At 36.5% G+C, this 72,089-nt stretch overlaps 3 protein-coding genes across 4 annotated transcripts in view; 1 reads left to right on the forward strand and 2 right to left on the reverse strand.

Annotated features, from left to right (window-relative positions):
* ldah (lipid droplet associated hydrolase) overlaps window positions 1-11,627 on the reverse strand; it is a 45,735-nt gene extending 34,108 nt beyond the window's left edge. For both annotated transcript variants that reach the window (XR_007424006.1, XM_049463452.1), the window contains exons 1-2: window positions 11,496-11,627; window positions 9,087-9,278 (exon numbers count right to left, since the gene is read on the reverse strand). Coding sequence is in view for 1 of the 2 variants with exons in the window: in XM_049463452.1 (XP_049319409.1) it covers window positions 9,087-9,278; window positions 11,496-11,589 (286 nt within the window). In the remaining variant the exon portion in view is untranslated. The remainder of the gene's footprint in view (window positions 1-9,086; window positions 9,279-11,495) is intronic.
* An 8,504-nt stretch (window positions 11,628-20,131) lies between these two features.
* apoba (apolipoprotein Ba) lies at window positions 20,132-43,061 on the reverse strand. The gene is made up of 29 exons (XM_022672520.2): window positions 42,929-43,061; window positions 41,648-41,698; window positions 41,062-41,174; window positions 40,698-40,843; window positions 40,063-40,210; window positions 39,815-39,967; window positions 39,569-39,693; window positions 39,093-39,181; window positions 38,077-38,524; window positions 36,806-36,920; window positions 36,533-36,676; window positions 36,182-36,387; window positions 35,845-36,049; window positions 35,579-35,758; window positions 35,065-35,280; window positions 34,782-34,949; window positions 34,292-34,497; window positions 33,510-33,692; window positions 33,157-33,287; window positions 32,844-33,054; window positions 32,497-32,669; window positions 32,228-32,403; window positions 31,857-31,978; window positions 31,377-31,750; window positions 23,630-31,183; window positions 23,431-23,542; window positions 23,208-23,237; window positions 22,445-22,631; window positions 20,132-21,553 (listed from the first exon to the last, which is right to left on the reverse strand). The coding sequence occupies exons 1-29, from the start codon at window positions 42,981-42,983 to the stop codon at window positions 20,333-20,335; spliced, it is 13,242 nt and encodes a 4,413-aa protein (XP_022528241.2). The 5' UTR covers window positions 42,984-43,061; the 3' UTR covers window positions 20,132-20,332.
* Window positions 43,062-47,272: 4,211 nt separating this feature from the next.
* Window positions 47,273-52,099, forward strand: c14h1orf115 (chromosome 14 C1orf115 homolog). The gene is made up of 2 exons (XM_007237179.4): window positions 47,273-47,648; window positions 50,218-52,099. The coding sequence occupies exons 1-2, from the start codon at window positions 47,322-47,324 to the stop codon at window positions 50,347-50,349; spliced, it is 459 nt and encodes a 152-aa protein (XP_007237241.2). The 5' UTR covers window positions 47,273-47,321; the 3' UTR covers window positions 50,350-52,099.
* The last annotated feature ends 19,990 nt before the right edge of the window (window positions 52,100-72,089 follow it).

Genomic DNA, 72,089 nt, shown 5'->3' on the forward strand with positions numbered 1-72,089 from the left:
ACCAAAAGAGGAGGTTCGGAAAAACTGAACCATGATCTGGTTTGTTTGCAGTGTGAAATCAATTTATGAACTAAATGGGTCAAATGTTTGGACTAATTACAGGAAGTCGAGGCAGGATATAATCACGCAACAAAAAAAAAGAAGAGGAAAGAGAACTGGAGTGGTTAAATTCTGAAAACTGGTTGAATGTACCTTAAAAACTTCTGTACCTTAAAAACTACTGCGAACTGAAACATCTAGAAAAGTTGTATAAACCCGTAATCGAGGTGTACGCTCTGGTCCTGCTGTTCTGACTTGTCCCCGGAGCTCCAGATGATCAGTGATTGTGTGTTCTGATAGAACTGTGGAGAAACATCAGCCCTCCTGAACCTTCTTCAACCTGATTAAATCCATTTTATATTATTCACGCTGAAGACTTTTAAATCTCTCCCAGATGGGCCTCCTCATGCTCTGAGCTCGAGCTGCTCCGGGCCCGAGCTTTTAGAAATGACAAACCACCACAACAAAGCCCATTAAATCCCTCTGTTTCAGAACCCAGACGGAAACAAAGGACTTTCCCAAACAGTGAACTGTTCCATTACGGATCTCCTCCACTAATGCAGCAGGTTACTGACATAGGGTGAGAAGTTAGGGAATAGAAAAAGCACTAGTAGCTAATTCAGACTGCAGGAAAGCACAGCGACTCGGTTCTGATATATCAGCTCACAGATGCAGCCTTGTGCTGATCCACATCACCCTAGGAGGGATGAGGGGAAAGAGAGAGTGCCATCTATTGTACTGTACCCACCCAGAGAGAGCAAGGACAACTGTGCTCTCTCAGGGCTCCGGCAGCTGATGGTCCCCAGGGGACCACGACTCCCAGTTTGAGGCCCGCTGGACTATAGAATCTGTAGACATGTATCTGCCTCAACACCAGAAAAAATATTTTTCTTCTTATCCTTGTTTTAAGACGGAGGAGGACGTAGGTAAGGAAGAAGAGGAGGGTGTATGAAACTACAATTCAACTACAATATTGAGATCACACCACTTTAAAAAACAGTGATCAGTTCATCCATCTACAAATATCAGGAATATCAGGATATCTTAGCCCTCAGTTTCTTCAGAATAATACTCAACATAATTCCCCCCTGATCCTGAGATCAGTTACACTTCTAGCAGATCTTCCTCTCTCAGCGCAGAGTGAAGGAATGTAAAGGAGCCATTTCTATAATCTTAAAAAAGAAAAAAGAGGACAGAGGCCTGAGCTCTCCTCCTCTCCTCCCCCTGCGTTATCATTCCCTCCTTCCCCCGGGTTCAGAAATTCAGAGCTGTTTCTTTGGAACATTAAACAGATACCCTGCGAGCCGCGCCCCCCGACCCCGAGACCGCCGGGGCTACCACGCTACTGACGTAGCCCCCGCAGGTGCACACACACTGAGCACTAAATCAGCTTATAATGGTAAAGTGAACAGTGATAGGCGACCCCTGAGGAAACTCATCATCAGGTCAAAGTCAAAGTTTTCAGAGTATAACTATATATATATAAACTGGAGGACACTGTCCTGAATTCTCCCTCTACACATAAACTGTCCCTGTTTGATTGATACCTGCAGCAGGTAAAGCTGAATCCCAGGCCTGCATTCAGCTCTCAGAAGAGATCCAGCTCTGAGACGTTTAGGTTCCAGCAGGTGCTGAATCTGTTCTGAGAACAGTGTGTTTAGTCCTCTTTAACAGATCGGCTCTTAACACGCCAAGAAATCCATCCCCGAGAAAATGTTTTATTGACTCTGGCAAACATGCAGGCAGGGTCACTGTGTCTCGATCTGCTCACAGACGTCTCTCCTGAAGCTCCTGCCTCAGATTCATGAGTCCGTGTGTCTCCAGAGGAGCAGGACTGCAGAAGATTCTTCTAAAGGGGGCTGACGTGTCTTTTTTATGATCGTACTTCTGAATAAATGAAGTTGATTTAATTCAGTAATAAGAGTCAAATAAAATCATATTCAACAACACATCAGTGCAAGCTCAGAAATAAATACAGAAAAACACAGAAAGAGAGAGAAAGAGACAGAGAGTCAGTGTCCCCAGGCTTCCTGAAATGTGCTGTGAGGAGGATAGACAGTGCTGGAAGCTGCATTGAAAGGTTGTCCTGACCTGACTCCAACACTGAATCATTAGGACAGGTTTTTAAAGTCTCATGTTTTCCCCCATGAAAGCTCCTCTCCATCACTCAGCACTTCTATCAGTTTTGCTGAAGGTAGAAGGAGGGAAGAGGTAAAAAGTTTACTGGGATCCACGGATGGACTGGCAATCAAATATAACCTCCAGGTAACATTCCGCCCGAAATCTCAGCAATGCATGAAAATACAGGACATAACCTCTACTGGCTCGCCTGAGTTAACTCCTTCCTCTCCAACTGATCTAAACTACAGTAGTGCAACACAGACACACACTCTGTGCATGCTGCAGCTACACAATTACAGAATAAAACTTTCTTTTTAATCATTATAACCCTACTTATCTATACAATACTGTTATAAATAATTAAATATGTAAAGACATCAAATCAAATGTGCTGAAAGCATCCAGAAACATCTAAAATATTCTCAGCAGGCCTTTCATGATAACTATTCTTTAATGGAGGATAAACTGTCCCGGGTTTATTGTGAAAGTGTCAGGAGTAGAGCAATGGAGATGCAGAAGTGAGTAAATAGTGATTAATTACAACAATCCGTACCTTTACACTACTGAACACTACTGACACTTTACTCTACATCCTGTACTTTTCCACTTCTGGACACTTTTACATTCTACTAAATACAATACAATACAGGTTTTTATTTTTCAGTATTGTTGTATCTGCTGATCCCTGCTTTCCTGTTTACCTCTGTATTACTGCACTACCTCCTATTTACAGTCAGGTTACCTTCATACTTTGTATAGTTTTTTGTATAGTTTGTATCTTTAGGTCCTTGTATATACCTTATAATAGTTTTAATTTTCTTAATTCTCTATATACACACTAAAGAGGACAGGAAACACAGGGGTTGGGTAACAAGGGGGCGGAGCTACAAAAGAACACAGGTGAGAGCACTGAAGGCAGGGGCAGAGACACAGGAGGAACACACAGGGCCATGTGCAGGGAAAAGGTAAATAAACAAACATTTATCTTACAATTTTATTATATCATGGATTGGATGTTTTTTTGTATTTTTTACTATATAATAGAAACATAGAGCAGTGCACATTAGAGCTGATAGAGCTGCGTGCTGAAGTGAATCAGGATTGAGGAGTTTAGTGATGTTTAGTCCACTGAAGATCTGGTTAAGTTTGAGTCAGAAAAGGTAAATAGCTAATTATATATTTTTAGAAAATACGCTTTTAGAAAAGATTCACTGAAGTGGTTTGGTTTGTAATGTATTTGAACAGAAGTTACAGATGTCTGTGTATCTCTTGATGAAACGGTATGAAAGACTAAAGCAGCAGTAAAAGTATTTTTAAATAAGGTACTATTTTTATTGTTAGTTGGCTAATTAATCAATTATATGTTTTAATAATCAATAAAAGATATATGTAGCAACATACTTGTTTGGTGTTCTACACCACGGCATGTTTTAATAAAGTGCAAAGAATAATTAAATGAAATTTTTCAACAATATAATCACATTATAGGACTTTTCTGTATCATGCAGCTCAAGATGTTCTTAAATTATATTAATGATTCGTAAACGACCCAAAAAAAAACTAACAGGACCTCTTTACCACAAACGTGAAGAGAGATGGTAAAACTTTCCAGATTTCTATATTTTCTGGAAAGAAAAGGTGAAATCTTTGGAAAAGTTTTAGAGTAATGGAAAGCTGAAGCCCCTTTAGAAGAACATTTTTTATATAAATGCAAAACTGATTAATTACAGAAATCTGCTGTTCTTCAGTCTTCAGCAGCTGGAGGAAAGAGGAGGGAGAAGCAGAGAAACACACATGTAGAACAGAAGAGGAAGACTAGAGGAATCTCTGTAAGATTATTACAAATTATCAAACAATGTGATCCTGAAGGCTATTGGATGCAGCTGCTGGATCAGGACGGTTCTCTGAACAGCAGGTTCCTATAAATCCAAACCATGTGTAGAACCCCCCCCCTCCCCCCTCTCTACATCTTTACTGCTTTAATCTGAGTTATAATAATTTACTCTCCTCTCACCCCAACAAATTATCAACCGGCCAAATCTACCGCTGTTCACCATTAAATCCTCAAATAAATATAATCTGTTATTCACTCTGTAGCTTTAGCACAGCGCTCGCTAGTCTTCTGCTATACAATCTATAAAACATAAACTGCTGATTGCTATTTAAAAATCATCCCAATATGCATGTATTTTAAATTCAGTGATTATCTGATTATGGTCTGCTGTGTGTGCTGTGTACACAACATTCTACACAATGCACTTTAACTTATACCCTGCAATCGCTACAGTAAGAACTTCACAAAAGGATCTTCATACAAAACTCATATTTTACTAAAATTCATAACATATTTTATGATTCACTACATGTCCCGTCCTCTGGTGCCATGTTTCTGCAGAAGAAGTGAGAAAACAGTGTCGCTACAGCTTTCCCTGCTTTTCTTCATGATGGAACTTCAAAAAAGGAAGTATTACAGAAAAAGTCCTGCAGAGACACTAATAATTTAACATTCTGCTATGGTTAAGTTTAGCATTTTAGTAAGACTTCAGTTAAGTTACATTATGTTTAAGGTTAGAATTAGGTTTGGGAGTAGTAGATTAAGTTTAGTTTTAGGTTTAGGTGTAGTTTAGGAGTACAAATTAGTTTAAGATCAGATTGTAAGTTAAGTTTAGCTTGTGGTTGAGGTGTAGGAGGTTAGATTTATGTGTAGGATAAGTTTAGGTTTAGACTGAGGTTAAGTTCAGGTAAAGGTTTGGATAATAAAATTACTCTGGTTTTCTAAATTATTGCTAATATTTAGAATTTAAATCATCTGTTCTTGTTTGAATAAGAGCATTACATCTGAAATTTAAATACTGCTAACATAACCATTTACTAATCGTTTACGAACAGTTTATTAACTCTGTGACTCTGGATACCTCTGAACAGCGTTTTCTCTAATATTAACTGGTATCAGAAACGCTGCAGGAGCACAGAGGCGTAACAGTTTAAACTGCAGGCAGAATAAATGTCAGCTAATCCGGCACAGCGCCGATCTCCACTCCCATCTCCTCCTCCTCCTCCTCCTTCTTCTGCTGCTGCTGGAATTTGATCTCAGTGGAGGAATAACTGCATCTGACCGGCTGAAATGACCCGTGTTTAGTCTGATAAGAGCAGAGATAACCAGCAGCACTCAGAGAGGAACAGAAACACGCTTTTACCTCATTTGCATTTCCATGTGCGTGACCTATCCCCTATATAAATACCGCTCATCACAACAACAGTTATCTTCTGTATTTACAGGTCTGTGAATTAGGCTTTCATGTCCTTTTTATACATTTTAACATTTTTCATGTTTTTTTTAAGGTAGAAAATTAGAACAAATTCTGAAGTTTAAAAGCTTAAAAGCTCAACAATCACCAGACCCATCTTTATAACTGTATTCGTTTGAACGACATATTGTATCAAAATTAGTTGTGATAAATGATGTTTTTATTATCATTTTAAGACACTTTCAGATTTTCTGCCACTGATATAATGATATATCATAGCTACGAGTGTGTGAGATTAAAACCACACAATAATTCCCCTCAGGGTTAAATGCGTCTCGCGAGGTTCATGCACAGGTAACCAAAACAAATGTTTAATCATTTTCATTATGCAGTACCTGCACACTGTTCTGTAATTTACTGCATACGATAAATCACACAGAATTCATAATTCAGAGTAAAAATTCACTGTCATCCATTAAAAGATGATTACAAAATATTTCTAAATTCAACTGCAGTTTTGGATTTAATGTAGTTTAATATAGATATTATAATATAGTTATTATAATATAGTTATTATAATATAGATATTATAATATAGATATTATAATATAGTTATTATAATGTAGTTATTATAATGTAGTTGTTATAATGCAGTTGTTATAATGTAGTTATAATGTCGTTATTATAATATAGTTATTATAATATAGTTATTATAATGTAGTTGTTATAATGCAGTTATAATGTCGTTATTATAATATAGTTATTATAATATAGTTATTATAATGTAGTTGTTATAATGCAGTTATAATGTCGTTATTATAATATAGTTATTATAATATAGATATTATAATATAGTTATTATAATGTAGTTATTATAATATAGATATTATAATATAGTTATTATAATGTAGTTATTATAATATAGATATTATAATATAGATATTATAATATAGTTATTATAATATAGTTATTATAAAGCGCTGTGCAGTAAAATCCTGATCAGTCAGTAGTTTTATATTAAGCTGAATTTGTGGTTCTGGATTCGGTATCTGAACTCTCTCTCTGCTCTGTATTATACGGAGTTATTGTAGCAGATTAAAGGGCAGCACCTGTGTCGGGTACCTGGCGGATACGAGAGGCTGCGGGGGGCGGAGTCTCAGGTGGGAGGATGGTGATTATTGCTGTTATCTCTGAGGAAAAAGGGCACAGGCTCTACAATAACAGCTCTTACGCAGGAGCTCCTCCAGCCCATAAAGAGTCCATTCAGCACAATGACCAATGACATTCAGAGCCCAACACCAGCCGCCAATCAACACCACTCACTTTAAGGTCATCAGTTAGAGTGAGCATTCTCTTACTCACACCTGTACAGGTGAGATCTCTCTATAACACTGTCCCTGAAAAAAAAACTGAATACCACCATATATTAATATGATGTTCTCTAATAAAATCTATAGATAATCTTCATTTACCTCTTTCAGGCCCTTCATCCGTTACAGCGAACATCATGTATTTTCTGTTTGTTTGCACAGAAGACAGGGGAGGGCACTTAATGAGAAATTGAAATGTTTTTAAAGGTAAGACTAATATATTTAGTTTGGTTCAATACGTATATACTGTAGGCCTATACAGCTTTTATAATAACCCTTTTTATATTAAAAAACAGTAAATGAAACAGTAAAATATGGTGGATTATATAATTATTTAATAAACATGTGATGGTCATGAAAATGCTTTTTATATTCAGCTTAGGGTCCTCTAGTTTGTATACCACTGTTCACCAGTATTTCTCTACTTTAAAACATTTGATCACAGTTATTCAGTAGAAATCAGACGGGTGGAGACGCCTGAACTCTGTAAAATTCTGTTTTTAGAAAAAGACGGACAAAAAGCTCTTTTGACAAAACCATAAATAAGCTCTTAGTGACGGAACAGAGCGAGCTCTGTCTATATTAATTCTATTAATTCTATGAGTAGAGAACCACACTGAACCTGTTTCACATCAATCTAAAAATAAACATTCTGAATCAGGATCAGATGCTTTCCCGCACACGACCAATCAACACGTGTGCCCTGCGTTATTTTCTTCAGGACGTTTTGACTCGTCCACCTGTGGACCCGTGGTTCCTCTGTGGCTCAGGTGTTTGTTTATATCTTGGTAATTAAAGCTGAATTGAATCGGGTTTATTTGTTTTTTTATCTTAATGATGGAAGCAGATCATGTTCTTTAAAGCTGAGCGAAAAAAAGTGAAAAAGTGAAGAAAGGAGGATTCAGGGTTTATAAAGTCATTTATAGAACAGGAAGATCTGTGATTTTTCCTCATCATTAAAGCACAATGTAGACTAATGCTGAATTACACAGACAGGCCAAAAGTCATGGAACAGGAACTTATTTCTATTGTGTGCTATAACATTTATCATTTTTATCTTTGTGAAGTTTTGTGAAGTCTGTTCAATCTTTAATCCAGGATTTATTCTGATGGGGATATTTTTACTCAATGGAGAAAAAGAACATTATCTTTATAAATGGACCACCCGACTCTAATCCCCCCTAAATAAGCGCTGTGTGTTAAATACCCATCTCCTTTATAGATTTAATCATTCCCACTATAATGATAAACTGTGACCTAATGATTTCCATATGCTGAAATATGTTTAAACTCACTAATGAAGCACAGAACGGTCTGCATCCCTCTGAACACACTTTATTTTAACTGTTAATCAGAGAAATGAACCTGGAACACTGATCAGGACGCTCAAACACAAAACAATAAAACCCTTAAAGCTCGTTTTTCATGACCACAGAGCACAAAACAGCAAAACAGGAAAAGTGGACAGGATATTTTAAACACATTATAAACAGGACTGATTAGACCTGCTGCATCACAACAACATAAACATCGAATTTGTTGGTGTTTTTAGACTTTTGTTTTTAGGTTTCTGATGAATCCTATTACTTCTTTGGATTTTGACAAAATAAGGAAGTTTCTGTACAGATTATATCTGTCCGGTATCATTTATATCATTTATATCTGTCCAGTATTTATTTATTTTATTTTATTTTATTTTATTATCATGACTAATCATTCTGGATTATTGTCTTCTGTTACAAATCTGATTAAATTCATGTTTTTTTTATATATATCTCAGTTAGGGGTGTGCCATATCATATTATATGCAGTAATAAAATTAAATTTTAAATTAGTGTATTCTTGAACTTATTTTTTTAATTCAGTGAAAATACAGTACCATGAAATATTCTGGTTGGTGGACAGTTCTCAGTCCAGAAATGACACTGGGGTGTTTAAAAACTCCAGCAGCACTGCTGTATCTGACCATATCAGTGTCACTAAGTGCTTTTTGTGGTAAATATGATATAGCTGACAGTAAGTGTAGAAACAAGAATCTGATGTGAAATTTGAACTGATCTTTTACTCTTTAATATAATAAAGTTGCTAAAGTTATTTGTTTGAACACAAAATAGATTCAGAGTAATATAAAGAGATGAGATATGGCTGCTCCTATATTAACGCTGTACTTGTTTTTGTGGTAAAGTCTAAATGCTTTCCAATATATTTTCTGATCTAAACATATTCTCATGATTTTAGTTCAGCTCTACTTTTATAACCTGTTTTTTGGTCACGCCTCTTTATAACACCAGGCTTCATTAGATCTCACCTGGAATGACAAGGATGAGCACTCTGGGGGGGTCGGGGGTTTCAGCAGCAGCATGAAGATCTCTGGGTCCGTATTTCAGAAGCTCAGTAGCGACACCTTTACAGTAAATAAACTCCACAGCAGCCTCCTCTCTACCTCCATCAAACCCAGAACCTCCCATCCCTCCACCCGGATCAGAACCACCTGCTGCTGCTGAAATAAACACACAGAGAGATACGCTCAGGATTTACTCAGAACTCTCAGCTCTTTCTGATGTGTAGAAACAGAGACACCAATACAGCAATTCTGATATAAGTCTGCTGTCAAACCATCAAATCAAATTTATTTATATATTTTCATAACTGATATCAGAAAGCAGCTTTACAGCAATTTGATCACAGAACAAAGAATCAGGCAAACTATTAAACATACAAAATACAGAAACATAAAAACTAACTTATTTATTATCCATTATTTATACCTTTAAAAACTCTAAACTGACTGATCAAATCATTCTGATCCTCAATTATAAACTGCAGAGACATTCATTCTCCATATACTTAACATGCAGCCGTGACCATAACCAACCAACATTAATAAAGCCTTTTATTAATACAACCAATCAATACAATCAATATTTTTTATAACTAATGAAGGAAAATAATAATACAGAACTGAACATGCTGTACTGTGATAAACTCACCTGGAATCTTTTTTAAGCTTTTAAACTTTATATTTAAACTCCACAGCCAAGAAAAGGGAACACGCTGTACCTTAATGCTTTGACTATAATTTAAAGCAGAATTTGATTAATAGGATAATAAACAGTAACTGCTATGAGGTATTAAATAAGCTTTAATTTTATATGGGGAAAAAACTACTGCTGTTCTCTGTTGATGATTTGAGCGAAAGGTTTAACTGCTGTATCTTTGGAATTTAATGCTGAAAAAAGCAGCATATTCAGCTCAATCTATTAGTTTACCAGTGTAGGATATATACATATAACATATTCTCAGCTTTTTAAAATGTTTAGAGCTTCTGCTGTCTCTGGAGTGATATTAAACATAGGCATATAGCGTGACATATAGATTTTATATAGATAATATTTACATTAAGACATATTTAATTGTCCTAGGGTTATCTGAGAATAACAACATCCGGCCCGTGTGAATATCTCCTATAATTCAGTTTGTAATGTTTAGGTTAATTTAGGTACGTCAACTTTTAAAATATCCTGCAAAATCAGCTCTAAGTTTTTACCTGTAAAGGTGTGAAAAACACCAGAACTAGTATAAAAATATAATCAGCAGATTAATCGACTATTAAAATAGTCATTACATGCAGCCATAGAGCTATTTAATCAGAGAGCTTACCAGAATAAAGTATGTTTCTGTCTGGATGATCAGCTTCTCAATCACTTAATCAATCAGAGGTTATAGATTAGATATCAGTAAAAACTGATACTGAACTGAATGTTTCAGTGTGTTTAGTATTATATCAGATTTAACTGGGTTAAAAGTGAAATTTGACATTTTTGGCTCAGAGCAGCTCTGCTTACTGACAGAGAGAATCAGTAATAAAGTGTGTAAAAAATCACTAATTCGCCTCACATGCCAAATGTTATTTTATACATTAATATTGGAAGTTGTTGTTGTATTCTAGTTCATTTTAACCTTAAAAACAATCAGACATATATATTATAACTTCAATATTTAAAGATTATATCAGTTTGGTTAGATAAAGTACAATACATCATTAAACTCCACACTGAATAAATCACAGTAGGAGAGCTGGGTATTAAGCTAATATATTACATTATATTATTATTATATATTATATTATTAGTTATTGAGCTGCTGGGTGATTTCTGAAAACACTCTTATACAGAATTTACACATAAAACATTCAGACAGTGTTAACTAGATGTTTAACTGGATGTTTGAGTGGGTTCAGTATTATATCAGGATTAACTGCTGGGTGAAAGGTGAAATATCTCTGGCTCTGTGGACAGAAAATAATAATAAACAGGCAGGACAGCCGTGCTCACAGATACAGAGAGAATCAGCAATAAAATTTAAAAATTCACATTTTTTAGAGCTGCAGTAAAATTATACCTAAAGTTTAATGTGTTCTTATGAATAAATCACAGTAGGAGAGCTATTATTATTATTATTATTATTATTATTATTATTATTATTATTATATGATTGTTATTGATCTGCAGGAATGTGTATTATTATGATACTGAGAGATAAACTATTATATTATATTATATTATATTAAATGTTATTGATCTGCAGGAATGTGTATTAGTAAAGCTGTAATAGAGAACTGAGAGAGGAACAGAGCTGTAGAGTAAAGAGAGACAGACAGCAGTAAATGTGAATATTTACAGGGTTCTGGGAGTTTATAGAGGATGGAGCTTCTCACCGCTGCGGGATTTGAGGTGTTTTCTGGAGGTAAATCCGGTAAAAACAGGAGTTTTTTTAGTTTTTAGGACAGAAATCTGGACTCTGCTCCTCATATAAACAACCCGCTCTTCTTCTCTTTACTACAGAGTTTAATACAGAACCTGCAGGATTATAATCAGCGCCCCCTGCTGTCCGGAGTCTGAGCAGCTTTAACCTGTAGATTAAACACAGATTAAACATCTTTAATCCTGATAATCCCGATATAAAATCACTTGTTTTAATAAAACACCGGCAACTTTAGCTAAATAACTGGTTTTAAATATAAACCTTATTCTTGGGGGATATATGGGTGAATATTTTGATAGCCTGATTGTCAGGAAAGTAAGATCAGTTTCTTGTTTAAATGTTTCATGTTTCATGTTTAAGAGCTTCAGGCATAATTTAAGGTGGAATGGGAAAAATGTAGTAACCATACAAACTACAAGAATACAAACATTCTGGTTCATCATGAAATGTTGCCTACAAGAAAACGATAATTGGGATTTATAAATATACACATTTACAGCTCTGGAAAAATTAAAAGACCACTTCAAAATAATCAGTTTCTCTGATTTAACTATTTTAACTATTAAGTTTTCTAGCGATTTAACACAGATGTTACTTGTTTGTTGTACTACTTTTTCACACCAAATACGTTTTTTTTAGTGTTTTTACAATAAAAAATGCATTGATTGGATAATTGTTAACATTATCATTATTAAAAATAGTTTAGGCTGCAACTGAATATTTTTCCTGCTGGCTATTAAAAACGCTGCACTCTTGTTGTAGTGATTATTATTATTATTATTATTATTATTATTATTATTATTATTATTATTATTATTATTATTATTACCATTATTTTACCTTTAGAAAAAAACATAAAATGAAAGAGCAACACTAAGAAGAATGCAGAAATGAGTTCATTAAAAAGACTCAAATGAATCAAACATATAATAAAAATACTAATCTAGTTGGAGTCAGGAAAGCACTGCCTTCACATCTATGTACATGTAGTAAACGGAGTCGCGGCTGCGAGCAGTGAACACAGCACATACTGCACTCAGTAAACAGCATGGAGCAGCAGAGACAGACTGAAATCACCTCCTCTAGCAGGTCTCGATCCGGTTGTTTTGATCTAAACCGAGTGTGATTACTGTTTACACACCTGATCAATCAAACCGCAGTAAAGGTACAAACCAACCAGAGTCGCAGAGTTGCTTATTTATTAATCTCACAGCAATTCCAAAACCAAAAGAAAAGTATCTGAAGTATCTGAAAGGTAAAGGAAGTGGATTAGTGAACAGTAAAAGTGTGAATGCTCTCGTATTTTAAGTCGCTGTGTGAAAAAGGTAAGTGTGTGTTTTTATGATTCACTTTGTGGAAACAGAACACAGGAGATAATCCTCCACAGCTGCTCCTCCTCTAAACTCCTGCAGAGTACCTGCGTCTCCTCACACTAAATCTGGCTGCAGGAGACGCTTTCTGAAGCCGCCATGAGGTCAGAGAGTCAGTCCGGTCCAATAACAGGAGCTCCAACCACACTGACCAGTCTAATCAGTACTGAGACCAGTTCCTGATAGAATATAGAGAGCACCGGCGGTGTTTTAAAGAGTGACAACAGCGTCCGTAACGAAATTAAAGCTCACATGGAGAATTAAAGTCAGAAGGAGAGGAAGGAGAGCTCACTGTACTCTCTCTCTCTCTCTCTCTCTCTCTCTCTCTTCCTCTCTCTCTCTCCGAGCCGGAGCCCAGTATTCCAAAAATTCCATGCCTTCAGCCTGACGTCCAGGAGTCCCTGTCTCATCAATAATAATGATATTTTACTGGAAACATGTGTAAAGTCCAGCCACACGCAGTCAAACTCGCTTTGGCTAACCTGTTTGAGGACGCTGGAGAATACTTAGTGCACCTGTGAAAACACAATATCAAAATATTGAGAGCAATCTTCTGAGCGCAGCGTTCAAACATGAAAAAAGAGGCTCCAACACTAAGTATTTCCTGAACACATTGTGATGGATGACAGTGTGAATATCTCTCATTCATTAATAAACAGATCTAATGCACAGATGTTTCTCCCTGTTTTTTTCCCGCTTGATTTTTTGGGAGCGGAGCATTAATCAAGTTCTTCAGACCACCCTCTTCCTCCTCCTCCTCCTCTTCTTCTTCCTCCTCCTCCTCTTCTTCTTCCTCCTCCTCCTCCCACCTGCTTTGGAAGAAATAAAGCCCCATGTCACGATTCCAAGAGTTTATGAGTTTCATGTGTAAAACGTCTCACTCTGGTATCTGATAGGTATTTATGTTTGGCTCAGGTTACATCAAGATATCACAGGAACAATTTACTTAAGTTGCACATAAGCAAGAACGTATGTGCAAAAATTAACAAAGTGAAAACAGAAAAAACCCTCAGCTCTGACCTGCTATTAAACCCAATGAGAGAAAAACACAGATCAGACCAGCCGATACGTTCTGACTTCATGGGTGTGATCAGACTCATAAATCTAAAAGCTTCCAAATGTGCAGAGTTAACATTAAACATCTGATCAAAGTGTTGCATCTGATCCGTACTGCAGCTCAGCGGGACGAGGTCGGGGAGATGTTCTGCTCTTTAATAAAGTTAGGGCTGTTTGAACCCAGAAAGGGGTCTTTGGAAAGACGCCAGTAAAGACGGGTTTCTGGATCCCTGAGGAAACGTTTAATAAATGTTTCTGAAGCTTTTATGCACCAAGAATCTCTTTCAGTATGTCATCTTTATTGATATGAATGGGGTTTAAACTATTAAACTAAACACATTATTTAACTCAATAAAAACCACTTTGACTTTGACTTTGACTTGACCTACTGTAAACCTACTGTAACCTACTGTAAACTACTGTAACCTACTGTCAACCTACTGTAACCTACTGTAAACTACTGTAACCTACTGTAAACTACTGTAAACTACTGTAACCTACTGTAAACTACTGTAAACCTGCTGTAAACTACTGTAAACTACTGTAACCTACTGTCAACCTACTGTAACCTACTGTAAACTACTGTAAACTACTGTAACCTACTGTAAACCTGCTGTAAACCTACTGTAACCTACTGTAAACCTGCTGTAAACCTACTGTAAACTACTGTAAACTACTGTAAACTACTGTAACCTACTGTAACCTACTGTAAACCTGCTGTAAACCTACTGTAACCTACTGTAAACTACTGTAAACCTACTGTAACCTACTGTAAACCTGCTGTAAACCTGCTGTAAACCTACTGTAACCTGCTGTAAACCTACTGTAACCTACTGTAAACCTACTGTAACCTACTGTAAACTACTGTAAACCTGCTGTAAACCTACTGTAAACCTACTGTAACCTACTGTAAACTACTGTAACCTACTGTAAACCTACTGTAAACCTGCTGTAAACCTACTGTAACCTACTGTCAACCTACTGTAACCTACTGTAAACTACTGTAAACCTACTGTAAACTACTGTAACCTACTGTAAACCTACTGTAACCTACTGTCAACCTACTGTAACCTACTGTAAACTACTGTAAACCTACTGTAAACCTGCTGTAAACCTACTGTAAACCTACTGTAACCTACTGTAAACTACTGTAAACCTACTGTAAACCTACTGTAAACTACTGTAAACCTACTGTAACCTACTGTAAACCTACTGTAAACTACTGTAAACCTACTGTAAACCTGCTGTAAACCTACTGTAACCTACTGTAAACCTACTGTAACCTACTGTAAACTACTGTAAACCTACTGTAACCTACTGTAAACCTACTGTAAACTACTGTAAACCTACTGTAAACCTGCTGTAAACCTACTGTAACCTACTGTAAACCTACTGTAACCTACTGTAAACTACTGTAAACCTACTGTAAACTACTGTAAACCTACTGTAAACCTGCTGTAAACCTACTGTAAACTACTGTAAACCTACTGTAACCTACTGTAAACCTGCTGTAAACCTGCTGTAAACCTACTGTAAACTACTGTAAACCTACTGTAACCTACTGTAAACCTACTGTAACCTACTGTAAACTACTGTAAACCTACTGTAAACCTGCTGTAAACCTACTGTAAACTACTGTAAACCTGCTGTAAACCTACTGTAACCTACTGTAAACCTACTGTAAACTACTGTAAACTACTGTAAACCTACTGTAAACTACTGTAAACTACTGTAAACCTGCTGTAAATCTTCTGTAAACCTACTGTAACCTACTGTAAACTACTGTAAACCTGCTGTGAACCTACTGTAACCTACTGTAAACCTACTGTAAACCTGCTGTAAACCTACTGTAAACCTACTGTAAACCTGCTGTAAACCTACTGTGAACCTACTGTAAACCTACTGTAAACCTGCTGTAAACCTACTGTGAACCTACTGTAACCTACTGTAAACCTACTGTAAACTACTGTAAACCTGCTGTAAACCTGCTGTAAACCTACTGTAACCTACTGTAACCTACTGTAAACTACTGTAAACCTACTGTAAACCTGCTGTAAACCTACTGTAAACTACTGTAAACCTGCTGTAAACCTGCTGTAAACCTACTGTAACCTACTGTAAACCTACTGTAACCTACTGTAAACCTACTGTAAACCTGCTGTAAACCTACTGTAAACTACTGTAAACCTACTGTAAACCTACTGTAACCTACTGTAAACTACTGTAAACCTACTGTAAACTACTGTAAACCTACTGTAAACCTACTGTAACCTACTGTAAACTACTGTAAACCTACTGTAAACTACTGTAAACCTACTGTAACCTACTGTAACCTACTGTAAACCTGCTGTAAACCTACTGTAACCTACTGTAAACTACTGTAAACCTGCTGTAACCTACTGTAACCTACTGTAAACCTGCTGTAAACCTACTGTAACCTACTGTAAACTACTGTAAACCTGCTGTAAACCTGCTGTAAACCTACTGTAAACCTACTGTAACCTACTGTAAACTACTGTAACCTACTGTAAACCTACTGTAACCTACTGTAAACCTACTGTAAACCTGCTGTAAACCTACTGTAAACTACTGTAAACCTACTGTAAACCTACTGTAACCTACTGTAACCTACTGTAAACAACTGTAAACCTACTGTAAACCTGCTGTAAACCTACTGTAAACCTACTGTAACCTACTGTAAACCTACTGTAAACTACTGTAAACCTACTGTAAACCTACTGTAAACTACTGTAACCTACTGTAAACCTACTGTAACCTACTGTAACCTACTGTAAACAACTGTAAACCTACTGTAAACCTGCTGTAAACCTACTGTAAACCTACTGTAAACCTACTGTAAACCAAGACCAAAACAAGCCGAGACCGAGCCAAATCCAGGATAGGGAATCTGCATCTCTTGTGTCAGATTGGATATTTCTGCACAACAACAACAAAACAATTGAAATGGATTAAAACAATCTGACCTAATTCTTTAAAGCACTTTGTGTCTCAGTGACGAACAGGATTTCATGGTAAATTATATAATTCTGACATGATTTCGGTGTCTGACCTTCAGTACGGCCAAAAGTTTGACCAGAAAAGACACAGTGGTACACGAGTTTTGAGGGAAACACGGAAGTTTAATTTATTGTACTTTTACATTTCCCTCTGGAACCAAACAGACAGCTTGTCTGCTCTTCATAAAACATCAACTCAGCTGTTTTGCCAGGTATCCATGGCTAAATAATAACTGGCATTCTCCTGGAAGTGTTACGTTAAGCCTCTGACAGGTGAATGAGTAAAGGCCAAGACAGATGGAAAACGTCTTTTCAACACAAACACCCCATTATGAAAAAGGTAGCGAGCTACTGCTCGACTCCAGAGACCAGGAGAAGAGAACTGCCGAAATAATCAATTTCAGAAGCAGGTAATTTACTCTCACATGATGAAGTTCTGTTTTTGAGGTCTATCTAAAACATCAGTGATTTATTATAAAATGGGAGAAAGAGAGAGAAACATTATCGCATTATCTCCAGGTTACTTTACAGGAGGAGTAGAAAATTAATGTAAAGGAATTTTTGGAGCTTTTCTATTCTTCAGTTTACTAATATTTCCCATACTCTTAAACTGGAATAGAAAGAGGGGTAAACTCAGAGGTTTTGGGAAGGACAACTACAGTGTAATCCTACATGCTCAGTGAAGCTGAAAAAAACAACATGAGCGTAGAAACAGGGAGGCGTTTTAAATGAAGCGGCGGCCCGTCCACGCAGAACCACAATTTAAAGAATTTTCAGAGCTGATCTGTAATCAGTCTCAGTGTCTCAGTAAAAGCTCTGTGGGAAAAGCAGCAGCTCCGGATTCCAGACAGGAAGAGCCAATCTGCTCAGCAATGTTTATCTGAGCTGTTCTGATGAGGTCTGTATAAGAGAACAACAGGAGATAACAGCTCCTCATCAGGTATCCAGGGGAGCATGAGGCGGGAATGTGAACCACGATATTACAGCACTGAGAGCGAATCTCAAACTCAGAACCTTCTCAGGAATTCCTGAGTTCTGCGGTTTGGGTTCTGACTTGTGTTTGATGGCTCTTCCCTCCAATGACCAAAACAATTAAAAACATCTTAAAACATCTGATCTATTCCACTATACATTTGGTAAAACTCTTGCTGCTCTACAGCACTGATACTGAAAAGCCTTTAAATGACACTCTTTAAACATTACTTATCATTAAACGTTAAACATTAAAATATTTATTTTTCCCATTTTTCTCCCAATTTATCTGCTCGATTGTCCCACCCATTCAGCTTCTACTCAGCTGTATATCCCCCTATCACTAGTGATTCTCCAACACCAGGAGTGTAAAGACCTCCTCTGATACATGTGAAGTCAGACTCCGCCTCTTTTTGAGCTGCTGCTGATGCAGCATTGCCGAATAGCATCACAGCGCTAACGCTCGGAGGAAAACGCAGCGACTCGGTTCTGATACATCAGCTCACAGATGCCCTGTACCACCCAGAGAGAGCAAGGCCAACTGTGCTCTCTCTGGACTCTGGCAGCTGATGGCGAGTTGCCTTGATCATGACCATGATTTGAATCCGCGCTTTATACTGCTGGACCACTCTGTGACTCTCAAACTAATGTCTCTATTCATTATTATTTACAATTTTCTTAAACATTAAGATAACTTAATGATTAGTAATGTATGAACATTAATAATTAGTTATTGTGTTACAAAAAAGTACATAAAATGTCAATCACTTAGGATGAATATCATAATTTAATCCTTTATTTTGTAAAACATAACTTTAAGTAACATATATCCTAAAAGTATTGCTTATTATTATAATAGTTTAAAACCTCTCATTTATAGTCTCAAGACCTGGACTGAGACCTGTATCTACAGCAATATTCTGATTTATGTGATTTAAATAGTCTCGCTGCTAACCTGAAAAATCTTTCTCTGCAATATAGTTTTTAATGTTGGCTGTTTATGGCCTCTTTCCAGTTTTCAGTTTTCTGCTTTGAAGACTTTTAAAGTGTTTTTTGTGCAAAAAAGGATTTTTATTAATTGAGTTAAATGAGTTTTAAGATGGATGTTCGGCAGAGTAACATGTTTATGTTCATCTGCTACAGAGATCTTTATTAGAAGAGACGTCCTCAAACTTTTGGACACACAGTATAATATGGATGTATGTATAGATATGTAATATAACCCGCTCACATTCCACCTGTGCTCACCTGTGCTCACCTGTGCTCACCTGTGCTCACGTGAAGCCCACCTGCCACATATTCCACCTCCTGAGCCCCACCTCTGTGATCAACGTTTAAACCACATTTATATAAAGTTCTGAATCTAATGGCAGACGTTCCTCTGTAATATTAGAAAAGGGTTAAAGAGGCTGTATGAATGTGGAAAGCATTGCTCAGAGCGCCCCCTGGTGGCTCGGGCCCTTCAGCACATTCCCCTAAATCTCAAATAATGACCTGTTTATTTAAACCAGAGTGTTTCATAGTGTTTGAGTCTGAACTGCTTTTAAAATAATCAAAAACATAAAGAGCAATAATTAACCGCACTGACTGATTAGTGTTTGTCTTTTTAGAGATAAAACACTGAATAATAATAATAATGTGTTTCTCAGCCCTGATAAAGTTTTTCAGCCCAGCTTGTATCTCTCAATAGATATATATAGTATTGATAGAGAGAAAGAAAGAGAGTTTATTGATTTCATTTGAATCATATTTCCCAGTATTTTCTTACTCACTATTTAAAAGTGTCCTGTTATGTACAGCATTATCTATCCATAATGTGATTATTAACCAGCCTCTCCCTGTTTCATTGACCTGATGCCATAAAAGAAGGTTTATAAAACTATTTAAATAATTTTTTACACTGAGTAACTGAGTAACACTTTTTAATTCTATTTTAATAGAGTATCACCACAACCTCAATGAATCAGTTCAAGTCTCTTTAATTAAGGTCCTGAACAGTGAGTGTATGGAAATATGTGAATTTTCCAAAATGGAAGAAGGACAATCTCTGTTCTTATACAAACCCAGACCTGCGTGAAGATGGTCTAACTGTCTTTTTACGTCTCTACACTAAACTGTTTTATAGACATTGCCTAAAACTGCATTTTAAACAAATAAAATGTCTTTTGGCAGCGTTTTAATGCAAACAGAGACTTTATTTGTGCTGGAGGAGTGAGTTTAACCGTTTTTCAGCACATATTAAAAATTAGGGAAACAGTACAAAAATTATACACAACATATCACACATGATTTTTAAGTAAGAATAACACTTACATATAGTTTCAAAAAACAAGTAAACATTCAAACAAACATTCAAACAAGAAATGTTTAAAAATTTAAGTCATGCTGGGCCAGTCACTGAAGGAGTTCCAGTAGAAAGGCAGAGGAATATCCACGTCCACCTTTCTGCTGGAGATCCTGACGTAGGGCTGCGTGAACTCTGAGGATTTCTTTGCGTATTCGATGATGTCATCAGCGTTAGAGCGAAGCCGATTCTCTACCGCTGAAATAACTTCACTCATGTCTGAATTCAGACGCTCCAGAGAGATCTCGTTGTAGAGCTCCTGAACCCTCACTTTAGCTTGATCTCTGTAATCGGCTGCGTTTACTTTAGCGGCTTCGATCTGCCTGCTGATTTCCTGCATCACCGGCCGGTTTCTGACGTCGGTGTAGATCCCGCCGACGCGAGCCGAGAGCTCCTCAAACTCCTCCACCTTCAGAGAGGCGATGAATTCTCCTGCTCTCTGGATGCAGAGTTTTACAAAGTTACTCAGGTTCTGCAGGAGCTTCTCCAGCTTCACACCTTCCCATTTCTTCATGGCCTGGATGATCTGATCCTGCGCGGATCTCACAGCAGCCTTCAGATCCTTCAGGAACTCTCCACCGTTAATAACCACGTCTGTGCCTGGAAGTCTGAAGTTCACCCCGCTGATGTGTTTGGAGACGGTGTCGGCTATAGTCTCCATGAGGCCGGTGAATCTGCTGGCCGCCCGTTTTACCGCGGCTGAAACGGAGCGTCTCATCCTGTTATAGAGCTCCTGACCCGTCAGCTTCTCCTCCAGACCCGGCAGGTGGAACTTGGTCTCGCTCAGAAACTTCATCACAGCTTCTAACAGGACCTTGACATTTTTCTCGTAGCTTTTCAGCAGTTCCTTTACGTTATTGGAGACCCGGCTGCTCATCTCCTGCAGGTTTATCTCCGGCATCTTCTCCACCGTCCTCTTCACCATCTCTGTGCTTTGCTGACTCAGGTACTCGATGGAGTTCTGCATGGCGTCCATGGCTTTGGGGAGCTGGTTGTAGGCTCTGTCGATGCTGTTGGATACGGAGTTCTTCAGCTTTAGCGCGGCGCGATTCAGGTCCAGGCCTAAATGAGCTCTGTGGTATTTGTTGATGAAGTCGTGAAGAGCCGCTGTGATGGAGGGAAGTTTCTCCTTAAAGCCGTTCAGCAAATCGAAGAACCCGTTGAGCTGCCAGCTCGTCTGCAGACTCAGCTTTTTAGCGTTTTTCAGGGTAACTTTCATACTTAGAAGATCAGTGTCTTTATCTGGAGTCGCCTGAAAGAGAAAGAAAGAAAAAACACATTTAATATTCAGATTAATTTAGACAATTATCATGTGATTTTTAAATGAATACATTTGTACATTTATACATTTAGAAGCTAATTATCCAGTGGGTGTAGTATATGCACCACTGCCCTCAGCTGAATGATGGTTTAAAATTAAAGAAATGTATGTTTCATTTAAGGAATGATGCATCTTTTTCTGTCAGATTATTTTTTGCCTAATTTATTTTTACTGAACTCTCCTGTATCTGTAAATTTTGTGTTTAGTATTGTTTTATTATGGTAGGTATTTTCTGTTTTGTTTAGTATATTTAGTTTTGTAAATTTAGTATATTTAGTATAGTATATTTAGTATATTTAGTCATGTAGTTAGTGCTGATAATGACTTTAGCCTCAACACAATCATTTCAGAGCATTCTGAACGTTTGTTTTTCTTGAACACTAACTGTTATATTACAGTCATGTAAAATGGATTATAATTTACTTGGTAAGGTACAATTTTTACTTTACCAGAAATGTAATGCACAATGAACTGATAAATGTCTGTTATATATTCTGCATGAACAATTTCAAACATTATTTTGCATATATTCCTTTTACAGCTACATTTTATCACACACAGTTTTAATTAATGTTATATAGCTATTATCATTTGATCAAATGTAAAAGCACCGTCAATATATGCAGGTATTTATTATTTTTTTCTGCATTTTGGCTCCTATCCACTCAAATTTAAGAACAGGACTGGTATCTAAAGCTATGTGATCGTTTTTGTCTCTGTGTGGATGGAAATATTTTTCAAAAACAGAGAGATTTTTTTGCACACTTGTGGATTTAGCCCAAAACATCACATTATTAAATATTTTTCACATGATTTACTCACCAGGTATCTGCTGAACAGCTTCCCATAATATTGAGATGGTGATCTTCTTGTGAACTGAAGTCCGAGGAATCCGGCTGAAGGTGAGGAGACTGAAGATGTGATTCCGTTGTTGTAGGAAGCGTAACGGAAACTCACGTCAGTGAAGGTCTGACTCTTTACATCAACTTCCAGAGTGTGACTCGATGGCCTGTAAAATACATAAATAATATATTAATGAATTAATATATTTAATAAATAAATTAATTAATATATTTTGTATTTATACAGGTGTTTCCACATAAGATGTACAAATGTTAAAATGTGATTATATAAAGCTCCACTAGGTAGGATTGAGATTTTGTGCTCGTGGGCTCCCCCTACAGTTGTAGAGTGTAATAAATGTTTCAGGTGGATTTTAGTTTCTCTTTCTCGTTTTCTGGCTTTCACAGACATATTCGGTCTCTTTCCAGCTTCTGCCAGAGTGTCTGTATGTTAGTTTGTAAAGAATGAACCAGTAGTTCTTGTAGAACTGTTAGAACTAAAGGTTGGAAAGCAGGTCGCAGTTCTCGTGAGCGTTGGTCGTGGCCGCCTCGGGAAAACTTACAGAGTCTGGTTTGAGCTCAGAGGAGCTCCGGCACAGACACGAGAGCACCGCTAATCCTCCTATTACACCTCAATGCAGCGCTGCAGTGAGTTTCAAGCTGTAATTTTACTTCAAAAATCAAAGAAATCCTACCTAGTGCTGCTTTAACATAAAAAACTGTGTTAAATCAGCAACAATTACCTTAATTCTGAAGGCTCCTCCCGTTTAATTCTGTGGATGAAAAGTTACATTTAATTGAATTTTCAAGAGTTTTTTATGATATATGCACACTATGTTTCTCAATATCTTATCAAATATTGGTTTGATAACTTAAAGATGAATAATACCAATCAAAAAAGGTAACCATAGGGCAGGCAGTAATTAGGGCACAAATTAAATTGTGGGCACAAACATTAAATAGTACCTCAAGTTCTGTCTGAGGTCATGCTTCCAGTTGACTTTTACATCATCATGGATGAAGGTGCTTTTTCCATTCAGACTCACGGCTCCATTTTCAAGCAAGACCTTCGCATAAGCTGAATAAAACATGAATAAAAGTAATTAACAGGGTTTATATTTATATAGTAAACTATATACAGGACTAAATGAATATAAAATCTTACCATCCAAGTCGTACGCTAGGAAGGTCAGAGTAGAAGTGCACGCAGACTTCAGGGTGTATTCATATCCTGGCTCCTTGTTCTCCACTTGTGCAGTCCATGTGTTGTTGTAAATTGGGGATGAAACTTTGACAGTAGTCGAGAGCGCGCCGAAGTTTGGAATGAAGACACTGACCGGCAGAGGCAGAGAAATCTCCGGGATCTCAATCTTCTGCTCAGGAATGGTTATAGTTGGCATCTCAAAATGATAGATTGCTTTTGTGATGTCGTCCAGCTTGATGGTGTGCTTTCCAATAGTGAAAGTTTTGGGTAGAGTGAAGGCTGAGATGGTGATTTCATACTGAGGCAGCTTCAAAAGCAGGAGAGCCATTTTGTCCCTCATGTATTCGGTATCGATGTTAAACTGGGGAACTCTGACCGCTGGGAGTCCGGGTACGGTTACGTCAAAAGCAGGTGAGCTGATCAGTTTTGGGATTCTGAGATTTTGCAGATCTAATGTGAAGGAAGGAACATTGAGACTCGTTAGAGGTACGTCAAAAGTTGGGATGGTGATTACTGGTGGAATTGAAACGTAATCAGGAACATCAATGTGTTCCAGTCTCTGGTCCATTTCCCTGATCATCTGGGGGATCTGCTTCACCCAGTCGGGCACTGCTAGAGTCATTTCTGGAATGTCGAAAGTAACTCCATTCTCAAAAACTGTTGCAGGCAGTGCAAACAGGGTTCCCTCCATATTCTTAGTATAAACCAAATTTGTCGACACATTGAGGAACTGCTGCTGATCAGTGCTGGTGGCCTCATCAAACTTCAAGACATCCCATAGAGTTCTCTGGTAGACAGGCAGTCTGATGGACTTCAAAAATGCAAGACGACCTTCAAGGGATTCTGTACTCTCAATACGCACCTCAGCTTCATCATTAGACATCGTCAGATCACTGGCATGTTTGATGAATGGTAGCTGTTCCACGCCACTCCAGATGAATTTCTGTTTGTCCAAAGTCAGAGCAATATCGACGTTCTCAGCTATGCGAGCAAGGCCAAGGTCAGAGGACTGTGACAAATCAAAGTTAAGATTACCGGTCAGTGTTGTCAGTGGAACAAACTCAATAGTTCCCTGTGCAGAGTGAGCTCCATTAGTTGAATAGGATGCAATATTTATCTCATTTTTGCTTGAGTAACCCAAGGTGGCATAAACACGTCTAAGAGAGGCATCAAGAGCGAAGTTCTCAGTCATGTCGACACTCCAGATTTTGTTTTTCTTGTACTCAGCCTTACATTTGATGTCTGTTTTCATTGTGGAACGCAGACCGTTGGCATTCAGGTACAGAGATGCTTCATTATCGAGTGCTTTTGAAAAACTTCCTATCTCCAGCATCGCTCCATCTACCTTTGCCCTCAAAGAGTTCTCCAGAGAAAGGTAGGATGACAGTGTTTCAAGTGTGAAAGCATGATGTAGATTTCCATTTCCTTCACTTGTCATCATTGGGAGGTTGTAAGAATACTGTAGTTTGGTTTTGGATGAAAGATTAGGCTTGGTCTTGGGATTTCCAGCCAGTACTTGATTGAACTCCATTGTAAAAATGGGCAAGTTAATTTTGGCATTATTTGCAACAGAAGCCTCCATGTTCCTCCTGTTGAGGCTGATGGTGCTTTCATGAGAGTATTCTGCATTGTTGTGTTCCACTGAGACAGACGTTGCCACTTTCAGACCTCTCTTTTTGGTGATGCTTGTTGTTCCATCAAGTTTTGCTTTGAGGAATTCAAACACAGAGGTTGAGGATGCTCCCACTTTCACTACGATGTCAGATTGGTTGTAGAGACCACCATTAGAGCTCACACTGATAACTGGGGACTTGAATGAGAAATCATAGGTCACATTTCCTAGAGCTGGAATCATGATATTGTTCTGAATATCAGGGAGTGTAAAAGTGGGCAGCGTCAACTCTCTCAGTGTCTCAGGTACATGCAGGACGGGCAACTCCAGAGATGGAAGAACAAGGGTGTAGGACGGCACTGAGAAACCCATCATTGGAACCTTGAAGCTTGGTGTGCTGACCTCCTTGGGAATGAAATAGCCGAATGCAGGTAGCTCAGCTCTAAAGGCTGATACTTCAATGTTTAGAATTGGTACAGTGTATCCAGGGACAGTGAAGTATCTTGGGGGTAGGTTGGAAGTGTCAATTTTAAATTTTGCAAACTGAGTCCTGGCTTGGTTATAAGAGGTTGTTAGGGCATCGAGCGCTTTGTCTCTTGCAAATTCAAACTGTATTCCTAATATTTTAGCATTTTGATTAATGACATTGTAGACAGGCTGAAGATCTAGGTCAAAAGTATGCTTGTCAGGGTTCTTTTGATACTGGAGTTTGAAATCAATGTCAACTGATTGACGAGGAGTGGCCAGGAGGTCTTTTAATCCCAAATCTTCCCACAAGGAAAATTCTGTGATCTTTGGTGTTTTGGTCTCAAAGTATGGCACAGTCATCTCTGGAACGGTCAGAGGCACAGTCAAAAAGTCAAGATTAGCCTCACCATCCACGGATACAGACATTACTGCATCTTTCTCATTGTTCTCCAAGCTCAAGGCGTGGTTGTATTTGTACTGGTTGAACCGAGTGTGAGCCACCCAAGAAGCATGCTGTTTTTCACAGCTCAGATCCAGCTTATAATCATTCTGGAGATCAATCTTTGCAGTTAGTTTTAAGGGGAGGAGGATTTTAGAGTTTCCTTTATTTTTGCAATCAAGGCTTATCTCAAATGGTTGCGCCAAAAAGTCGCAGGTATTAGCCACGGTTCCGCTGACTCTTCCGATCAGATCTGCATTGTGTGAAGCTGTTAGTTCAACTTTAAGACCCTCCATTTGAGCCTTTCCTGTCACCTTTATCACACTTGACTTCATGAAAGGAGTCTCTGTCACGGCGCTGGCATCAATGGTGATGTAACTCAGGATAACTGACTCTGCATTGACTGACTGTTTCATTTTGAGGCTCTGGCTGTTGGTTTCACCATCAAATGTGAGCTTTGCTGTGCCGGTGTTGACACTGAATTCCATATTGCTCTTGTGGGTGCCTTCATCTTTGTAGTTCTTGATGGACCATTTCCCATTTGCCTTATTTTCAATGCTCACAGAAATGGTTCCGGACTCAAACTGAGCCTTAGCTGTTTTTGTCATCAAGGCTTGTGCTGTGATATCCATAGAGGGGACGTCCAGGTTATGGTTGCAAGTTGTGTCCATGGTCAGTGATATTCCATTCTTTAGAGCAAGTCCAATATTGTTTACAAAATCAGCTTTATACATATCAGTTGTGGCCTTAACAGTTGTCTTTGCTGATGCCTCAATTGACGGATTCTTCAAAGTGAGGGATCCCTCATGGTCAACAGAAAAAGCCATGTGGTCAACTTTTATTGTCTCACTAATGACCATTTTCTTCATCTTAGGGGTCTCAATTTGAAGCACTGTATCCAAAGTGTAGCCAAGAGCCTGGAGAGTAGATTTAGCTTGAGAGGTCAGAGTAGCTTTAAACTGTGGATCCGAGCTTTTAGTTGTTGTATTCTGGATTGCTGCAGTGGTCGTAACTGAATAGTAAGGAGACTTTAATTTGAACTCTCCATAAAGTTTGCCAAAAGCAGGGATACATGGTTCAATCTGAATTAGAGGCAGCTTGAGGTCAGGAACTGCCAGCATGGTGATGTTAAAATCCTGCAAATGTAACTTTGGAACGTTGATTTGGGGGAACTTGAGCTCTACGAGTCTGATCTCTGGGAAAGTGAAGTCAGGCAAGTTAAACAGGTAAAGAGCTCTTAAATCACCGAAGGTGGCCTCAGGATCCAGCTCTGGCATCTCAAATTCCTGAATGTTTTGAATGAATTGAATGATTTCATTTTTAATCATCTCAAAATCAATACCGATCTCATAAACATAGGCTAGGATGTATTGGTTAATGTGAATTGCGAATTCTGGGATTGTGATCTTGGATGGAAGAGAAATGTCTTGAAGTCTTGCCAGGCTTAGCTGAAACGCAGGGACCTCCAGTGTAGTAAATGGTAGAGTAAAAGCCTCCACTTCAATCTCAGCCACCCTTAGAAAATCCAGGACTTCTTCCACTGCTTTTTGGATTTTATCAAGCACTTCTTTATTCTGGGATATCTTTTGAACTTCTTCAATCAGGCTTTTTAAATGAGAGGAGATGAAGTCAATTATATTGGTGTAGGATTCACTTGCTCTTTGTAGGTAAACAAGGATTTCATCTCTGATGTCCATGTCATTAATCCTCTGCTTCATATCTTCAAGAGTGTCCTGGATCTTCAGTTTAATGTCCTTAATAGCTGTGGTGTCCATTACACCCTTAACCATCCTGTAAATCTCGGCCACCTTGGTGTTTTTAAGCTGCTCCAAATAATTATAGATAGAGGCTTGCATCTCTCTTAGGAATGTCCTGGACGCCTCAATTTTCTCTGCAATTTCATAGACCTTTATTTGTTCATTAACATAATTTGTTACTTTGCTGATTCCTGCATTAATTTCATCAACAAATTTGTTGTAGTCAAAGTTCTTTATCATCTCAGTTATCTTTAAAATATAATCATTTAAATCATCGATGGTTTGTTTGATATCAATTGATTTTAGATGATTAACAGTGGTATCCAGGAGTTGCAGGACTTTGTCTGAAACATATTCAAATGGAATGGACTTTAAAGCCTCTGCCATCATTTCAACTGTCTCTCGAATTTTGTATTGCTTGATGAGAATCTTTGCTTGGTCCAGGAACCTCTCCATCTTCTTTTGTATTTCATATTTCTCGAATAGTTCACCTAATTTTGAGTAAACGTAGTTAATTTTTTCCACAATTTCATATTCCTCGATCCAGTTGAGAAAGATATCCTTCATGGACTCCAGAACCTTTTGGATATCCTCAGAGGGAATGTAATCAGACAGCTGCTCCACATATTGAGCCAAATCAAAGGAGCTGATATAGTCTGTCACATCCTGAACTAACATTTTCATGTCGAAGGTCTCTATGACCTCTTTCAGTTCACTTACTTTCTCCTGAATTTTGGCTTTGATTTCATACTTGGCATCAAGTTCTTTCAACCACTTCATGCTGCCATCCTGCAGTTTCTGAAGATCAATCTGTCTGATTACATCTTCAATGGCACTGATGACTTTTACAATTGTTCTGGTAATTTCATATTTTTCATCAAAAGCCATGAGTGCATCTCTAGTACTTGTCAGAATTTCAGCCCAGGATCCACTTTCAACAAACGTTTTGATTTGAGCCTTTATGTCATTTACTTTGGTTGCCAACTCAATTAAGATTTTTTCTAGGTTTACTTTAAGGTTCTCCATAGATGCTTCCAGATCATCTAATGTGACAGCATAGTCTTGTGCCAGAGAGACCACTTTATCTTTGGCCATATTGAATTTGTTCTCCAGATCAGCTTCCTCTATAAAATCACTAACCATTTGTGGGACTTCATCCAGGTTCTCCCTGAACTGCCTGGCCAAATCATTGACATCCAGACCATTGAGATACTGCTGGAAGGACTCGAGAAGAGTGAGAACTGTAGTTTTCATTTTTTCAAAGGCAGCTGGAAGGCTCTCAGTGAAGGGCAAAGAAATGATGTGGCAGTCATGGTTCTTGTCGTACTTTAAGAAGCTGGAGATACTGAATTCTTGGCTCTCTGCAGCCTTATTGAACAGATTTGTTAGGAGCACTCCAGACATTTCAGCTCCCATTTCTGCTTCTTTGTTGTAAATGCTGATGTCCTGGTTGTATGCATGGTTGTTTAGCTTGGATTTAAACTTCCACAGCATGGACTGCTCAACTGGAGCCAACAAGCCATCAAACTTGTTTTCAACGTGAGTTTCAGCAGAATCTCCATTCGTCAGCATGTGTGTAGCAGAGGCTCTCCAGTCGTGAGACTCAGCAATTGCAAACGGTTCTGCTTTCAGGAGGAATTTACTGTAGAGTTGACCAGTGTGTTTACCATAGAACCTCACTGAACCATCACCATTTAGAATGGCATCAACAGTTAAGCTAAATGGCATAGCCATTGTACGGATGACATTCTCAACGCGTAGTGTCGTAGACTTCAGTTTCATCTCACTTTTAATAACAGAAGACAGTCCAGCAACATCCAGTTCAAAGTTGTGACTGACCTGAGAATCCAAAACATCAGCAGATGAATCACATTTTATGGAAGCAGACAAATCTGCAAAGCTGATTCCACATGTACTCTTGACGGTGTCCTCATCCTTGTATTTACCAGTGATGCTTCCGGTCGCATCTAATTTGAATGGTTCCATCTTAATATTGCTCTCCTTGCCGACGCTGAGGTCAAACATCTCAAGGTTATTGGCTGAAACAACTGATGCAGAAAAAGGTCTCATGTTAAGCTTAATATCATGGTTATATGAAGCACCATCACAGATGAAATTGTCTGTTTTGGAGTGGAAGGCCAGAGTCCACAGAGTTACGGTCAGGGTATGGGTACTCTCAGTCCTCATCTTCTGCAGCGTACCTCTCATGATGTTGGAGAAGGTCAGTCCCTGCTGGTTCAGACCCAAGTTCATTGTGTTTCTTGCATTACTATCAAAAACATTGCCTTTAAAAACACTGTTTAGAGAAGCTTCAATGTCTGAGATCTTGCCCTCTACTCTCAGCTCTGCTGTGTTGTCCTGAGCTAATCCTTTAGAAAGAAGATACATGGAAGCTCCTGTTCCGTCAACGGCGGCGTTGAAGTTGTTCTCGAAGGTCATGGAGCTGCACTGCAGTGTTGTTGTACAGCTTGTGGCCAAGCCAGTCAGTCCCAGGGTAAGAGTACCTTTGTGCATTCCTCGGCTCTCCTCAAAGGTAAGGGAAGCGTCTGTGTTGATTTCAAGTCCGTTACCATTCAGAGCCCCTGTAAGCAGGGAAAATGCTCGATTTGATTCATAATTTGCCTCGGTCTCAATTCTGAAGCTGACTTTTTCCCCTGTCAAGCCCAGCTCACTTTGAGAGTGGATGGTTTTTCCTAGTGCCTCAGCACTGAGATCTGACTTCAGGGTCAATTGGCCATCCTCATACATGATTTCACCTGTGTGCATCAGAGTATCATCTTCAGCACTTGTTTTGGAAACGATCGTCAGCTTTTCGTCAAGGTATTCTCCCTTGATCACAGTTTTCCCCTTGATGAACGAGGTGTCAAACCTCAGCATGGATTCCCCTCTTCCCCTGTTTTCTAGTATATTGGCGGTGTAGGATTGGGTGTATGCAGAGTTTGCATAGAAAGGACCAATTTTTAAGGCTCCATCCAAATTGGAATCTCCAGCCATTTCAAAGCCCATTGAAGTGACCTGAGTAGAATAATAGAGGGATGTATGAAGACCAAGTGGGCTGGTTACTTCATACTTGTAAATCGCAGAGCCTTTCATCTTCTCTATCACTTCTGTACTCTCGCTTTCAGTAACAGTTAAGCTTTCAGAGGCACTGAAACTGGCGTCAAGGAAATTGTGATTGAAGGATCCGTTTACAAGGTACTTGAAGTCATCATCCATAGTGCCATACACCAGGGCTGTACCTGTATGAAGACAAAAGGAGATATTCAAAACACGAAGTGGGCCTACACAGTATTAATATCTATTCCTTTAATTATTATCTGTTTTAGAATTTTCTTAAATCCCTTTTTATTCTACCAATATTGTACATCATTTCTATGTGTATTAATACAATTTATATGCAGATTTTTTTTTACTTGAGTGAATCAAACATACCTTCAACTTTATGTGAAAGAGCTGAGAGAGGAGAGGAGGCCATAACTCTGTATTTAGCGATGTAGCTCGGAACGTCAGCTGTGTAGTTCCCCCCTGAGACTGAACCCTCCCAGTCGTAGAAGTTGGTTTTGACTTTAGCAGAAAGTTCTGCGACTCCAAGCCGAGGGACGGAGAAGTCCAGGCTGAAGGGGACGGTGAACGAAGGGACGCGCAGCCGAGTTTCAGGTTTAATAAGGCCGAGGTAAGGGACCTGGACCTGAGGGAGGGTTATCTCAGAGGGGAGGTTTAGATGTTCAGATGTCATCCCAGGGAAGGGAAGAGGAAGTGAGAAGAATGCTCTTTCCTTGTTAAACTCGTACCGGAACAGTGCATCACTGAAATAAATATAATTATATATACATTAACAAAGACATATAAAAGTGATATGTACAATAATACCTTATAAATTCAACTATTTAGTAACTTAACACTTTTACTTACTGTTTGAAATACAGCTGTTCTGGTAAACTGGGCATCTGGATCTCTGGAATGTCTCTCCTGTTCCTCAGATTCTTCAAATATGGAATGTTTTCCCCAAACTTGTCCAGCCAAATGTTACCTGCCTACAGGTGAGGAAAAAACAGATCAATAAAAAGGCATTAACAACAATGATCTGTAGCGGTAAAAGTAGGTAATAACAGGTCAATAATTGAGATTAAAACATGTAGCGATAAGTATGTAGAGAGAAGTAGATTAATAGAAGAGATTTAATAATATTTTAACTGATTTCAAAACTGATCAATTATTAATTCGTTTTGTCAAATAATTATCTAATATAACAAAAGGGATAATGTTCATTTTGAACCACTCACCTCAATACCCTTCATCACAATATGGCGGAGCTTCATGTCAGTTTTTGCCACCTTCTGGTCGAGGATGTCGTCAACATACGTCTGTAGCTGCCTGCTGTACTCGTCCATATCCGGGAGAAGTTTCGCCAATTCAGAGTTCATATCTGACTTCATCTCCAGCTCAACCTTCTTCTCATCTGAAAAAAACAACAACAAAAGACCAATCAATGAAAGATCCAGACATGAATTAGGATTTGCACATAATCAAAATTAATATTTGATATTCCTACCGTATCTAAAGACGACTTCCTGCTTAGAGAAAGTCTCCGGGCAGTTAAGGCGGGTGTCCATTTCCAGAACAAGACCATTAGTGTTCTTCAGACTGGCCGTAGTGGAAGCATCCATCTGCAGAGCAGGAGCCGCCATCTCCAGCTCCAATTCAACATCATCCATGGACTCCACTCTGCTCAGACACAAATCAAACAGTGACTCAAACTAAACCTAATACCTTTATTTTACCATATTAGAGCATCGTTAGCATAACACACCAGGGAACATCTGAGGACATTCCCAGAATCAGCATATTCAAGTGTATACAAACTATTTAAACCTCAATTAAAAGCAGCTCATAGTGTACCTGGCCCGTCCAACGAGAGACAGATACAGATTCTTTTTGTTGGTGACGTCGACTGAAATTCCGCGTATCTTCTTTCCTTTTCTGGTGACGTCGGTCACTTCCACCTTCACAGCAGCCTCTACATCAAAGTCAGGGATCTGAAGTTCGCTGGTGAAGGAGTTCTTGTTGCGGTTGTATTTCAGAGCTGTTGTAGCCGTTGTGGGTGTGGGACCTAAAAAAGAGCAAGTGCTATAATGATATCTCCAGTGTGGAGGAAATACAAATTCATGTAAAAGACCGGACAGATATGTACATTATTTTCTGTATAAATTACCTTCTGCCTTCAGAGAAAACATCAGAGAATCGACTTTATGACGTCCCTCCTTTCCCTCTCTCAGGAGCTCATAGGCCAGAGTCGCTGTGTATTCCGTCACGTCTCCAGTGGGCTGAAGCTCCACAGCAAACCTGGTAAAAATTCAGATTAGTTAAAAGGAGTTATAAAACAATAATACTGTGAAATTAATACACACAACTAGAAAAGACCTTTAAACTTATCAATATCCGATCAAACACTCTAATCAGTTTCTAATCAGATTCTAGGATTATACCAGTCTAAAAAGACTAAAACCTCATTATCTGCTGCTCTACTGCATCTCTAATAGTCTGACTATATTTTAACCTGCTTACCGAGTTTCTCCAGTGAGGGGAAAGTAGGGGGCGCTGTTGGTTGAGCTGGCGTTTGAATAGCGGATTATAGTGCAGTACTTCAGTCCAGGGAAGAAGGGATTACACTCTGTAGCATCAGTCCTGTCCTCCACAATAGGAGACACTTTCCTCGTCATAGTGGACGTCAGGGAGAGCAGCTCATTGCTGTTTATAAAAAAAACAGAATGAATTTTACATCAAATATTCCATAAACTTTTAAAGCACTGTTTTACTATTATATTAAATTCAGTTTTACTCAGTAAAAACATTAAACATGAAAGACTTTATTGAATTTCTTTTTATCAATCTATAAGACATTCATCAGCCCTAAAAAGGTCCAAGGAATTCTAAACATCTCATTTTAAATAATTATCCTTTATTCATATTAACCATAATTCTGTTTCTGGCTTTCAAAAACATCAGTTATGTTATTTTACTAAATGCAAGCATTGCAAGTTGTGATGTCACACAATGTTGTGTATGTTTTTAGATCAATATTTTATGAATAAGAACAGATATAGACCACAAGAACTATACTAACAAAACCCATAATATAACTGACTGTCAAGACTGTATTAATAGTTTAAGCCGATGTGAGGCTGGCCTATATATCGAGTTACATTAACTTCTACTACAAGTTAAAAAAAAATTGTCTTTTGTCTATAAATGAACCATAGTAGAGATACAAGGATTTGTTCAAACAGCATTAAAATATTCCCCTTTTTCAGACCATCATAAGTCTTCCTGTACCGAGACTATCTTACCTGACGCTGATCAGCTGGGTGTTCCTCTCAGGTGTTGGGATGGAAAGCTGGACCTGGGTTCCTGTAACTGTGACTTTAGCGTTCAGGCCGCTCTCGTGATAAATGTTCGTGTGCATCTGAATTCCAGCATCAACAAACTCGGGGAGGAAGACGCCCATCTGAGTCACAAACTCCACTCCGGCTGACGGTCTGAATGTGAGCTGTTGCTGAAAACAGAAATCAAAACAGAAACTTCACCAATAAAACTGAGGAGAACTGTGATACAAGACCAGACAAGACATGACAAGACAAGACATCCTTAATCACCACACTTGTGATGAGCACAGATAGAATTTGACCTCTGCCTTTAACCCATACGTGCAGTAACCACACACATTTACACACATGCCTGTAGCAGTGAGCTATTACATTATACCAGGTGCAAGATTAATACAATTCCTAAAATCAAATATTTAAAAATAGCACTGTATTGTATTTTAAGCAATCTTACCATGCTACGGTCAAATGTCAGTCCTCCTGAAGCACCAGGGGCAAAAACTCCAGCCATTGAGAGTTTCAGAGGGAGACCGGCACCAGTGGGAAGTGTGAAGGCTTTGTCCAGGAACATGTAGTGAGCAAAAAGCTCATTATCGGTTCCAGATGACACTTTCCTGAAGACCTGCAGACAGAAGAAGTTATATTTTAGATGAGACGTACAGTACATGAGAAAATAGTAATAATGTAAATTCACAGATCAGAATTACAACATTTATAATGTGAATATTAATATGTACCTCTTTGGGCACGGTGCTGAAGAACAGCTCAGCGTATTTGATGATATTTTCAATCATGCCATTGAGTTCACTGGTCTTCATATAACCCAGTTCTGTTCCCATAAAGCGGAGGTAGGCCATGGCTTTGGGCGCATCTTTGTTTTCTTCAAGGTTTTTGAGGGCGTCGCCAAACTTCCCAAAGTTCTCCTTTATCTGGTTAAATATGTTTTGGGAGACCTGTAGAGATATTGTTCTGTAAATAAATTTCTGTTAAATTTTATATAAATACAATTTTGTCTCCATAAACTGAGTGTGGTGTTTGAAGATTTGTGAACTATTTAGAATTAGTTTACATTTCTACAAATTCAGAGGTAAAACTTGTGTGCTGTGCAGAAATATAGAACATTCTAAAGAGTTCACAACTTTTAATTCTATACTGTATAATATTTCAGTCATAAAACTGTAATAAAAGTAAAGACAAGTTGTGAAAACACACTGATCATTTTATTTAATATGACAGTATAAATTATATTACCTCTCTCTTCATCCTGTTGTCTTTTAAAGGGCCGGTCCATTTTTCCAGAACCTGCTTTGCTTGGTGCGGCACCTTATCATTGGCCCAGTATAAAGCTCTGGAGATAACATCAGGGAAGAAACCGTTCTCTCCAAACAGGGCATCAATAGTTGGCTCCAAACCTTCACCCTCCAGACCGATCTACAAAAGAAATGATGAAGTTCTGTAAGTAAGATCATTTAAGAGAAAAAAGAGAAACAGACTTAATTAATTTATCTGATTTTTACCTCGAGTATCTCTGCGCTGAAGGCATCAAGAGTGGTGGCTAACATGACTTCTCTGGGCATGAAATTAACCGAGTCAAAAATCACATTGCTCTGTACAGATCCGGCCCGCGGCACCGCCACCTTGTAATTACGGGAAAACTTGGTGAAATCTGCAGCAGAGAGGTTCTCGTCGTTCTCCAGGGCTCTCGTGATGTAGTCCTTTATTCTGTTAGAGATTAAATGTAAGATATTTCACATGAAACATGTTTAGAACATTTTTTTTGTATGCCATAAATTTGGCTAAAATTTTTGGCTAAAAGACTTCTTTATATATAACTAATAAACCTGTGAAACGTACGTCTGGAGATCAGGGTCAGTGAGGTCCATGAGGTTGCTGATGTGGGAGATAACGAAGCTCTTGACCTGCAGATTCGACTCGTCTCTCAGGGTCTTCAGCACCTCGTGTACGAGCTCAGGGTTCCTCATCAGCATCAAATAAGCAGCAATGCGTTTCTCAGCAGGAGCTTCTGCATCCTGATACTGATCCATCAGAGCTCTGGAGACCTGAAATCAACACAATAAACAAACTCTAAATCACCAGAAACACCAGATACAGTAAATCATAATAACACTGTTATAATCTGATAAAATACCTGGTTAAAGAAATCATATTGTTGAAAAAGTAAAATTGCATTAGAGTTTTTCTTACGTCCGGATCGATCTCCATCAGTCTGAAGCTCTGAACGGCCGACTTCTGAACAGACAGTGAAGCGTCACTCTGACGGATGCATCTCAGGAGGGAGGATTTCAGAGAGGGGAAGCCTTCCATATATTTTCCCATCACACCAATAACCTGACAATATTACAATATTAACCATTAAATAACTAATAGTATTTAGTAATAATGAGAATTTTATTTGATTTTATATGATTTTATTGATATTTGATATTTATTGATATGATTGATATTTATTATCAGTACCCTCAGTGTGAGGAAGGTTTGGTCCTGGTCTCCTGAACAATCTCCCAGCAGGAACTCCATGAATTCTGCCACTTCTCTCACCTCAGGGATCATCTGAGCATCTTTCAGTGGAAACCTGTAGAAAACAAACACACATATTTCATATTTCACACACATATATATATAAAACATTATTTTAATATCTAACACAGATTAAACATTTAAATGTAGGATAATTATACCTCAACTCTAAATAATAAAGATGCTTAAAATACATTTTTTCAAATTATAAAGAAAAACTAATAAGGACGATAAAGAACAGCCAAAATGTGATGTAAATGAGTTTCATATTATTCCCATTATCTTGTTTTATGTTTTTAATTATTTAATAACTATTGCCAAATGCCAATTGCCCAATATATTTAAGTGCAGTTTTATTTGTTTTTAATATTATTATGCAATGAATTGCTAAATTATTTCTAAATTATTATTATTAATATTTGTATTTATGAATTAATTATTTATTTTTATTAATAGTGTCCTGCACTATTTATAATTATGTAAATATCAGTATATTTTTAAATATGTTTTGTCTTAATTCTTTTTTTTAATAGCTTGTATAACCTGACAGCAAGAAATAAGTTGGTACCACTTTAAAATAAGGCTCCTTTATAAAGGATTTACAAATAGTTTATAAAAGAGTTTATTAATGGTTATAAATAAGTTGTGAATATTTTAAAATATTAATAAGCTTCACTTACAACATACAAACAGAAAGTTAATATAATATAATATAAAATTAATATTTTTCTAACATAAGTAATAAAATGATATAGAAAGTCATAGAAAGTTTTGTTGTTTAATATGTTATTAGAGTTAAATGAGTAAAAAAGTTATTAATAGAAATGTTAATGCTGACTGATGAAAAAAACTAAGTAAGATAAGAATCTAGTAAGATCTAAGGTTTAATAGTATAAACGAATGTAGATTCATTATTTGGTAAACAACAGGCCATTATTACACTTCCTATTCATGTGTTGTAACTGTTTATTAATGGTTTATAACTTATTTTATTTTATTTTATTTTATCTATTATTAAACCCTTTATAAAGGAGCTGGTACTAATAAGTTAACAGCAAAAAAAATATATTAATTATTAGTATTAATATTAAAATATATTTAATTTACAGCAGACTGTATTATATGACTATAAAATGATATATTTATTGAATACGGATCTAAATAAACTCAGAAGAGTAAAAATAAAAATAGAACATTTAAAAATCACTCACTTTTTGACGGTGTTAGCGAGGGCGTACAGGACGGTTTTGGTGGGACGGGTCTGGGCGGTGGTGAGTATGTCTCTGAGACGCTGTGGGTCGGGACGGGACAGGAGCGCCAGAGTGTATACCACAGCGTCCACCTCCCCGCCGGACCCCTCCAGACCTCTGAGGATCTGCAGAGCAGCACTGCTGCACTCACTGCTTCCACACTGCAGCAGAACCTGCCAGCTCAACCACCCGGAGATCCTCGCCATCTCCTCCACCGCCGAGGATAACGTCTCGTTCTTCATCCCGCGGACCTGAGAGACCAGTTTCTGAAACAGACGAGCTCTTTCCTGATTCCTCCCCAACCGGGACAGATCAGAGAGGGTCTGCATGGAGCTCAGGACGTCCTCTTTATTCTGACTGAACAGCTTCTCCTCCACTTCCTCTGGGAAGAGCTTTCTGTGCAGTGATCCTGTTTACAGAGGGATACAGCAGATATTAGATTATTACACTGTGTTTATTCTGTGTTTATTCTGTGTTTATTCTGTATTTATTCTGTGTTTATTCTGTATTTATTCTGTGTTTATTCTGTATTTATTCTGTATTTATTCTGTGTTTATTCTGTGTTTATTCTGTGTTTATTCTGTGTTTATTCTGTGTTTATTCTGTGTTTATTCTGTGTTTATTCTGTATTTATTCTGTATTTATTCTGTGTTTATTCTGTGTTTATTCTGTATTTATTCTGTGTTTATTCTGTGTTTATTCTGTATTTATTCTGTATTTATTCTGTGTTTATTCTGTATTTATTCTGTGTTTATTCTGTGTTTATTCTGTATTTATTCTGTGTTTATTCTGTATTTATTCTGTATTTATTCTGTGTTTATTCTGTATTTATTCTGTGTTTATTCTGTATTTATTCTGTATTTATTCTGTGTTTATTCTGTGTTTATTCTGTGTTTATTCTGTATTTATTCTGTGTTTATTCTGTGTTAATACTCAGACTGGGTTTTTCTGTTTGTTTGGTATTGGAGGATTCGCACCTTCATTGCTGAAATATCTGTTGTTGATCTTTGATGATTCCTGGAGGACGAGACTCTGTTTTACCTCAGAGACGATGCCGTACTGATCCCTGAGAGAGAAAACACGAGTCAGTCTGAAGTTTCTATTCTGAATTAGACACTTCATTAGAAAGGATATCAAACGGTTATTAGATTTATTAGATATTCTTTATTGCTGTCCTACAGTAGAGCTGATTCATATGGTAAAAATACTGCATTCTAATATTTAAAGGCATTTTTATGATACACAATATTTATCATCATATTTTGATATGCAGACAAAATGCAATAGTAATAACATACTCTTAAAAAACATATTTGTACGTATTTGTTTTTTCCTATTTCTGGTTTAATTGGTTTAATTTATATTGTATCAGAATAACCTGGGATAAAATCTTATTTTAACTTATAAACGAGAAGTTTTCATGTTTTCTTGTGAAAGTATTAGAGTTACTCACTCGTGAGAGAAGGGGATGAAGACGTGTTTCTCTCGGCACTGAGTTTCAGTCATGTGTTTCTTTCTGTTATCGAACTGATAGTTGCAGGTCTGGCTGCTGCTGATGAGCTTAGAAACGAGTCCATTCTGAGAAGAAGAAACATCTTTATTATTTATTAGTCCTTACGATTATTTAATCCCATACTCCAGAACTCAGGTCTGAAATAAATATATAAATGAACTATTCTGATTGAGAGGAGCTCAGTACCAGGCCCGGCGTGAGGGACAGCGGGCTGGTCGGGAGGTTCTGAGGAGAGAAGTTGCTGCACTGGGACAGATCTCTCTCCACCGTCACGTCAACATCGATATCTTTCCTCGAGTTTACAGTGAGTTCAGAGCTGCACAGGCCGTGAATAGTAGGCTTTAAAATAAAAAAACATGGGTTTATTAATAATACGAAACAGAAATATCACATATAAATAAATATAAATTCTTCTTTATTATAAACAATCATACCATTTTCTTATTGTGCTCCTCCTCCATGACAGGAGACAGCAGAGCAGAGATGATTCCTCTCTTGATGTTCAGAATGTTTTCAGGCTCATCCTCTTTAGGAAAGACAGAAACTTCTGTCACCTGCTCCACCACGAAATTCAGAGGGTTCCTGTGTAAAAATTACAAGTTTTAAGCAAAATACTTTCACAATCTGTCAGTACTTCAAATACAGTATTGTGATAACATTAAAAGTATTAGATTGATTTATGCTGTCCTTTCAGTTAACAGCTGTGCTGAACTCATCAAGAGTTAATTACTTGAATTTCTTGTCTCTTAATAAAGTGTTTGAGAGCATCAGTTAAAGTAAAGTAGTGAAGAGGTAGAGTTACAGGTATACAGTGAATAGTGAATATTTGAGTAATGTTCGAATCCAGGTTATGAGAAACAACAACTACTCAACTAAATAAAAAAAAATACTTTAAGAAGAAATGAAGGTCAGTAAATCAGAAAAGAAGCATTTTAAGAAGTATCATCAAGTGCAGTCACTGCAAATACCATCAAAAATGTTAAAATGATGAAACTGGCACTCATCAGAACTGCTCCAGGAAAGGAAAAACAAAGTTCATCAAAGTTACCAGCCTCAGAATAGTACTCACTTCTCCATGGCTGCCTGGAACAGGTCAGATCCAGCCACTGGTTTGTAGACGGGCTGACCCTGAGCACTGATGAGCGCCACTTCACTCAGGGCACAGTCAGCAGTACGGAGGACGAAGCTGCACGTCTGAGGAACCTCCAGCTCCACCTGCATATGGATACAGACAGATGGAAGATTTAGGAACATTAGGAACATTCCTGATGGATTAGATTATTCAGATTTTTGCTTCCAGCAGTATATTAATAATATATTTTAAATATTGTAATGCATTACTGTATCTAAACACAAAAAAACATCAAATCTAAACTTCTGCTGCTGTAAAAAAAACTTTAAAAAATCCACAAACTCTGTAATTCTTCTCATACCTTGCAGGTAATTCTTGGTCCGTTTTTGATGTTAGCCGTGCCGGACACTCCATTGGTGCTCTCAGCTGTGTAGTCGTAAGTATATTTTCTGAAGTTCTTGTATCTCGATTCCACTAAACATCAAGAAGGAAAAACAGTGACAAATTAATCAGATATAAAATATTAAAGCATTATAGAAATTGTTTTATAGCACACAAATCTGCATATAAATCTGTATTTAATTCTACAGTCTGTAGTTTCATATCTTCATATCAGGTTTATGAGATGTTTTTGACCTCATTTCATAAATGGTTCCAAATCATCACCTGAACCATAGACTTTTGGACCCGTCGCTGACGGAGTGAGTCAACAGATCCATCAATACTGTTGCCTCATAAACAGCAGGACCAAGGTTCAGAGCTCCTATCTTTAAGACTGATACCAATAGATCAATACAGGCTAATTACCTGAGTCTGATCAGCTACAGATAACACCGCTCTCACACAAACAGCCGTCTGCCTGGGATTAAAGTCTAGTCCTGCACTGAATCTTATATTAATCTCCACCCTTCAGAAACATAATAAATACAGATTAATTATAAACTTACGTGGGCATAGTGATGGCTGTGAATCTTCATCAGTGACTTCAACGCTCGTATCTAACGGATAAACCAGAAAACATTACTTTCTTTATGTTCAAAACACCCAAATTCAGAAATCTGTTCATTCACAAAAACATGCCAGATTATATTCAAATCAAAACGTCTGAACATAAAAAAAAAAATATATATATATATATATATATATATTACCTTATATACCTTATATAACCTTGTTTGGTAAAAATTAGTTTGACTTTACCCGTATATATACAGTATCAGTCAAAAGTTTGGACACACCTTATTAATATATTCTTCTTTATTTGTATAATTTACTACATTGATTAATAATAAAGAATTAAAAACTATAAAGGAACACATATGCAGTTCGGTTTTAGACAAAAAAAAAAAAAAAAAGCTCAACCCAGATGTTTGGGACGAGTTGAAGCTCAGAGTGAAGAAAAAGCAGAAGTTCAAACCTAGAACCTTTTTAAAACAGTTGGAGAAAAAAAACAGGTTCTTCCTCATAAAGACTGAGAAAATCAGCCAAGAGTGGGCGGAGTTGTCAGACATCAAAGCAAAATGAGCTACTCTAAATAATCTAAAGTATAAAACATAGTTTGGCTTATTTAACACTTCAATATTAATCTACAATACTAAAAATACATTACTTTTTGACTGATGTATATATATATATATATAATTTAGTGATGCACCGATATAAAACAACTTAAATTATTTGTTAAGAAAAATTGGATTAATAAATACATATACATAACATACAAAAAAATTAAACAGAAGCAGAAACAAAAATACAAAAGAGAAAATACAACCCAAACCACACTCTAAAAATGAAAAGTAAAGGTGTTTTAAATGGTGCTCTGATGTAATGGATTTTTGGTTTAAAGTAAACCCTGTTTGTAGTAAAGATGAGTGAGTGTGAGGAACAGAGGAAGGTAATAAGATAATATTTTATTGTTAAATACATTTTGTTATATTTGTTGAGTATATCATAAATATTATCAGCCTATTAAAAAAAATAAATGTGTCCTCAGTATGGGATAGTTTTAAAGAATGTGATAAATACATTGTATTGTTAAATTGCCTTTATTTGTCGTGATAAATAGCTCAGATTCTTTAGACCTTTAAAATGTAATTTTTTATTGCATCAGTTAAAATAATGTTTTTTTAAAAGAGAATTAAAACTAACCTTATTTATTACTAGCATTAAAATCACCAATACATAAAAATCCTTATTTAAGATTATATTAAATAAGATGAAGATCTTACCCGCGAGAGCGTAAGCACTGAGGAGAAGGAAGAGGCAGAGCTTGATGTCCCCCATGATGGGCTCCAACAAAGCTCCAGTAGTTCCTCTTCTTCCGGTTTTGTAACAAATTCCCACTAAACTGAATTTCAGACAGATCTACCTGAGCTTTTATAAAGATCCTCCACCCTGATCATCCTCCTCCAATCACATCGCAGCAGCAGAACGTTATCTACAGCTTTCCAAAGTCCTTCAGCAACCAAAGTCCAGAGAACTCAGGACTGACGCCTGTTTATCAGCATGAAATATTCAGTAAAATACTATAAAACTCATTATTTTAAAGAACCGTACATTACTGTAATGGTTTTAATATACTGTATATCACTTTCAGTCGACCTGATCAAATTCTTTTCCTGTGATATTTCAGCGAAATAATGAAATTTAATTAATGAAATTTGGGGCGGAGGGGTGACGATGTTTACGGGGGTTTAAATCTGTTTAGAATACGATAAAACTCATAACTAATATCCAGGACGCCTCTATCAGAGAAATCCCAGTTGTTTAAATCTACTTTGAATGAATGTTTGCTAAAGAAAAAAGGATTTTACCCAATTTCCAATCACAGCTGATTGATCGAGGCTCGTCTGGTGAAGCAACAGGTCTGATTTATTTGAAATCAATATCATTCAGAAAGACAGATTTACATTTAGAAAAATTTTATTTTATACTAAATTTAAGAAGCTAAACACCAGAAACCAAAATAAACTGCTTTATTTAGACAATAAGTGCATTTACATAATAATCTGATAACAATATAATTTCAGATTTTGCTATTAATCTGATCTGGGGTATTATCGCCTGAGTACACAGACAACAGGAAAACTCTCTGGGTTTACATTAGTTAAGAAATAATCAGATTTTTATATTTAACAGGCAAATAGTAATCAAAAATAATAAAAATCTAACAGCAGAGTTCGACCAAAACCACAAATTTACTGTCCTGAATTTTTGTAAACATGGACCTTTTTCACTATTAAATACAGAATTCTCTCTGTTTCTGTAAATACAGAAATATATCTCCTTTATAATACATGTCTTTAATAACTGTGTAACTACTGGTAAAATATTCATTTTTAACATTTAATTACATTGGTACATGTTATGTAATTTCACTTGTGTATAAAGTATTTAATATTCAGAACAATCACAACCCTAATTACCTGCTACATAAAAGCTCTTAGAGAAATATAAATGTTCACACAATTTATTCTACACACACTTTTATACATAAAATCCCACAATATAACATGAAATTACACTCGCTCTATTACACACAAGTCAAAATTGACATTGAAACACACACATGCAATTACATAAGCTGTACCACTGTAATAAATCTGTACCAATGTGTTTTTTCTGTAGTTACACTGTTATTACACTGTAATTACATGCATGGATAATGTGTAATTACACAGTTATTAAAGACACTTATTATAAAATGGGACCTTTGATATTTTTAATGAAAACTGAAAGAGTATTGAGAATTTAGAGCAAGAATATTCATGAGAAATCCAATTACTGAGACTAGATTTATTCTGTTCACATGACCATTTAAATAATCAGACAGCTGCAGAAACCTGATTATAATGAGATTATTGAAGGAATGTTAATACACTCAATTTTTTATATCAGAATTAAATTGAGAGTAAAATACAGTCAATCAATCAGATACATGAAATTAATTATTGAATAAATTATGATCAAAGTGTGACCATTCCTCTCCCTGTTCAGAATGTGATCCAATACCTTAAATATAATTAATGTACAACTGTATTTATCTTTTATACATAAATTCAAACACAAATTAAATTTTGTTTATTGGGCTAAAGTGCAGCGTTTCTGGTGGGATAAAGATAAAAAAAATTAGGATATATAAATAAAGTAGGTCATTTGGTTTTAAGTTTACAAAAATGCCCTTTATTGTATTTAACTGCATTTTTGTACAAAAATTTTACAAATTAAAAATAAATTTAACACTATTATAAGAGAAATCAAAGAAAAATTGATTTCTTCATCATGGAGCATTTCTATTGGCCTATTCATCATGAAATTATGATACAGTTTCAAGAACACCTTCCAGATTTACATTTTGAGATTTGAGGTTTTTAAGTGACAGTGATATTAAATTTTAAATATAGAAATTCATGTGTTTTCTAACTGGGGGGAAAGAGGTGGAGTTATAGTGAATTATGGGTCAAATCCAGCTTCCTCATCCTCATCACTCCTTTACCCAGAATTCACCCAACATTTATATTATTACACTGTATAATAACTGATCAGTTATTAAAGTGTTTCTCTAATTAAACATCATTAATAACAGCTGATACAAAAAAGTGTTTTGGTTTGGTGTTTTAGTTTGGTGTTTTGGTTTGGTGTTTTGGTTTGTGGGGCTCAGGGCTGTACATAATGCTCACGGTTATTCTAAAAAGTGGATGTTTGTTCAGTAAACAGGTCGTCACTCACTGATCCTCATAATCAAGTATACTTTAGGGATTTCTAAACCGTGTTTAGATGCAGCAAAACCGGGTTAAAAGCAGCACAGTGACGCCAGTGTTTTGATCACGCCTGTGATATAACCTAATATATAACCTGTAATTTTACCCAATATATAACCTGTGATTTACCCTAAAGCCTGTTTTATCTGAAATACATTCAGTGTAACGGAATAATATAATATAAATAATACAGATTAAATTAAATCCAGCATTTGGTCTCATTCTGCTCTGGATTAAACTCCACCCTGTTTCACAAACACACTGAATCTGACTGTCCTGCACAAACAGGATGAACTTTGACCAAGTTAACTCTGACTGGATGCAAACTTTGTTCAGTAATAAAAAGTGATTAAGCACCTTAGCATTAACATTACGTGCAGTTCTGTACTGTTATCTCCTGTAATCTCTCTGGACTTCATTTAACCTGATGTAAAACCGGTCAGCTGTCTCAGTCTGCTCCTCTAAACTTCTTCTAACTTTTCTCCTAATCTTTTTACTTCCTCATCAGATCTGTATAAACATTAGTCAGTATGATTAGTCTTTTTAAAGCAAAATATAATTATATTCAGTGAGTTTAGTGCACATCAGTGGAGTTCTGTCCCAGAAAACCCCTCAGAACCATTTCTAAACTATTGAGTAAATATTATGATGGTAGTTTTTACCCCCTTCCTCTCTGGCTGACAGAAGTCTGTTAATGATTTAATACCTACAAACCGTCTCATTTTACAAAACATATTTCTTCACATTTCAAAAATATAAAATAATGTGTGTAGTAGAATATGTGTGTACCATTCACCTCCAGACTCTAAACTCCATACAAAGTTAATTGCAGTAAAAAAAAAAAATTAACCCCAAGTAATAACTCTACCAAACAACAATGCATTTTTAAAGAGGGTTAAAAACAATAAATGTAGTACAGCTGAGGTCACTCTACACAACACGCTATATAAGACTGGTGCGCACTAGTTACCTGGCCACAGTTTTTGCTAATTGACCGTTATGTTACATCAGATTTTAGGTGCGCAGGTGGAGCTAATAGTTTTAGAACACGGCTTTTTTTTACTTTTATTTTTGTCATTTAATCTCCTCAGGTTCAGTCAATAACCACAAATGGTACAAAATGCCATGTTTTCTTTTAAGGACAACAAATTAACTAAAAACTAATGCTAAAAGTAAAGTTTCCAATCAGTGATGGTTTAGAGAGACATATCATCTGCTGGTGTTGATCCACTGTGTTTTATGATCAAGTCTAAAGTCAGTGCAGTTTTGTTTTTCCACAAAATCTTACAGCACTTCATGCTTCCCTCTGCTGAAAACAACTTGATGTGGAGATGTGGATTTCATTTTCCAGTAGGACTTGGCACACTGCCCACACTGACACAAGTACCAATTAGTACCAATTGAATATATAATATTTTAATTTTCTGAGACACTGATTTTTGGGTTTTCATTGGCTGTAAGCCATAATCAATAATCAACAATAAAATAAATAAACACTTAAAATAGATCAGTCTGTGTTTAATACATGTATATAATATATGCGTTTCACATTTTCAACTGAATTACTGAAATAAACTAACTTTTCAATGAAATTCTAATGTTTTTTAGATGTATTAGTGTGTACAGGGGTGAAAAGTAATAAAAGTACAAATACTAAATAACTTCAGAAAATTAAAGGTAGAAAATGTTAGGAGGCTCCCTAAATGTGCTCTCTATAAAACAGAATAAAAACAGAAATCAGACTTTTTACAACTTTTTTACAAGTTTCTCTCAGCAGAAACTCCAGCCCTGTACTGCGCATGCGCGCGCGCTGAGCCGCGAACAACTTCTCACCTGCCGCTCAGAGAGAAACAGGTACAGAATGACCCGCGAGACGAAGCTCCGCAGATCCAGGAGATCCAGAAACCAGGAGGACCAGACCCAGATTATAGAGAGTGAGGAGGAGAGTGAGAGGAGTGATCAGAGGAGTGAGAGAAGGAGTGATCAGAGAGCGGAGTGCAGTAATAACAGTCTGAGAGAAAACAGATCCTCCAAAAAATACAAAAAATCATCTAAACTGGTTCATATAGCTCTGCTGCCCGACCGGTACCAGCCCCTGCAGGAGGACCGGACCCCCGACCCGGACCCGGACCCGGAGACCCAGAGAGAGAAGAAGAAACAGCGGCAGAAATTAAAGAAGTTCAGGAAAGTATGTTTCTCCTCACCTTTAGACCCAAGAGTTTACTACACTTATCCAGCGCTGTATAACAGAGTTCTGCTGCCCTGCTGTATTTAAAAATATAGAAAAATACAAAAAATAAAACATGTTTTTAGCGGTAAAAGTCTCGGTAATATTTTTGAATCATCTAAATCGCTGTATCAGAATAAAGTTAAGGCAGTATAAGTAGAGGTGGGTAATCCAGGTCAAGAAAGTAAAAATCCACATCAGGTTTTTGTACTGACTGCCTGCGCTGAACTGGGTGAGCAGAGCTGCTGCTGTGCCGCCGGGCGGTTGGTACAAAACCCTGGGATGGATTTTTCCTTTATTCCACCTCTAGAAAAAAAACACATGAAAACTGTAAAAAATGAGAGTTTTCGCATGCGCAGAGCCGCTCAGTAGCACATATCGATGGGTAGCACAACTCGGCAAAACACCGGCACTGTGTGACTGAGGATTATTTTTTATTTTACTCAAATAAACAAAACTTTAATTCTTAAAATAAAAAATAAAAACATTTTAAGTTTAAGTTAAACGAGCGCTGAATGTTAATCTACACAGATTTCTCATTTAAAAACTGTTTATTTTAGTGAGTAAAGCGCTTCTGTTTATTTACAGTTTTAGTTATTTTGATTGAACAAATTAAATTAGATCTTGGAGACGTTTTGATCATCTCTCTTAACTACGTTTGATATAAACTAATGAAACTACACGCCGGAAAACAGAGTTGACTGATTAGTTAAAAATGTCCGTACGTGAAATATATCTGCAATATAAGAATGGGTCGTATGTCCATAGTACATAAAAAAAAACAAAGTTACACAGACCTGAGGAAATTGCATGTATTAAAATTGTATAATTAATATTTGTATGGGTCTAGGTAGAGTTTTACTGTGGATATTTCCACATTAGACTAATCCTCTGAGTTATGCACCTCCTCAGCCCTGTTCTGGTGACCTTTACTCAGTGTGTTATAAAACTTTCTCAGTAGGAAACAAAAATCTCCCATGCTAAAAACACCAGTGCTTTTTTGCTTTATTCAGTACAGAGAAGTACATATACTCATTTTTTCTGGAGAGATAAATATACCTTAATTTATACATTTTGAGGGCAGATTGTGTTTGTAGTTTAGTGCACTTAAATGTACTTATGCAGTTAATAAAGATACTCTATAGTAGGGCTGCACAATGTACATTACCTTTCAAAATTAATGTAAATGAATAGTAAAGTGATCTATCAGATTATGAAGGAACACATAATGAATCATGTAGTAACTTAAAAACAGTGTTAAACAAACTAAAATACAGTTTGAGCTGTTTGTTAACTTGTGGTTTCTGAGGCTGGTAACTCTTTTTTAATGGTCTTTGTAGTGACTGCACTTAAGGATACCTTTAAAGTTCTTGAAATTCTTTTTTTCTGATTGACTGACCTTCATTTTTTTATTTAGTTGAGTAGTTGTTGTTTGTCATAATCTGGATTAGAACATTACTCAAATATTCACTATCCACTGTATACCTGTAACTCTACCTCTTCACTACTTTACTTTAACTGATGCTCTCAAACACTTTATATTAAGAGACAAGAAATTCAAGTAATTAACTCTTGATGAGTTCAGCACAGCTGTTAACTGAAAGCCTGAATTCCAGGAGACTCTACCTCATAAAACTGACTGAGAAAATCCAGCAGAGATGTTCAGAACTGATCATCTAAACAAGCTACCTAAGTTTACTTTTGTTTACTAAATAATTCTATATGTTTTTCTTCATATTTTGGATGAGTTTAGTATTAATCTACAGTGCAGAACATTAAATAATAATAATAATAATAATAATAATAATAATAATAATAATAATTATTATTATTATTATATAAAAGTGTTTTTACCTGAAAAAATCAGCACATATGATTTGAACAGATGCAAATAAACATAAATACAGTAAAACATAACAAGGAATTCTCATTTTTAACTATAAATATGTTTTATTCTGTGAGCCGAGCTGAAGAACAAAGTGCAATTCCAGATTTCTCCTGGATGCTCCTCATGTTCAGTTCCGTCAGCAGCTCACCTGATTTACCACATTTACCAAATTTACCAATTTGATTAATATGATGAGAACTAGAAATAACTCTATTAAACTCAGATGAGGAGGAGAGATGTTTTAAGGTAAATTGGGCTGTAAAAGATCTGCTTTTTATAAAATTGCTGTTTGTATTTATTGTAATGCTTTAATGTAGTGTTTAACTGAGCTAATAAACACTTACTGCAGAGATAAGAAGCTTTTTCTTTACTTTTCTTTTACTATATATATATGTGTGTGTGTGTGTGTTCTGTATTTAAAATCACTTATTACAAGATATTTTTGTGTGCATTCTCTTAGACTGTTTGCATAAATTGTTTAAAATTACATAAAGAATATGGATATGAAACAGAACTGTTATTGCGTAAAGTGCACTCTCCACACTTTATTTAACAGAAAATATTCCAATATAATACATTTTATAGCAGGTTGTAACAGATATTAAATTGTGTGTAACTGGATTTTTCTCTGTTTTTTCTTAGAATGTGGGTAAAGCTCTGCGCTACAGCTGGAAGTGTCTGATTGTTGGACTGCAGAACTTCAGCTCAGCGTATTCGGGTCCTCTGAGCGCAGCGACCACTCTGGTTCCTGAGGCTCACAGAACACGACCCTGATAATAAACGGGTTCTGACTCCAGACTGACCTCTCTTCATCTTTTACTTTTTATAACTCGATAAAAGTCCAGTACCTGCTGATAATCTAATCTAATGATTCAGCTGAAGCTCTGCTGGGACTGATCTGAATGAACCACACGGTCGGGTTTTAGCTTATTCTCCACCGTAAACATTCAGTTTATCTGTAAGAGAAGAGCCTGAGAGTCTGAGAATAATGTATGTGAAATAAAACAGCTTGTAGAATCAGATCTATAATCACCTTTTCTTTTCCTATTTGTTTCCAGCTCATGACTTCTTCTGAAGCTGAAAGATCATCTTTATTATGTTTATAAATAAGAGCATCTTAATCTGAAACATCGTCCCGAATACTGAGCTCTTTAATCAGTTTAATGACCTTCAGTGTGCTGATGGCCTTAATGTACTTTAATCTGCTGATCAGAGCTAGAAGATAAACTCCCAGAGTTCAGCGCTTCTGTTTTTAACTCGTCTCCAGATCAGATCAGAATTTCTGTTTCCTGCTCTTTTCAGAACTTGAAGGTATTTTTTATTCTGAAGCTGCTTTAGATGATCATTGCTGGGCATCATCTCCACATTATAGTGTTTATTATTATATTATTATATGATTTATTGGCTGAAAACCCCTCAAATCATGAGATTTCCACCACTAAGATCGACAGTGGGAGGTTCTTTTTAGAGTATTAGTTCTTAGCTCCTTAACCTTTAGTTGCATTTTGTATATATTGACCTTTTTTAATTTTTATGACGCACAATTCTGTATCTACTATGAATTATTCTATATTTACTTTAATGATAAAAAAAACAAAATACTTGTCCACATACATGCCTTCAGTGTTTACATGTTTAATTAATTGAATTATTGCAAAAGGAAATGGTCACAATATGTAAAGAATGTTTTATTAAAAGTGTGATGATGTTTGAAAGCTTTAGTTAGTAAAAGGTGGTTTTATGGCAGCAGGTAAAGAAAGTGAAAAAAAAATAAAGTATTTAGGAGGTTGATGCTGATATTATGTATTTAATACATAAATACGTGTATTAATGAAAGTGGTATTTGTGATCATTTGATGAATATTTCCTAAATGCTTGATATTGGAATTGTTAAAATACAAAAAAATACATTTCATGATCAGTCAGAGTTTTAATGTAATAATTAGAACTTGTTTGCGGTTGCACTCATTTTATTGCTTTAAAAAGGAGGATTCTTGATAATTTCACTGTTTTTTTATTTCAACAAAGCAGGAAATGCACAAATTGAATGAAAAATGTGTTTGACATTAAAATATATTGCACGATTATACTGGACACCCACACTGTTTTTTTACAAGTTTCTTTTTTTTTTTTTTACAAGCTTCTGTAAATATTCTGCAATGAATGTATTAATATATATACAGACAATAAGTAGAATAATAATCTGTGTTTATAATTAATCTGAAACTTTATAATGTGGATTAGTTCTGATTTTTATTATTTACCATCAGGTGGCAGTATTGTGTCAGAAAACAGAGACCCTCAGTAGGATATAAAATGTGAATGGTCGTGTTTGATGGTAGTGAAATAATGAATTGTGAAATAAGATATAATTTGGGAATAGATCATATAGTTTTCAATATAGACGATATATTGCAGTGTTTTAGAGTCACATGTTGTCTTTGCATGTTAATGCTTGTCTGATTCTAATATTGTAGAAAATGTGTTCAAATAAATAATAAACTTTATTTTGTGACAGTTCTCATTACAGTCTGCCTTTTTTAAATAAGCCTAACTTTAGAATATGTTATATATGAACACTGTTATGCACTTTTTGCAGTTTTGTCACATAATGTTTCAGATCTTTAAAAAAACCTTTAGAGGAAGATAAAGATATATATATATATATATATATATATATATATATATTATCACTGGGGCATTTCTATTGGTCTATTCATTATAAATGTAAAACCAGTGCCACATTAAATTGACTCTAATGCCGTATAAATCAAAGTAAGGCATTATGTGTTTAAGTAAGTATTTGATAACTGGAAAAGTAAAGTAAGTGTTTCTGAAAGATCTGGATCTTCTGCTGGACAGAAATTAAGTTTTTAAATCACTGTGGCGTCAGAAACAGAGAAGAGTCTGAGATGCTTCTCTTCTGTTTGGAAAGATGGAGGATCAAATAAAGTCATTCTTAAAGGTCATAGACTTTGTAAACTGGTTTTACCCAGAGGAGATAAACCATCCAAAATTCCTCCAGGAGCCCAGATAAAATCTGCACTAATTATTTTATTATAAAGAGTATGAAATAATGGTATTTATGGGAGAGCTGCCAGGTAAAACACTGCTGGCCAAGAGGGACATAAAGGCTCACTTCACATTTCGCAGAATCACCTTAATAAGCCTTAATAAATAATTAAATAACCTTAATAAACCTTAATCCTTTTAGAATAATGTTCTGTTGACTGATGAAAGAGAAATTAAAGTGGATTACTGTGATCAGGACGGGAAGATCAGGAATAAAATGTAAACAGTATGGTAAAAACAGGATGGGGGCAGGGGGCAGTTCTAAGATGTTTAATGAAAGGCCAGATCCATGTTTAATTCACGTTTAGTCCACACAGATGTGACGAACTGTGGCAGTGCTGTAAAGAATTTAAGGTTTAGAGTGTGCGTGTGCGTGTGTGTGTGTGTGTGTGTGTCTGTATTTGCATCATGCTTCCTCCCCCGTGTTTCTGATGTTTTCTAGGCCGTAAAGTTTTTATTTATTTATTCATATTTAGATTGTATAGAAGCTCAGGTCAGAATCAGCCTGGGATTTTCCTGCGTTTTCATTTCCATCCGTTACATCAAACCTCTCTGATACCTGACGAGTTTCATCCCTCCATTACCCACAAACACTTTACCCACATTACAAACTGCACACAGTAATTCAGTGTACTGTTTCATCATAACTTTAATTACGACGCTTTTTATTTCAGTATTATATATTATGCTTTGTAAATGATAGCAATTAGATGATGTGAATAAATGTAACACCTACACATGAAAACACATTTCATCATATAAACCTAACAACATATACACACATAAAACCTAAAAAAGTTTGTAAAAAAACATTTCTTCTAAAACCAGTGTTTATAACTGTATGTATGAGCTTATAACAGTATGTAGAAGTGTGTAAGTTATTTGAGTGTATTCGGACGTCTTAAGCCATTTAATTGGTGTTGTGGACGGGGCTATAGGTGTTTCAATATTTTGTATCCTTGTCATGGTACAGTTCATATCATGGGAAAATGTGACATTTATATTCATTATGATATTATAGATTTTTAAAAAAATAAAAAAGGAAGCCAGTGATTAATCCAGTGATTAATCCAGTGATTAATCTGCAGAACTGTTATCAGAAATCTAGGAAATGGTCTCTGATTGTATTTATTAGAGGGTGTTGGTGCAGGATGTAAGTTTACTGTGTGATCTGTGTCCTGATAGAGTTTATGAGTTTATTCAGGACTTTCTCTCTCCTGAAGGGCAGTGATTCATTTATTAAAGAGGATTTCACCTTTAATTCTAAAATCATTCTCTCTATATGACCAGCGAGCTGCAGCTGTGTTCCACTAAATAAAGCAGAGAAATCAGTGTAAACACTTACTGCTCTTCACTCTGATCTCAGACCAGCCGAGAGGAAACTCACCTCCTTCACTAATCACACTTTCCAAGACCAGCGGTCCTGTGATAAGGTCCTGTGATAAGGTCCTGTAATAAGGTCCTGTGATAAGGTCCTGTGATAAGGTCCTGTTCAGGACACATTTAAGAACTGTTTGAATAAGTTATACATGCAAATACAAACAGTTTTAGAGTTTCAGAGTTTCAGAAATGTGGATGGATGTATAGTGTACATACATTTAACCTAATTAATAAAAAAAAATCGGCAGTTCTTTATGTTGAGTCATGATGAAAGGACCAAAAGGAACAGTCAAAATGATTTGGAATAATTTTTGCATTAAACCTCATTACAGGTTTATTTATTCTCTTGTAAAATTTCCATTCTGGAGAGACGGCTCTACCAGCGACGGCTCTGCCAGCGAAGGCTCTACCAGCGAAGGCTCTACCAGCGCTTCTCACTCATTGTTGCAAAAATGCTTACCAGCTTTTATTATTAATTTAAATAACAGCTGATCAAATTTATTCCGATATTAGGATCTTGTTTGTTAATACATTTATAAAAAGTAAAAATGTCATAATAAAGATCTCATTAAAGTCTCTGTAGTTTCTTCAAGAAAACAATGAGATCAAATGGAAAGATGAAGAGACATAAATCTGAGATCAAATGTCTTCTAAGTAAAAGAGCTCAGTAATGTCTCTCCTCTTAAGGTTTAGGACACACTACAAAAAATCAATTGGCAAAAACTAGACATTTGCTTCAATGGGGTGAGCAAATTTTTCTTAATAATTTTTTTTGAATAAGCTTGACATCAGCTGCCGGAGCCCCGAGAGAGCACAGTTGATCTTGCTGTCTCTGGGTGGGTACAGTAGATGGCGCTCTCTCTTTCCCCTCATCACTCCTAGGGTGATGTGGATCAGCACAAGGCTGCGTCTGTGAGCTGATGTATCAGAACCGAGTTGCTATGCTTTTCTCCGAGCGTTAGTGCTGTGATGCTAATCGGCAATGCTACAGCATCAGCAGCAGTTCAAAAAGTTCACTTCACATGTATCGTCGAGGCGTGTGCTGGTCTTCATCCCCCTGGTGTTGGGGCATCACTAGTGATGGGGGATATACAGCTGAATTGGCCTAGATAAATAGAGAGAAAATGGAAACTTTTCAAAAAGATTTGATTCCAGGTCTTAATTTTACAGCATTTATATCAGTGCACTTATTGTATTTTATAAGCTGAATTGAATCTATATTTCATACTGGCAGGATTTATTTAAATTACTGCTGTACTGATGATGATAATGCACTGTAACATGAACACACTTTTTTATCACATGGATGCGATTTAGCCAAATCATTGCAGTTGTGCAAACATTAGTTCAGCAACATTTTAATCAGCTCACAGTAAAAACACACATACTGTGGTTAAACCTCACTGGGAAAATATTCCCCCGGAGAAGATCACATATTTCCACACTGATAACAGTCCTGCCTAAAGTGTGGTAAATATATTAAACAGTCCTTTAAAACCAAGTGTATCATATTTTTCAAGCTGTAGGAGCAAAATTAAGATCTCGTTAAAAAAAACTCAATAGAGCTGAGAAAACAATTTGCACTCAATTAAAGTTTATATAGTATTACACAACTGAAAAAATAAAACACACAATCAATAAGATAAAGTTTACTTAACATTTATTAGTAAATCAAACAAAAAGAACATCTTCCTGATCTGTTCTTGGTGTATCCCTCACTCCCACACCAAGGCTACCTTCTCTTTAAAATGTTCAGTTCATACTTAAAGAGGAGTGAAGAACAGGATATCCAGTGTTCTTTCTTCCTCTTTGTTGTTACAGTTATTGTTTGTTACTCAGTTTGGCTATCGATTAAACTTGATTGGTTGAGTTTAGCTTGCATTTTTGTTTCTATATACAGAATGAAATCACTCTGCTGCCCATCTGCCAGCCTATTTACCATGGAAAAGATCACACTTTACAATAAAGAAAAATGTAACTTGCTCTTATGACCCACAACACTGTAACCAGGTAGCCAAACATTATATAAAATTATATAAAAACCTGAAAAACCCAAGCGAAGGTATCTCCAATACAGCCATGCACCAGAAAAATACATACAGATTTCTAAGTTTGAAATGGCTTAATTAAACATTTTTATAGTATAAGGGGTTAAACAATTTAAAAGTTTTAATGCTGGTATTTCCCTGTATTTTTGGAAGGAGGGCAGTAATAATAGTGTTGTTTAGGTCCTCCAAATTAGCAGGAGGTGACATCACAGCACTTCCTGTTTGGTGTTATTTAAGTCCAAAAAAAGCCATGACAAAAAAACATTCTAATTAAATAAACATGTTTTTTAATATCTGCACTAATGTGGTAAAAGAGATTGAGATTTTTTTAGAAATTTCAAAAAGTCCTTTTATATGATTCAAAGAACTAGCTGATTAGCAACATAGCTAGCTAATGCCAAAACTTTCATCTTAATTTTAGCAGGATAATTACCTCCTTGTGCAAATGCTAAAGTAGTTATTTAGTTGGTTCTAAGTAGCTGAAATTCAGCCATTGGCAAGATTTTTGCCACAGTAAAATAAAAAAAGGTAAAAACACCTGCAGAGCAGAGAGCTGAAGCTACACTGAGCAAATCCAGAACACTGAAGACTGAAAAACAGCAGCCTCGTCTGATCAATCTCGAATTCTGAAAGAAAAACAGCTGGTGATGAATCTGTGAACCCGGCCTGTCCTGTATCACTAGTCTGGGCTGGTGAAAGGGGTGTAATAGTGTGAGGAATGTTTTCACACTTCGGGCTCATAAATACCAAACAATCATCACTTTAAAGCTACAGCTGATCTGAGTTCAGAGTGTTTATTTACACTGAGACTCAAATCCTCGCGTCTGAGATGGGGAAATAAAATGTTGTGAATTTTTTTTATTTTTTTAGCGTATCAGTTCGGGTCAATAACCTTTATAGTGATACTGATAAACACAAACTTTAACCAGGCCGTCGTCCAACATCAACAGATCACCACTGATTTCACTCGCTGACATCATCCCTCATCAGATACTTTAAACATTATGTAATCCTGTAACTTTGTCCTCTTTGGATCATTTCAGATTCCATTAAGCAACATTAAGTTTTACATTATGTTTACTTTATTAACTGACTGATGATGATGATGATGATGATGATGATGATGACTCAAACAGTATGGTAACTTGATCTTGCTTAATTTTTTATTTAATGCCTTTTATTTTATTTTATTAACATTTTATTGATAGCACTTAAATATACACACACACACACACATGCTCACACACACACAGACATTGCTCAGAGACTCTTCACTATATGGGCAGTATTTATATTCAGGCGTTGGTTTAATATCTGTGTGTTCGGTGTTTAGAGGAGGAAATCCTGTTCTGGGTGTTTTAAGTACAGAATCACAGAATCTCTTTAAGTCTGTGTGTCAATTTGATCCGTCTCTGATCGGGAGGCTAAAGAGGATCAGAAACATCAAACACTTATAGGAGATTAGCCTCACGTCACCCTGTGAAACCACCCAGCAACTGACCTGAGCTCAGTCACGAGAAACCCCACTGACTTAAACCATCAGCATCCTCAGATCAAACCCGTCTTTTCTAATTACAGTTCATCAATAATAATAGTTTTATATTAATTACAGAAAATAATTATATTACAGAATTATAATAAATACTGTAATTAATAATCATGTGATTTATTGTTGAGTAACTTTTCTAACTGAAATAAATTTGAATCAGCAAGCAACAGAAACAGAGGACACGAAGGACAGTAACACCATCCAGATAAAATAATGACATTGTTATTGTCACATTTAAAAAGCACTATATTATCTGATTTCTATGAGCCACTGCTCTAATTTAAGCATTGGACCTCATCATACACTTTACTGACAGAACTTTACTGAAATTCAGGTGTTACAATTACTTCTATGGTCACAGGTGTGTAAAACCAAGAACCACTTTCACAGTTTTCAGTGTGAAACCGTGATATGATGCCACCTGTGCAACAAGTCCAGGTGTGAAATTTCCTCACAGTAAATATTTCACTAAATATGCCGCTGGAATCATTTCTGAGTTTAGCGGTACTTCTGACCGCATTGTGCCGAGTATAAAGTTTGGTGGAGGAGGGATTATGGAGGGATTATGGTGTGAGGTTGTTCTTGACCGCTGAGCTTCAGTGAAAGTAATCATTAATGTTTTAACAAATCGAGAGATTCTGCACAATATTATGCTCCTAACTTTGCGGGAACAGTTTGGGACGGCCCTTTCCTGTTCCAACATGACTTCTACTCACCAGAGCACAAAACAAGCACTGTAAAGAATGGATGATCTGGTGATTTGGGTGTGGAAGAACCGCTCTGCACACTCTGTCCTGACCTCAACTCTATACAACACCATTGGGATGAACCTGATGAACCAGACCTTCTCGTCCAACATCAGTGTCTGGCCTCACAAATGTACTTCTTAAAGAATGGTCAAAAACTTCTTTAAGCACACTCCTAAACCTTGTCAAAAAGAGGAACATCTTATTGAACTATGGATTGGAAGAACTGGATATCTCTCATATGCGGAAACGGTGTGACCCACTCTACCTCAACTGTAGCCCAGTTATCGGACCCTATCGGACCCCCCCCCCCCCCACACACACACACACACACACACTCCCTGACCCCACTAATGCTATTGTTGAGGACTGCGATCCTCACATTAACTTTCCAACATCTTAATCCAGTTTGTTGTCACTGCAGAAGATTAAATGATGATTCTTCAGATAAATGTCCAGGTGTCTATAAAGATACATGGACAAATAATGTGTATTAAAATGTACTTTATTTGCATTGATATGGCAGCAGAATAACACGTGTACACATCTGCCAGCATAATGAAAGTTGAGAAGATAAAATAGAAAAAAAAACGTTTGCTATTTCAGAGCTTGGAAAGAACATCATGTATCCATACAATACCAGAAACCTCCACGCTCTGTTTCCACACGTATATTTACAGCAGCGGCTCATTAAAGAGTTATCTGATGAAGTGTTAAAGCATGAGAGCTCTGAGTAAACATAAATACGCTCGGAGCAGAACCCTGGATGTGGGTCTGTACCTTTACCTTGGCTCTGCGCCTCTCAGTGACAGGGAGGGGATTGGCTGTCGGGAGGGGGGGGTACCGAATATCTGAACAGAGAACAGAAATCTGCAGCTCTTTTTCTGCAGAGCGAAGTGAAGCGGGAGGTGAGACTCAGTGAGACAAAGAGGTAAATTACAGCAACAAACCATGTAATTTACATAATCACACCTTATAAATAAAGATAAACAATTTAATATGCCACAAGATCTGTCCCATCAATTAATTCCCTTTAAACCAGCTCATAGGATCTACATTACCCCTTCCATCCATCCTGATGAAACTTTCCAGTGAAAAAACTGTAGCACAGGTCAGTTGGGCTCATCTGGAGATTATTTGTAAAGACTTTATGGTTTTATGTCACATGAATTCTAACCAGATTATTTATGTGTATTAATGTTATTATGTACCCAGCTTTTTAATTTAATGCTGAGTTACAACAAAGAAAGTTATGTCAGCAGCAACAACGCCAGCCAAGAAATCAATCTTAAACTATTCATTTTTGGACTAATGCCATAAATCATGTTAAAACGTTGTAGTGTTGATGTATATGTAATTTTAATAATCTATTATAATGCAGAGATTTCTAATTGTCAAATCAATAAAAAAAGCTTTAACAAACTTTAACAAAAAATAAATTAAGATTTAATATGTGAATATTTGGAAGGAAACTCTGGCAACTAACATGTTTACAGTGCAAATGTTCTGTTTTATTATGATTTATTGCTTTATTAAACCTTGGTTACAGTTATTTCTCTTTAATGTTAAAATATCTACCCTCTTATCCAGAAAATGGGTCAAAAGGAACCAAAGCTAGTCCTGTCTTTGGTGCTGTTCCAAACAACATTTTTTTGTATTTATTTTTTAAGAGTGTATCAGTGTCTAATTGAACACTTGAACATTTAATTTAAGAAATGCATCTTTCTGTTGTAATATTTTAAATAGTTAAATGCAGAATGAATGTTTCTGAGTGTTAATGGTATGTTATTTCAGGCTGTTACCTTTTCTAACCTGGGGTTTCGTAGTACAAAGTCATATATCATATGATCTCCATGTTCACTAATCCAGCGAGACACTGCAGAAATGAATATGAAGAAAGGAATTTCTCCTCCACTACCATATCTTACTCAACACATCCATTCTGCAGAGATACTGAAAAAAATGCCTCACATGAAATACAACTGCAGAGATGAAGACGATGAAGACGATGAAGACGATGAAGACGGAAGGTGTAATCTGGAAATATTGACTTATGTGTACACCTTCAAAACAGTATTGCCGAAAATCTGCGTAATGTATCCAGGTGTTCAGAAAATAATAATTGGCGGGAATATTTAACCATTTCTGACCTGAATTAAGTTCCAGTAAGAGAAAATTATAAGAATGCTGTTTTCTGTCTGTAATGCACACAACAGATATACACAAACCATCTCTAAACAACATGAAAAAAATCACATATAATTAGAAAAAAATGAGCCCATGCTTTGCCTTGTTGGATCTAGAGCTCCTACACCCTAAAGTCTGAGTTCATTTTCATTGGCTTGTAAACTTTTCATTGGCTGGTTCATGGTTGTTTCTGATCGTCAACAGGTTTCAATTAGTGTTGTGCTACGAAACATAAAACATATACAATTTGTACATTGTAATAAATGCAGGATCTGAAAGGGTTAAGGGTTCTATTAGAAATTGAACTTTTAATGAAACCTTATATTTTCAGTGTTAGAATGTATTAAAAAAAACATGTTACACTTGTTTATGCACATCAACCTTTAATCAAAGTCATTTTAAACCGTGAGGATTTGCCATTTGATTACACCCACAAGAAGAATTTTTTAGTAAACAAAAAAGAAATAAATAAATACAGTCTATTATAGTATTAAACAGTGATAAATCCTCACATGAAGCTCTTCTACAGATGCACAGGCTGGGTCAGGTTACACTACAGAAACTTTTTTTTAGAAACTTTTTGGGCCCAAGGCTGATTACTGAATGTGGTTTATCACAGGTTTTCTTTAGTTTTGCCACTTTTTACACCATTACATTAATTAAATAGTATTTTTTGCCTTCCATTAAAACATAATAAATGTACTTCAGTGGTGCTGTTGTAACCATAACTATACTATATAGGTGCTACTTAAGTCACATGTAAGCTTTTGCCACGAACTGCAAATAAATCAGTGATTATTCATTATAACCCGGCAAACAGGTGAGCAGAACATTTTTAAACATTACAATTAATGTTCTTAGAATATTCAAGCTGTCAAAATTTCTGGAGGTTCTTAGAACGTTAGTGTATTTGGATGGACTGTAAAATGGAATTAAATGATTCTCCTGTCAATTTAACTTTACAAACAACTCTAATCTGAACTCAAATCTTAAAATATTAGGGTTTGAATCAGGGTAAGATGAAAGGTTAGGGCTAATATTTGGGTTATGGTCCGGTTTTAGAGTTGATTCATGGCTAGTTAGACTTAGGATTAGGTTTTTATAAAGAATAATTTATATTCATCATGTACTTAATAGACATTCAATTAAATGCAATTTGAATGTTTAGCATCTATGAGGTATCTATAATGGACCATCCAAACAAAGTGTTACAGACATTTTTATTTACTTTTTTTCATTTTATTTCATTTTTATTTCAGGGTTATTTTGAAACTTTCTGGTAACATCACTGCCACTTGTGTGAATGTATTCATTTTTAGTTTTGGGAATGTAACTTTTATTATTTCCATAATGTTACTTTTCATCTAGCTGGAAACGTTATGTGAGAAATGTTCCAATATTGTTGTGATGCAAACCATTATTATGTCACATGTTTTCAAAATAGAACATTATCTCTGTACCGTTATGTGCTAACCTTCCTGGAACTTTCATTAAACATTGCTAAACATTCTTATAACGTTCTCTGTTTGCTAGGAAATTTACATAGAGGCTTTATGGCCCAACTTTACACTTTTTTAAGAACTAAAACTGGTAACCTAGTACGTACATTTCCAGGTTTTTCCAGGTTTCCCAAGATAAGTTGCTAATCTGCAAGAACCTGAACATTAGTTATACCAGAAAAATCTAGAGGCAACTGTACAGTTAGAATAAAATAGAATACGTTCCGGTCTTTGGCCCTGTTGATGCCTCAGGTCTTGTAATATCTGAATCCTCACAGACCACGCCCGGACTGGGGTGAGGCATCACTTGGGGAAAGTGGGCGGAACCAGACTGGAAGCGGCAGAGAGGAACATCTGCATCTGCAAGCAGCAAAATAGGCATGTAAGTAAAGGTCTTTTAAAAACAGGTGGAACGAACAAAATACAATGTCCTTTTTTATTTGCTGGTAAATCTGTTACACTGTGTGTTTTATGCTGTTTTAAGGTAAGATTAAGTTTAGGACAGAGTTTGGGAAATTCTCCAAAGCAAATACGACACTGAATTCAGAACATTCTTCTGCAAAGTTCTGGTTCTTCTCAGACTCTCTACACATTTATTTTGCCCTCAGCTCCAGATGTTCAGATACACTTGTTTTCATTCTAACCCTTTTACACAATTTATCTCCCCAGTTTAGCTACACCAATTACCCCCCCCCCCTTCCCTATACTATGACTCCCCCATAATTTACCCTGCTAATAACACTTCAATCTAATCACCAATGATCGCTATATATCGCTTGGTATTTAGAAGAAATGTTGTCAGTAGTTTATAGAATAAACTAAAACATAAACCTATAAATAGTAAAATCAGAGAAACTAATACATTTGATACGTTCACTTAATGTTTTTCCAGAGTTAAATATACATACATCACATTCATATATCACTCCTGACAGGACCTGTTTCAAGTCATCAACAGGATTCTTTACACTATGCCGCTCAAGGTGCATCTGAATCAGTGCAGTTCATAAAGATCATCTCACAGTATTTTCTCCACATCAGCAAAATGATTTACACCACCTTAATAATCCTTCAAAAAAGGGACATTCTGAAGGATTGAGCATCATTCTTTAGTAGACTGTAAAACATCATTCCGAGAGATGGATGGAATGCATCTAAAATTATACCATTTATGTTAACTTTGAATATTATCATCCCCGAACCCTATTTATTAATGGCTGTAATGGCAGACAATATATTGGAGCATACAATATTATGTCAGCTACACCACCTTTAATTCATCTACTCCAATTAAATTTTTGTGATATATGAGATAATATATTGAGTGTTTTCATGCTGGATTAAAAAAAAGTGCTGTATGTGATTTTAATCTTGCACAGGATTAACTACATCTCAGATCTGATCTGTTTAGGACTTCATTCTGACTCTGAAAAAAGGGAAAACAATGTGGTTTGAAGAAACAAAATAGTATCCAAGCCAATCAGAAACAGGGGGAATTGATTAATGTGCTCATGACAAAGGAAGGGGAGAGAAAGGAGAAAACAGTGTAAAAAACACAATGCAATGTTGCAAATGTTGAATTATATGTGAAGTAGAGATGGCAAAATTAAGAGGTGCTTTTCTGTTACGTTCACTCATTAACAGCTGTTCTCCAGAATCATATACAGCATCTTTAAAGAGTATTTTCTATTATATTTGAAACACTTTAGTTTTACTGTGTCTTGCTCATGCCACCTTGATTTAACTTTATTAGAAAGCAACAGACCAAATATGGATGAATTTTCCAAAAAAAGTGACAGTCTTTATGTTATATGAAAGCTTGATGTTCAGATTACTGGAAGTGATTCAGTGTCCGCTGTGGGGATCAGGCTCTGCGCTGAATGGGGAGGGTAAACAGGTCTATTGCAAGTCATCCCTCACAACTGCAGGGTGTTATCAAACAGGTGACCTTTTGGTCTGCAGGAGGAAGGTGTCAAAATGACTCACAAATGAGCAAAATCCCGCCGTCACGCCTCAACAAGGAGGAGAAGCCCCACAAACAAATTCTGTCATGCTTAGTGTCTTTATTTACTGTTTGTCAGTCTAATGATGATTTGTACAGTTGGGCAGTGGACAGATATGAGACAAATTCAGCTAATGTCTTCTCAGAGAGCCTCTGAGCTTCATAACAGAGTTTTCCCTCCCCAAAATAATAGAAGCAAGCGTCTGAACATTTGGATTTTGTAATTTAACTCCTTGAACCACAGACCCAGCTCCTCCTCTTCATAAGGTGTTGAGTATAAGTTAGCTAGCGAACTAGCTACCTGCAGCTTTCTCAGCGCTCCTATTTCTAGTGTTGTGTAAATGCTGGTTAGCTATGCTGTACATATGATAAAACAGACCGTTGGAATGCTAAATTAGCATAGCTAAATATGATATGAACAATACACATCTGTAGCTACAAAAAATGATCAGCAAACTTGTGAAAGCGAGTGTGGCAGAATAAGGTGGATTATTTGTTAACAGTGAGTCACAGGATGTTTATGAGGTCCTGTGTTCTTCACATCTAAAACCCTGAGAGACTTTAGCAGGAATGATCACATAATACGACACATCAAATATAAGAGGACATATTTTATTCCACAGTTTAAAATAAACAGCATTTTCTTTTGGTCCCAACTTCCCTATTGTTGAATACTATTGATGATCCTATGCGGGAAATAGCAGCCTGGCAAAACTAGGGTTTTTATAGAGCCATAAAAAAATTAATAAGAGTAAAACTTTTTTTGTTTGTTTTAATTTTACTTCACTTGTGAGACTCTTGAGTTGGAAATAAAACTATTAAGCTATTAAGACTGTATAAGAAGGGTTAAACTACCACACACACACATGCTGCCATGACTCTACAACTTAAGGCCTAAGGCCTACCTGAAGCTGCACCAGTTAATTTTACTGTAAACACTCTTAACTCCTGCTGTTATACAGCTTTCTCTCATATTTCATCGCCATTCCCAGAATTCCCTCCAAAAAAAGAAAAGATCTGAAGATGTTTACAAATGCAGTACAAACTAGGGCTACATTTTCATGCTAATAATAACGGATCTCCTTACATGACGTACAGCATTTGTAAGGTTACTATGTGACAAAAACATAACCTCGCCATGGTAACAGTCCTATTGGAACACAGAGCAGAACAACAACACATTCCCCAAAACTACTCAAACCCAAAACGACACAATGAAATGGAGTTCTAGCATGAAGCTGGGTGAAGCTGGGACAGGCACAGGTTGTCCAAATCAAATTCACGCTGTTTGGACACATTGAAGAGCAGTGGAAAATATCCTGACGGATTTTGGGTTATTGTACGGATCGGCTCAGTCGCTCAGTTGTGCGTGGAACGTGCTGTTCGACGTGAGACGTGATAAACTGTTATCTTAACGGGGGACGGATGGAATTTGGAGTCGGCCTGACAGCTTGAATTCTCCAAACAGTTACAATCTTTAAAAATGTGTTGACTTTGGCTCCGTGCTCTTAATTACGTGAGAATGTTTGTGTCTCTGGTTTCTTCCATGCAAAATCATCCCTGTTATCTACATGAATGATAGATCTGAAGTATTCTGAGCAGTGCACTCCATCACCTCCAGTACAGAGTCGCATCCGCAACTTATTCCTGTTTTTAGATTAGATTCAGAGCATGATTCCAGATATTGCATCAATACTGGCACAGTTCTGTCTGAGGTCAAGAAATAAAGGAGATTCAAGTGTTTTTGGATTAATGCCAGACAGATATTTTTTGGTCCTGCTGGAAATTAAGGTATCCAGTACCTTAAAACAACACAATTAACACTAGAATGACAAAAGCTAAAATTTGACCAGGAATACAAAACTAGTTATCATCAAATAAAATAAACAAGAGGGTAGTGTGATTAAACTGTTAGATAACATTCAGGTTGCACAATTATCTTTAATTTATTCTGCATGTCTGTATTGACGTCACAAGGATATCCCATCTGTTTGTGTAAAAACCCTGCAGCAGATCCTCCATCATTAAAGAATCATCAAAAGGAATCCCCCCTTTTCATTTAGCTGCACGATGATATCAAAGAGAAATATTAACAGAAGACAAAGCGTCTGTGCAGCTCTGCAAACTGAATCTAAGATTTATGTGAAGGTTTAAGCTCATAACAAAGCTTTAGTTCATCCACTTCTCACTCAGTGCACTTCTTATACTACTGCATCTCAAAAATTAGAATATCATTGAAAAGTTACTTTATTTCAGTAATTCAGTTCAAAACATGAAACTCATATATTATATAGATGCCTTACACACAGAGTGATCTATTTTAAGCGTTTATTTATTTTATTGTTGATGGTTGTTGAAGACCAATTGGTACTTTTGGCAGTGTGGGCAGTGTGCCAAGTCCTGCTGAAAAATAAAATCTGCATCTCCATATTAGCGTTTACTGCCCCTTAAAGTTCACTCTCTGGTGAGGTTAAACACATGCAGATCTACAGGGCAGGAGACCGACAGGACCTGTGGTTTTAAACAGAACAGATCTTTGCTGCCTACAACCTCATATTAATGGGTTCAAATAAAAGGTGCTACTTACTAAACTGTGTATCAGACATATATATATAAATACAGAGAAATAAAAGCTGAAATTTTGTTAATTTGTCTCATTTTCCTTTTAATGACAAGCCCAAATGTTTTTAGTCAACAGCAGAAATAATTTGGTCGGCCTCACAGTTCCAGTATTATCACACTCACACAGTTTTAATTTCATACACAGACACTATTAATCAAATCAAAACAAATTTATTTTTGTAGTACTTTTCACAACTGATGAGCTGTACAGATCATAAGACAAAAGATTAACAACACGTCAAGTATAAAACCCCCAGTGAGACAAACAAAAGCAACCGTGGCAAAAAACTCCCTCAAAACTGAAGGAAGAAACTTTCAGAGGAACCAAGACCAGTAATCTGATTACTGAAGGTACATTCAGAGGTCGGCAGAGATAAAGAAATAAAGAGATGAAGAAAACACCACACTGTTATTAGAGTGTAAACGCCAAACCTGGCAGAACATTAAGCAAAAACTGTGGGAAAACACCATCCAACAGAATTAGCATTCTACTGCTGCTGAAGATCCCACTGCTTAACTCAGAAGTAGCTCGTAGCTTCAGTCAGCTTTTTCCATCTCAGGCCTTGCTCGAGTCACTGTTAGAACCTCTACCCACTGTGCTTCACTTTAGATCATCTCAGGCAGATTCTTACTCATCTGTCCAACAGAGTCAAGCTCAGTATTTTATCTTTTTTACAGTGTCCAGAATAAGGGAGGACAAAGGCAAGTTTCAAGGTCAATGTATTGTCCCCTATGGGTTATTATCTCATCAGAGCATCTCAACACTCTGCCAACAATAAAGCCAGGATTACATCTTCTGAAATGACCAGGTGCCTCAGCGCAGTAAGGACCATATTAGGGAAATTAATTTTTAAAATGGGACATAATTTAGGTGGAAGTTTTTCTGAGCTGGATTACTTGCTGACAGGAGAAGAGAACCACATTGGTTAGATATGGATGGAAAGTCTTCTTCTACTATTATTCATGCACCCACACTTTACACTTCACTTCTTTTTTTCTCAGACCTGACAGGGTGTGTCTTAAGGCCAGTTTATTCTTCTGCATCAAATCTATATTGTACCCTGATGCAGACCTGAAATTTAACTACGCGACGCACGATTCGGATGGTAGCGGCTTTGTGCAGAGTGATGCAGACGCATGCATGCAGAAGTATATATGCACTTCGCTGAATAGGACACTTGGTTCTCATGTAGGCACTGAATTGACTCAACACAAGTATAAGTTGGCCTTTATACTATAAAGTCCTGTCCTGCTGAGCTGGTGACACCCCTACAACACATCTTCAGGCACGTCTGTGTGCACTATTAACGCATCCTGTACATTTGCATGCCTGGACTCTCCTGTACACTTACTAAATACATATATATGCACGTTTATTGAGAATTTTATTTATAGCTGCACCTCTATCACTCTGTCTCTGTCTGCATGCAAATCATTAAGGCTACCCCCTGCTGTCCCATAATCCCTGCAATTTGGAGCCCCCAGCTAATATCCTCCCCCACTCCCAGGAATTCAGCCAGCTTTCAAACCTCATTGAGAAACAGCCTCAGGTCAACAGGTTGACAGAATCACTTCTTTCGCCATAGAACCACCATTCCTGACCTTCCCCCAACTGCTACTAAAGTCAGACTGCGTGATGATGAGACACCAGCAGCTCTATATTTGCAGAAGGACACTTTGGTCTTGGCAATAGTGGTGCGGGGCGCTGGGGCACTGGGACACGGATCTAAAAAAGGATCCTCATTTTCATGTGGCCATCACATGCAAATAAGCCAGCCAGGCCAATATTTGAAAGGTTTGCCCTTCAGGTTATCTCTAATTCTGAGGATAATTCTCTGATATGTCCGTAATAAACTGTTGCCACCATGAAGGACCACAGGGATAAAGATTTTCCAGGAATGAAGATGAATGAGGTCTTTTGGAACACAGGTCAAACTGACCGAAGGAACGGCCTCATATCAGTACAGATAATTCACTCTATTGGTCGGATCAGCTGCACAGTTCTTTCAGAATCTGCTTTTAGCTCTTCGTTAGAAGAAGAAGCTCATCTCCCTCAATTATTTTAAACTTTTCATTTCTAACCATTTCTAACCTCCAGACCACCTGTAACTGTTTCTTAATTATTTAAGCTTAATATTCATTACTTTATCAACCACTTTATCAACTTTTAAAAAAATCTTTAGTTAATTAAATCTAAATTTGATGATTTAACATTATTTCTAATTTGTACTTATTTTAATGTTTTAACTTGTTTAATATTATTTAATGAAGGTCTCAGTGACCCACAGACAAATGTGAGCCATTCAGTGACACACAGGTTGAGTATTAAAGCGAGTGCATCCAGAGGTCGAGATGATTTGGATGAATAAAGCATTGCTCTAAAGGACACGACCTGCTGCTATACATAGATCCACCCAGACCAGTGAACACAATCCAAACATGCCTTTTAAATCTGGAGAAGATGATTTATTCTAAAATTTTCTGAATTTCGTTTCTTAAAATACTCTTCCTATCTGAATTACAATTAATAAATCACATGATGTAAAAAAGAAAATAAATCTGTGGAGGACTTAAATGATTTGAAATGATTACCTGTGTGTTTTAACCTCCCTAACTAAGTGAGGTTAACAAGAATAACAGAGAAAGATGCATTCTTATACAGAGTTTAGATAAACTAAAAAGAACCATTTCCTGGATTCTACATGTGGACAAAATTATATACATTTACATATACGTTTTACATTATAAAATAACAATGGATTATACAGAGATTATTATTATTATTATTATTATTAATCCACACTTTTAGTGGTGCAATCGCACAGTACCAGTCAAAAGTTTGCACACACCTTCTCATTCAATGTTTTTATTTATTATTTATTCTACAAAGTAAATTAATAGTAAAGTGATCTATTAGATTATGAAGGAACAATAAGGAATAAGGGTTCATGTAGTAACTTAAAAACAATGTTTAACAAACCAAAATACTCTGTGAAGTATTTAGATACTCTTATCTGGGGAGCTGTTTGTTAACTTGTGGTTTCTGAGGCTGGAAACTCTGATCAATTTATCCTGTACAACAGAGGAGACTCTCGCTCTTCTATACTTTCCTGGTGCGGTCCTGATGAGTGCCAGTTTCATCATTATAATGTTTTTGATGGTCTTATTAAACCTGCTAGATATCTGCCAGGTGTCTATAGCTCAGCTGCAGCTCAGCAAACATCTTTCAGAATTTACATCAGACGAGGGATTGTGTCTGTGCCTCAGAACTGAGGTTTTTGTCTGTGATCTACAAAAAAGTCAGAGATCGAAAAAAACAAATCTAAATTAAAGTAGTGTAAACAGACATAAGTTTCACCGATATCCTACTGTACAAAAACTCATTTCAGGGAGGTACTGAACCATTAACCCCAACAAAAACTGCTGAAGAAATTTCTGACAGAAATCAGTGAACTGCGGCATCAAGGAGCGAAAGATGAAACAAAACAAAACAAAACAACAGCTACATAAACTGTACACCGACACGACGTCACAAATATTATGGATCAAATGATTTTTACATCATGGAGGCAAAAGTACATATCGTCGCTGTCCAGTGAAAACAGATATCTCCAAAACAGCAACTTTACGGGAAAGAGAAAAAAACAACCATAAAACCATAAACTATTTTTACAATGGAAATCAATGTAAAAAGAGTTTATTTCAGGTCAATTTGAAGAGTTTCTATTGGTCCGTTCATTAAGAAATTTTGGCACAGTGTAAAGGACAGCTTGTCTGTTCAAATTATGTGGTAAACTAAAAATTGACAAAAATGGAGATAAGTGTTTTTCATAGGACAGCGACAATATACATATCTCTATTACTGCGTATTACACAATGAGATCACAATGGTTTCCACCACCTCTGGAAGTCGCTATCATATATAACATACATAAATACTATTTTAAATTATACATTAGCTTTTTCTGTCAAATATTTTGCTGTAATGTACTGCTGTAATTTTTTTCAGGATCTAATAAAGTGTTTGTAAATGTTGCGTGTGCCAAACTCTCTAAACAAACACACCACATGTTCACACCCACACCAGAAGCTACCAAGGGTTTTCTTTCTGTATTAGAGGACTTAGCTTCCATTATAATCTCATGAGACTGTTCAGTTTTCTATTCTGCTTATTGTTCACACATCTTTTTTTAAATTGCCATTAAAACAAAATCAACCATTTGTGAAAGCCGGTGAAGAAAAGTGATAAAATATGGGCTTACCAGGAGAGCAGTGAATCATAATCAGTGTCATGGAGACATTTGCTCACATAAAGACCATAAAACTCTACACAAACAAAATTCACTCAGCCAAATCCACAAGTTTTTCAGAGTTTAGGTTTGGTGGTTATTAAGACATGGTTGAAGTCGTTTGCATAGCCACAGTCTCTGTCAACACATGTATGCCTGAAATACAGTGAAAGCGCATCAGTCGTAACATACTTTTGATTAAGAGTCTTAAATTGTGAGAACATGTTCTCATTATGTATTCAGGTGATTCGTTCTGTCTGTTTGTCTTATCTTTCAACACATCTGTGCATCCATCTGTCTGCCTGCAAGTAGGACTACATTATTTAACATTTTTGTTTAAAACATCTGTAAGAATTCCTTTTTTTTTGCTTGTGTGAGAGAGTTGGGAGCATTATTCCACAGATGCTGGAAAGGTGTGTGCCAATTTAACAACCATTAAATCAATTTGTGAACATCCTTCGTTTAGTGCCAAGATTTCTCAGAGGCTTCTGGAAAAAGAAAGCTAAGAATTTAAAGATAATTTTTTTTACCTTAGATGGAACTTGTTCTATAAATCACAGCCAAAATGTTCTTAAGCACTAGCACTTCCTAGCACCGCTCAGCGGCTGGTTTATTTTTGCGTAGAAAAATGGTGATATGTTTAAAATCAGATAGCCAGGCAAAAAGTTAAAAAGATCATTCAAAGTAGGAATGGACTGTTCAGGGTTTTTGAGGTCGAACTCAGCAAGAGCTACACTCTGGACCCCCATATTGTTAGCTATCTTTGTTATTACTGCTGTGTTCTGGACTTTTAAGAGTGGGATCTGGTTAGTGGTGTTAAAATCCTTTACTCTGCTTTTTAATTGAGGAGACCTATGTTTCTCTATTTACCAGATCCAGAGAGCAGATCAGATCATATTCAGGAGGTAAGGATTACAGCAGGTCTACGTGAGGCTCCTGGATCACAGGAAGATGCAGTTTCTTGTTCAAATGCTAAAACTTGCGCTATCAGATAAAGATAAGATTAGTTTAGACAATATGATCCTTTTAAAGTATATATATGAGGTGTTAGTGTGTGTGTGTGTGTGTGTATTATGGTGGTGGTGATGTGTTGCACTAGATTGTTCAAATTGACAAAGAT

This window comes from Astyanax mexicanus, chromosome 14 (assembly GCF_023375975.1).
Source record: "Astyanax mexicanus isolate ESR-SI-001 chromosome 14, AstMex3_surface, whole genome shotgun sequence".
Taxonomy (NCBI): Eukaryota; Metazoa; Chordata; class Actinopteri; order Characiformes; family Acestrorhamphidae; genus Astyanax; species Astyanax mexicanus.

Bases quoted from the DNA above. Each gene is read 5' to 3' on its own strand.
- c14h1orf115 (XM_007237179.4), top strand. From the start codon at position 47,322: ATGACCCGCGAGACGAAGCTCCGCAGATCCAGGAGATCCAGAAACCAG. The intron at 47,649-50,217 runs GTATGTTTCTCC...GTTTTTTCTTAG, and splicing joins AATTAAAGAAGTTCAGGAAA to AATGTGGGTAAAGCTCTGCG.
- apoba (XM_022672520.2), bottom strand. From the start codon at position 42,983: ATGGGGGACATCAAGCTCTGCCTCTTCCTTCTCCTCAGTGCTTACGCT. The intron at 39,968-40,062 runs GTATGATTGTTT...TTTATTTTAAAG, and splicing joins AGGAGCACAATAAGAAAATG to CCTACTATTCACGGCCTGTG. The intron at 39,182-39,568 runs GTGAGTAACTCT...TTTCTCTCTCAG, and splicing joins TTCATCCCCTTCTCTCACGA to GGATCAGTACGGCATCGTCT.